At 37.8% G+C, this 72,089-nt stretch overlaps 4 protein-coding genes across 4 annotated transcripts in view; 2 read left to right on the top strand and 2 right to left on the bottom strand.

The window, feature by feature from the left end:
- Positions 1-18,426: 18,426 nt before the first annotated feature.
- On the top strand, positions 18,427-36,478 carry LOC134811852 (uncharacterized). The gene is made up of 6 exons (XM_063818951.1): positions 18,427-18,517; positions 19,092-19,160; positions 29,023-29,136; positions 29,389-29,492; positions 30,054-30,170; positions 36,224-36,478. The coding sequence occupies exons 2-6, from the start codon at positions 19,107-19,109 to the stop codon at positions 36,390-36,392; spliced, it is 558 nt and encodes a 185-aa protein (XP_063675021.1). The 5' UTR covers positions 18,427-18,517; positions 19,092-19,106; the 3' UTR covers positions 36,393-36,478.
- LOC134822999 (uncharacterized) lies at positions 19,545-21,130 on the bottom strand. The gene is made up of 5 exons (XM_063834306.1): positions 20,946-21,130; positions 20,598-20,788; positions 20,216-20,337; positions 19,895-20,027; positions 19,545-19,773 (listed from the first exon to the last, which is right to left on the bottom strand). Exons 1-5 carry the CDS (start codon positions 21,045-21,047, stop codon positions 19,545-19,547), a joined length of 777 nt encoding a protein of 258 aa, XP_063690376.1. The 5' UTR covers positions 21,048-21,130.
- Positions 36,479-50,955: 14,477 nt separating the features above from the next.
- Positions 50,956-53,836, top strand: LOC134823074 (uncharacterized). Its single transcript, XM_063834427.1, has 8 exons — positions 50,956-51,075; positions 51,488-51,605; positions 51,857-51,946; positions 52,112-52,264; positions 52,376-52,455; positions 52,583-52,723; positions 52,928-53,008; positions 53,172-53,836. The coding sequence occupies exons 1-8, from the start codon at positions 50,992-50,994 to the stop codon at positions 53,250-53,252; spliced, it is 828 nt and encodes a 275-aa protein (XP_063690497.1). The 5' UTR covers positions 50,956-50,991; the 3' UTR covers positions 53,253-53,836.
- Positions 53,837-69,253: 15,417 nt separating this feature from the next.
- The window catches only part of LOC134815278 (micronemal protein 4-like), a 3,328-nt gene continuing 492 nt past the window's right edge, over positions 69,254-72,089 (bottom strand). The window contains exon 2 of the mRNA XM_063823792.1: positions 69,254-72,072. Coding sequence (XP_063679862.1) covers positions 70,019-72,072 — 2,054 coding nt within the window. The 3' untranslated portion in view covers positions 69,254-70,018. The remainder of the gene's footprint in view (positions 72,073-72,089) is intronic.

The raw sequence follows: 72,089 nt of genomic DNA, 5'->3' as shown, positions 1-72,089 counted from the left end.
ACAGGGCCCTGACAAAAAATAGGGGGCCCGGGTACCCCCTTTGGGGCCTCAACTTTAGGTATAGCTTCAATCTTTATCTAAATTTAGTTCCTTCTGGGGGGATTTGGCGGGGTCGTACGTTCATTTGGGCTTCTTTCTGGGGTCCCTTCTTTTTCCCTTTTCCAACGCAGCCCTCTTTAACTTCATTTTTAGCAAAAAAAGTCGTCAAGTTTAGTCTTTTTTTAAACGTTACTAGAAAAATCAATGGGGAAACGAAGTATGATGCTTATATTTTCCTAGGGGTACCCCTTATCGGAATTTAATTTCCCGATAGTCTTCTTTTCCCCAAATAAAAACTTTTTTCTAAAATGAGAAATTTAAAATTTTTTTTTTGATATTGTCTGTTAAATATCATTTTCTTTATTCTATTCGATAGTTGCGATAAAAACCCAGGAAATAAAAATTTTCAATTTTGTTTATAATATTTTTTTACATATTTATGTCAATTTATATAAATCACAAATTTGGAAAATGTATCAATTTTACTAAGTCGCGGGTTTCAAATTAAATTTGAAATATTTAAATTTTAACTAGTCAGGAAATGGAACAAGACCCCCCAAAAAACCCGGAAAGGCTGGTTCAGAAAAATGTTGAATCAGCTCTGGTTAGGGCTCTCTTCTGGAAGTTTTCCCTGTCCTTGACAAAGATATAGGTCCTTCATACCCTAAACATCTTTTCCAATTCCCAATGTTTCTTTGATACTTCATTTTTGGGTTTAGTCATGGGTTTGGTTTTTTCGACTTAAAGGATTTCTTAATCTCCTGAATTTTTTTCGTCACCTTCTTTTTCCTGTTGTGTTTCTCTTTGGGGGTTGACGAGGGTTTAAATTTTCCAGTTTCTTTACCTTGTCCGAAGAGCTGCTGCCCTTTTCCCTTTTAAAGGAAAATTCAAAAAACGAATTTAAAAAGTTCTCTTTTCAACTTAGGCCCCCCGTTTCTCTTCAATGGTCATGGTCTTGGTGTCCTTGTTGCTACGGTTTTTGGCTCTCATTTTAATTCGGGTCGGGCTTGGTTGAAATTCCCAAATGTTTCAGATTAGAGGGGCATGTTGGTGGGTTTTTTACGCAGTGCGTGGGGCGGGTGGGGTACTGAGTAGACTAATCCTTTAGGGTAAAATAGAAGGGGAGCCTTTTTTTCAACTTGTGGTTTTAAAATTGCGGGAAATGAAAGAAAAACAAATTAATAAAATAAAAGTAGGGGGTTTTGAACAGAAAAAAAAGTTAACAAATAAATGGGTTAACTGATTTCTATCTTGTATAAAGGTATTTAAACTTTAAGGTTAGTAACTAAGAATGGGAACATGTCTGTTTTAAACGATTTAAATTAGTTAAAGTTTAAATTTTTTTGGGTTAATTAACGATGATTATAAACCCTCACAAACGTAAATTCTATTCCCTTTTTTCTATTATTGATTTTAAAAAAAATCCCTTTAAAAACGGGGTTTTATGATAGCACCACAACACTGATACCCCCAGTTAGATTACCTTTTTATAATGACCGTCTCCCCAGATGGGTTGAGTGCTAGGGAGGGGGCCCCCCGTTACCCCCTTTTTTTACCCCCCAGTTACCTATATAACTGACCCCTCTCCACCAGTTTTGGGGGAAAAATGCTGCAAGGGGGCCCCTAGTTTTCCCCCTAGTTACCCCCCAGTTACCCCCTAGTTAACCCCCCAGTTTTCCTTCATAACGGGGCCCTCTCCACAGTGGGTTTGAGTTTCTTTGCAGGGACCCCCCTTTCAAAAAGCCAGCAGAGAGAATCCCCCCCGTTTTGCCCGCTGAAAGTGTAGCTCCTCTGATTCAGCCCGTGAGGGTGGGGTTTTTTCTTGCAGGGGATCCTCCCCCACTGGTTACTGGGTTTTTAGGTTAGTTGAGGGGGTTTAAGTTTTTTTTGGGAAATTTAAAATAAGAGGGGAAAAAATTTTAAAAAATAAACTCATTAAAAAAATTTTTTAAATAAATTTAAACTATCTACCCTCATATGCTTTTAATAGTTCAACGAAAAATTATGTTTAGGACACGTGAGTTACTATAAGCTTCATTAACCCCAGGACTCTACAAAAGGGAAAAGTTGGATTCTACGCGTTTAACATCAAGGGCCAAATGAAGACCAGCTCCCAATTTCATTTCCAAAAATCCTTTCCCGGGTTTTTTTAAAACGGTTTTCCTTTTGATTCCTTTTACTCGGTTTGTCCTTTTGTTTTTCTCCCGCTTAATTATTTTAAAATTTTCTTGTTAAAAAACAAATAAGGAATGGTTGAAAATTTTCAAAAAACGTTCTCCTTTGAAAAAGGCACATCGTTATGATTTTATTTAACCCATCAAGGGAATAATTGGAAAAAATTTTAGCTGCACACGAAGTTAGAATTCGCGAAAGCAAAGTGCGGTAAATCGAAGATGATGCGCAGAAAAAAAGAAGGGACGCCTCTTCCACCAGGCTTGTCAGCCTCCTACCAGCCCTGTTCCCTCCCCCCCCCAGTAGGGCCTCAACTAAAGACCAGCTTTAGTCCGGGCCCTACGAGCCTGGGGCTGTTAAAACAGGGGGGTTGAGAGCTTAGGGACCTTCCTTGGGGCTAGATCCCGCTGTTACTAAAGATGTAAGTTCTATGTTAGATTTTATTTTTTGATTTTTAGATAAAATATTCTAAAAAAAAATTAGAAATTTTTATAAAAAAGCATTTTATTTCCTTTTTGGGTTTAATTTTACCCGATATTGAGTAAGGGGAAAGCACTGGAATGAAACCTTTCAAATCGTAAAACGTATCATGAAAAATTTAACCCCCAAATTACCGGGGGCCTGACTTCTTTTTATTTTAAATGCAAAAAATTTAGAACTTTGCAGTTGGATGCTCTTTTTTTTGCATTTTGGGGAATTTGGCTGGTTTTTTTGGATAACCTGTTTATCGTGGAAAACCCAAAATTGGTCTTGTCAGTGAAAGGAGGAAATGAAATTTGGGGATTCTCTGTAGTGAAAAGTTTGGTTCTGTGTAAAAATTTTGATTTTCTGTTTTTTTTTTAAATTTTAAACACTGCCCCGAATGTTTCCCGGGGTAAGGGGCTGCTTACCCGGTAAAGGATTGATTCCCATGCTAGAAAATTTTTCTCCACCAAAAAAATTTGTTTTTTTGCTGAAAAATTTTTCCCCCGGTTTTTTTACCCCTTTTTTTGTTTTCCCGGACAAGGGAAAAATTTTATTCAAAGGTTTTCTGCAGTTTTTAAAAAAACCCATACCCAATTTTCTAAACCAAACTCTTAAAAACGTACGTTCGTCGAATTTCATTCCAAAAATTTTTTACTAACAGCCAAAAAATTTCCCCCTTTTTCTTTCTTTTTAAAAAAATAAAAAGAACCCTCTTAAAAAGGGGGCTTGCAAAATTACAACGTTTTCTCTGATGTTACTGTCCAGTCATCTACTTCCGAGATAGTTCCCCCCAGGGGTTCCGGGGTGGTTGCCCGCTTTATCAGTAAATTTTTAACCCTTAAAACCCCTTTTTGATCTTTAAAAATTTAAAGTCGTTTTTTTATTTTTTTAAAGAGAAAGGGGGGGCCAAGTAGCCCCCGAGAGGATAGATTGGGGTGCTCTGCCTAAAATGGGGTTTTGGAACCTTTGGGGGGGTTGCCGGGGTGGGAAAACAGTGATTGGTGGAGGATGGGTGTTAAAAAGGTTATATGAGTCAAAATGATACGCTTAAATGCCAGCTGGGTTTGGAAAAGTAAAACGAGACGAGACAGCATATAATGAGATAATACTTTAAGTCACCCCGGTCTGATCCAGCTCTTCCGCACAATTAAGCGTTTGGTGCGGTTTGCGAAATTGACAATTGTGGGTGATGTGTTGGTTTGTCGATATGTCATTGACAGAGAGGTAGTAGTCCTGGAAATATTGACCCCTAATTTGAGCAATAGCCGGACACCTGTCCAAGGAAGTGGTGAGACAGTTTCCTCTCCGTCGCCGCACATAGGACAAGCACTGGTGTTTGATTTGCAAATGGTGTGAAGGTGTTTGTTTAAGCCGCAGTGACCCGTGATGAGGTGAACTGCAGTTCTGTAATCTTGTCTGTTTTTGCTGAGTGTAGTGTCTATTTTTTAATTAATGTCGTGTTCGGAGGAAGACGTTCAGATTTGTTCATCGCTTGGATCTTAGTCCACTGCATATGGGCCATTTATATAAGGATTTGCTTTCGTTTACGCATCGATTATTGATTGTCCTACAATCTAACCTAGTGAGAGTGTAGAGATCGTATATATAACTTCATTATTTTCGAAGGTATCAAATATATTTATTAACTTAAAGACACCTACCTCATCGCTAGTTCGTCTAACCTAAACGTTTGATCGACATTCTGTACGATGATAGAATGGATAGCGTACCAACTATTTAACGGTAGCTTCAACAAGTGTTGCTCCCTTTTGGATTCAGTGGCAGCATAGGTATCGTTATTGTTATCCACAGCTTTCTGAAATAAACAGTCGATAAATTTATCATACCATTGCCATGGTATGATACATGAAGTACCGCCCTGAGTCATGCTGAGAAAAGCATGAAAGCTCATAGAATCTTTTATCTTATAATCTAAGGGATAGAAGTAAGTATACTTTAGCTGCCTTTTACCATAGATAATCTTGAACAATGACTTGCAATTGCATATTGGTAATTTTATACGGAATCTTGTCTCAATGTTCGTACCGGAGGAGTATGTTTTAAGACAAGGGAAGATAGAGTGGGCTCTCCAAAGTCAGTAGTTTGATCAAGTAGAAAAGTCTTTAGTTCAGCGAGGTGCAGCAAAACTGGAATCAGCCATATTGTCAGACCAAGGTAACATTTCATCTGGTGAAATATAAAAGTAATACACAGCTGTATTAACGTTTGACACTTTGGTAAGTTGGTATCTAGGCAGTTATTTACGTCGCGAATCTTGGGTGGAATGTGGTAACCCCGTGGTAACAGATTATGAATAAAACGAGAAACATTTTTGGTTAGATTCAGACAAGAAACTTTTTAAAAGCTGACTGCAACCGAGCAGCTGTTAGAATGAGGCACCAGTGGTCAGGTGTTAAAGCCGGGCAGGTCGGGAGGGGGGGAGGGGGGGGGGAGGGGAGACTTCACAAATAGTTGATAACAAGCTCTCTTTGATCAGCTGGTACTAGTTCCAACAATTATTATTGAGCAGGGGAGTTGTAAGTTGTTTTAACTTCTATTGGAACTAAAGTTAACTAGGTAAACTATAGGTTAATTGTTAAATTACGGTGCAAGTCTGTAACTTTGTAACTGCCACTCTAATAATCGGTCCCATACACAACCTTATTCTATTGTAAGATACGTGATTTAGATATAGCAACCTTATTCTTCAGGTAGTTGTAGGTCACGTGATTTAGATATAGCTGTAGTCTGTAAGTTTTCAGTCTTCAGCTATAAATCTATCCGAAAAGTTCAATTACCGCGAAAGAATCAACTAGAAAACTTTATAACACATGGAAAATAGTTGATAGAATAAAAGATGACATCATTATTTCACAGTTTTAGTGAGCAGATAGATTGCAGATCTTATCTTTACGAATAAAATATTTAAAGTAGAGCGAAACACACCCCAACTGTCAATCTTTAAACCACGACCTAGAAATATGCCATATTGATAATATAATAATAATATACTGACACGAAATTATGGTCGCCTGGGGCGAGCTGAGTACTGACATCAATGAAGTTAATAATTATACTAAGATATTGGGGCCCCTGTAATTACCGTTAATATATAACCTAAATTCCTTAATGGCCGAGTCGGTCATTATGTGAAAGGGTCATGACAGCCTCCTATCTTGATAATCATTAACTTCATCAAGATTATCCAAAACGTCAAACGAATCCCGACCGATAATCTATTATAGTCGATATACTGATACGAAATGACGGTTCAATTAGGCGAGCCATTCCACTTGCTAAGTGACTGTCGATCATAATAAATATAATAGATAATGGCACTCTCCCATAGTTGTATGATTATTGAATTTGAACTTATCAAGATTATCACTGGTTAACTTTTAGATGCTTAGTTGTATTCTAGTGTAGTCTAGTGCAATTCTAGTGCAATTGATGAATCTTCAATCATTAAAGCAGCAAACTGTTTTAGATAAACTAGAAACTACGTTGTCCAATACTAGTTACTACAATTACTTTAATGAAACATATTTAATATTCATGTTAAGTAAAAATCCTTTGTTCAATAGCTAAATAGGTAGCGGAAACTAAAACTTCTTTGTCCAATACAACTGAATAAGTGAGCAACATTATTTGAACAAAACGTTAGCACAAAACAACACAGACACGACTGCTTTGCGTTACACTATCATCAGTACTGTCGGTTTTTGGCCGAGGTTAATTGACCAGCTGTGGTGGTTTTATTTCTTTGTCGGACTAACAGTTTAGTGAAGTTCCGCCCATTAGTTGGTGACATCTTTAGTCCATGAAGGGAGCAACCAGGATGCTCAATGTACCCTTTATAGAAAGTGGGCCTATTATAAGGTTTTAGAGAGTAATGACCTCGGACGAATGGTATGCAGGGTTTTGGTGGAAATCACTCTGAGCTCCATTTAGCTCCATTTAGCACGCCAACGCGACCGTTTTGGACGAAGATCAAAGATATCTGAGTCAACAAGATTTATAAGGACAAACAATATTAAAACTCCACGTTCGTACACAATCACGTGCTTTACTCCAACTATTTAGATTGGATATCCAACATAACCGCAGAAGAAGTGATTAAATATTAGTAACAAAAGAAACGGTACTCTCTGCAGCTGGTAGATATGTAATAACTTTTCTGATGAAGATGAGATGTTCTGATTACGTGATGAAAATGTATAGGGTCGTTGAGAATTGAAGGTTACAATTCTACACCTACCTTGTAGTAGTAACCAGTGAAAGACCTCACACAGATCAAGAACACATAGCATCCACCACGTGATGTTATACTAGAATATTCCACATGGAACGTTGCCAGCAAAATAATGGAGAGAAAATGTAATGTTAAGGCCACAGGGGGGGGGGGGGGGGGTCCGAGGTCGATTTTGAGATTTTGAGATATGTTGTAGAGCTCGATCTAAATTTTCAAATGCTTTTGTCCTTACCGAAAACAAAGTTTCCTATTTGAAGATATCGCGCGTTGAATTTTGAGGTTTACCTGTAATTCTATTGTAAATGAAAACTTTGAATGAAATCGTGTTCAAAATCTATATTCTTTTTCAGTTTATGACTTAGAAGCAAAATTACAACAATCGTTACATTAAAAACTTTTAAATTTATGTCAGGAACATAAGTTCCAAATTTGAGGTGAAATGGATAAAAACTCTAGGAGAAGATACATTTTGAAGTCAAAAATTCGAGGTTTTCAGGAGATAAGAGGCAAAAAACTGTTTTTTATGTTATGTGATTTTTGAGTATTTTGTCTTTATTTGTATATTTTTCTAAGTTTAACTGCTGAAAGAACACAAAAACAATAAAAACAAAGCTTATCGTAGTTTTCAGTTGTAATGGCATCAATATTTCTGCCCTCCATTATCGATTTATCAAAAAAATGAGGTTAAGGAAGAATTGGTTAACCTCATTTATTAAAAAAAGTAAAATAGCTACAGACAAATGAGTGGTGGCAAAGTATCCACCACAAAAATATATATCGATTCAAAGCATAATATTTTGTTGCATTTTTTGAAGCCTCGACCCCCCCCCCCCCCCCCCCTGTGGCCTTAAACCCTGATCCTTGATAAATACTAAAAGGAAATAGAACTAGGAACAATGCAAGACAAGAAGCAATGCTTTAAATAGTTGGAATACTTAAAAAATAGTCAAACAGCTGAAACAATGAAAAATGTCTAGCCCAACGGTTACAATTACGCTGATGAGTTACTGAAATCTATAAATTTGATTTTTCGTGCCAATTAGGATGATCGTGCCACCTGGGCCTCGACTTTGGGCGCTGTTATGACTTTGTATTTATTTATTTATAACAAATATTAGCAAAAATACAGAGTATTAAATGTTTATTTAAATGTTCTCTATCTTATTTGACATGTTAAATGATGTAGAAAATTACCGGCCCGAAATTTCCAGTTTGAACTGTGGATGTAATGAGGGTGTAACATATTAGAAATATTATAGTCGAGACATGATGAGAATTATTGCCATGAAATTGTTTTTATAGACCACTCGCAGAGACTTATAAATAGTGCACAATGCACATGGGCGTCAGTTATCAGCTTAATGTGACAGCTGTTCCACTTTAAAATGTCACGTGACCTTCTTTTATTGGAGTTTTGTCTGATACTTTTTTAAATTCATCGGACGTTAGGTAATTTGTGAGTCATTCGTTACTCAAGTTTATAATAAGGAGTTAGTTAAAAGAATCTGTATATCTGTGTTAAGGGAGCAGAGCTATCTGAAGAACTTGACTTGTTACCTCGTCAGAATTCACCCTAACCTAGTCCTACTACCTCATAACACCTATCACGTGATAATGTAACACATCATACAATAATTATTAGAATATTAATCTAATTAGTGAATTAATATTTAACTAATTAAAAAAACACTTACCATACAACTTGGCGTAGACAGCCACCTCACAAACAACTAGTTGTCCTGTACTCCCCTTCTCAGTTGTTATCAGGATCTCACTCCCTGTCACTCCACACTCTGCCTCCAACCTCCCAACTAATGGAGGATTAGTACTGGATTATAATATCACTATACTAACAGATATCTCTCTCTCTCTCTCTCTCTCTCTCTCTCTCTCTCTCTCTCCTCTCTCTCTCTCTCTCTCTCTCTCTCTCTCTCTCTCTCTCTCTCTCTCTCTCTCTCTCTCTCTCTCTCTCTCTCTCTCTCTCTCTCTCTCTCTCTCTCTCTCTCTCTCTCTCTCTCTCTCTCTCTCTCTCTCTCTCTCTCTCTCTCTCTCTCTCTCTCTCTCTCTCTCTCTCTCTCTCTCTCTCTCTCTCTCTCTCTCTCTCTCTCTCTCTCTCTCTCTCTCTCTCTCTCTCTCTCTCTCTCTCTCTCTCTCTCTCTCTCTCTCTCTCTCTCTCTCTCTCTCTCTCTCTCTCTCTCTCTCTCTCTCTCTCTCTCTCTCTCTCTCTCTCTCTCTCTCTCTCTCTCTCTCTCTCTCTCTCTCTCTCTCTCTCTCTCTCTCTCTCTCTCTCTCTCTCTCTCTCTCTCTCTCTCTCTCTCTCTCTCTCTCTCTCTCTCTCTCTCTCTCTCTCTCTCTCTCTCTCTCTCTCTCTCTCTCTCTCTCTCTCTCTCTCTCTCTCTCTCTCTCTCTCTCTCTCTCTCTCTCTCTCTCTCTCTCTCTCTCTCTCTCTCTCTCTCTCTCTCTCTCTCTCTCTCTCTCTCTCTCTCTCTCTCTCTCTCTCTCTCTCTCTCTCTCTCTCTCTCTCTCTCTCTCTCTCTCTCTCTCTCTCTCTCTCTCTCTCTCTCTCTCTCTCTCTCTCTCTCTCTCTCTCTCTCTCTCTCTCTCTCTCTCTCTCTCTCTCTCTCTCTCTCTCTCTCTCTCTCTCTCTCTCTCTCTCTCTCTCTCTCTCTCTCTCTCTCTCTCTCTCTCTCTCTCTCTCTCTCTCTCTCTCTCTCTCTCTCTCTCTCTCTCTCTCTCTCTCTCTCTCTCTCTCTCTCTCTCTCTCTCTCTCTCTCTCTCTCTCTCTCTCTCTCTCTCTCTCTCTCTCTCTCTCTCTCTCTCTCTCTCTCTCTCTCTCTCTCTCTCTCTCTCTCTCTCTCTCTCTCTCTCTCTCTCTCTCTCTCTCTCTCTCTCTCTCTCTCTCTCTCTCTCTCTCTCTCTGGTTATCCGGTCTTCTAATGGCTTAATTGATTACTAGGAATGATGTTATCTGAAAGTTGAGCTCACAGCAGTTTATTAAAAGTATGAAACTGCTGGAAAAATACCTGTATCTGTTCTCCTCATTTTACAAATCGCAGTTTCCTCGTTTCCATGGCCATGGCGCACGAAAACCTTTGTCTTCTCAGAATAATCATCTCCCTCCATCACACGATCACCGTCACCAGGTGTAGTCTGCACTGTTATCAGACTATCATCTCCCTCCATCACACGATCACCGTCACCAGGTGTAGTCTGCACTGTTATCAGACTATCATCTCCCTCCATCACACGATCACCGTCACCAGGTGTAGTCTGCACTGTTATCAGACTATCATCTCCCTGCATCACATGATCACCGTCACCAGGTGTAGTCTGCACTGTTATCAGACTATCATCTCCCTCCATCACACGATCACCGTCACCAGGTGTAGTCTGCACTGTTATCAGACTATCATCTCCCTGCATCACATGATCACCGTCACCAGGTGTAGTCTGCACTGTTATCAGACTATCATCTCCCTGCATCACACGATCACCGTCACCAGGTGTAGTCTGCACTGTTATCAGACGGAAATGGAAGGACAACTCACCGAATCGCAGTATCAGGTTCTGATGGTCCTTGTTCTCCGCTGCTGTTATGAAGCAAGTTCTTGGATCACCATCGTAACTCTGTTCAGGAGTAGTGCCTATTTGACTCACACCACCACTCGCCCCGGTGATTTTCACTCGGACGAGAGAGTCGTCTTTATCGTCATCAGATTGTAACGTTGCGTCATCAGACGATACAGAGATGACTGAGGATTGTAACGTTGCGTTATCAGACGATACAGAGGTGACTGAGGAATTAGTTTTGGGTGGGTCTGGTTGAGGGTGGTGAGGAATGTTCGTGGAACTGGGTAAGATGAGGAGGAGGAGGAGGAGGACTAACATTGTCTGCTTCTCCATTTCTCCTGGTAGAGCTGTACGAAGAAGCTAGCTGGTTTAGTAAGATTACCAGGCGGAACATTAGCAAACAAATCTGCAAGATCACGTACAGCAAATCAAGATGTTATATGACTATTCAAGTGTTAAAGTTTTCGGAAATATTAAATTGAAGCCTCTGAATGGAAACATGAGTACACAATATAATTTAGCTAAGGTAGCGTTTTAACGAGCTTAGTGTTCCGCTCGAACTACTCTACACAGCATCTAGAGCACACCTCTCTTTATGCTGCAAATACTATGAAATAATATGTTCTTCCATCTAGAAGTTTGAGACCCCCCTTACTAACTTCTCGATAGTTAGTGCAGGCTGGCAAAATGAATCAAACAAAGGGAGCTGGTCCGGGATACCAGAGATAGAACTCGATATTGGGCTGTAATCGCAATTTCATAGTAACTACCATACCAGTTCCTAGGTAGTTTCTGAGTAAGTCATGCAGGTGCATGTTCCGGAAAATATAAATTATATGACTCCGCAAAGATTAACCAACCATGGTTGTTGATCATGCAGTGGCACCATTTGGTGCGGCAAATTATGCGATTCCGCAGGACTTACAGAATCCGCACCCTCGCCCCTAAATGGTGCCTCCGTGCAGCAATGTATTTAAGTTGTAAATATGAACATATTATATTATCTATTAAATTAACCACCTCCCTCCTCCCTCAGGTTCTAGAACAGCCAGACTCGCTCTCCTCGGAGAAACTCTCAATCCTAGAGAACCTCTTCACAGTGACAAGTGTACCTCAGAACCAGACGGAGCTGTGTAGGTGGCTCCTCTCCTTCAAGAAGGTGCTCCCTAAAGCCGCTGCAGGTGTGCCGGGCTCTAAGAGGGCGACTCCTGGAAACAAGGAGCCTGCTACTTAAAGCTGCTGCAGGTGTGGCGGGCTCTAAGAGGGCGACTCCTGAAAACAAGGAGCCTGCTCCCTAAAGCTGCTGCAGGTGATGCGGGCTCTAAGAGGGCGACTCCTGAAAACAAGGAGCCTGCTCCCTAAAGCTGCTGCAGGTGATGCGGGCTCTAAGAGGGCGACTCCTGGAAACAAGGAGCCTGCTCCCTAAAGCTGCTGCAGGTGATGCGGGCTCTAAGAGGGCGACTCCTGAAAACAAGGAGCCTGCTCCCTAAAGCTGCTGCAGGTGATGCGGGCTCTAAGAGGGCGACTCCTGGAAACAAGGAGCCTGCTCCCTAAAGCTGCTGCAGGTGATGCGGGCTCTAAGAGGGCGACTCCTGGAAACAAGGAGCCTGCTCCCTAAAGCCGCTGCAGGTGGGGCGGGCTCTAAGAGGGCGACTCCTGGAAACAAGGAACCTGCTCCCTAAAGTTAAGCTGCTGCAGGTGATGCGGGCTCTAAGAGGGCGACTCCTGGAAACAAGGAGCCTGCTCCCTAAAGCCGCTGCAGGTGGGGCGGGCTCTAAGAGGGCGACTCCTGGAAACAAGGAGCCTGCTCCCTAAAGCTGCTGCAGGTGATGCGGGCTCTAAGAGGGCGACTCCTGGAAACAAGGAGCCTGCTCCCTAAAGCCGCTGCAGGTGGGGCGGGCTCTAAGAGGGCGACTCCTGGAAACAAGGAGCCTGCTCCCTAAAGCTGCTGCAGGTGATGCGGGCTCTAAGAGGGCGACTCCTGGAAACAAGGAGCCTGCTCCCTAAAGCTGCTGCAGGTGGGGCGGGCTCTAAGAGGGGGACTCCTGGAAACAAGGAGCCTGCTCCCTAAAGCTGCTGCAGGTGGGGCGGGCTCTAAGAGGGGGACTCCTGGAAACAAGGAACCTGCTACTTAAAGCTGCTGCAGGTGGGGCGGGCTCTAAGAGGGCGACTCCTGGGAACAAAGAGCCTGCTCCCTAAAGCTGCTGCAGGTGATGCGGGCTCTAAGAGGGCGACTCCTGGAAACAAGGAGCCTGCTCCCTAAAGCTGCTGCAGGTGGGGCGGGCTCTATGAGGGGGACTCCTGGAAACAAGGAGCCTGCTACTTAAAGCTGCTGCAGGTGGGGCGGGCTCTAAGAGGGCGACTCCTGGAAACAAGGAGCCTGCTACTTAAAGCCGCTGCAGGTGTCTCTGGTGGTGTTATCAGATTGAGTAGTTTGGTAGTTTGAACTGGAATAAGGTGCTGTTTTCTGAGCAATGTTTGTGAATCAATGTTAGGATTTTGTTAGTTATCTATTTCAGATATGCACCGAAAAGTTTTATCACAAAGGTTTATTTTGATATGTTACCTTGGTTGCACTTTAAATTATTTTGTAAAATAGACTGTAATTGTACATAATCAAATTTATATAATCAAATTTATATTGCACCACAATGAATATAAAACTGTTTTAATTTGAGCGGTCATTTTACATGTTAACAGATGTAAGTTATTAAAATTGAAAAGAAAGTGGTAAAAATCGGAAAATTTCAAATTTCAAAAAAAAGCATACCGCTGTTTTGACTCCGCTCAGAATTTCTCTGGGTAGAAAATCATACTAAATATTAAGAATCTTAAATCTTAAAGATAAACTTGTCGTATAAAATTATATTTATGCACTGAAAAATTAGAATGTTATCAAAAAAGTTTATTTGATAATATGTTACCATGGTTCTTGGATACAACTTTAAATCATTTTGTAAAATAGAATGTAATTATACTGTCACACATAATATATTCTACCACCTGTTGAATATAATATAAGCTGCTATAATATCTGCGGTCATTTTAACAAATGTACTGTTAAACTTGAAAATAGAAAGAGTTTTAATTATGAATATAACGATTTCTAAAAACCGCGTACCACTGTTTTGATGTTGCTCAGAACTACTCTAGACCGCAAATCATGCATGTTTTTGCAATTTTTAAACAACGATGGACGCTGAAGCTCGAGATTGAAAATATCAACATCAATCAAACAATTACGCTCAGCTATCATTTCTCACAATCTCAATTTAGACACCATTTAGATCTCTCGTCCCTGCCACCTCTTCCAGTTCACCTGAAATTTACATTTTTTTAAAAATGCAGCAGACAGCAAAATCAGGGTAAATAACTAGTTTCTGAATAATCTGATTTATATTTAATTAATTCCCGATATGCCAGTAAGTAAGTCGGTCTAACGATAGACTGTCGTAGTGTCATCTATACTAATAATCTCAATAAATGCGCGTGTGTCTGTCTGTAATTTACGAATGGTTAAATCAAGAAAACGGTAAGACTAAGAGATATGTGACTGGTTTTTTTTTCGGTATAGTGCCGACAAAACTCTGACGAAGCCAAATGATTGAGTTTTTTTAAATCGGTCGGTGGTAAGTGGCAGGGACAAAAGGATTTCAAGATTATTTTGACCAAAATTCGCGATACCTCGATTTTTAACAGACTATACATTAAACTATACATAAAATTTGTCGCAAATAATGGGACAAATCGCGATTCCGTACATGCCGCGATTTCCTTTTGTCCCTGGTAAGTGGTTTAATCGATCATTTTGTGACCAAAATGTGATACTTAAGTGTCTTACGTTTTCTCCCTCTCTCCCATTCTCGTTCTCTCTCCCCCAATAACAGATTTGCTACATAATAAAATAACTTGGCAATGCCAATAGACCTCAAGAATGATTTTACACGATTTTTTTACACGATTAGAAAATTTATTTGTTATAACAAATAAATTTTCTAATCGTGTAAAAAAATCGTGTAAAATCATTCTTGAGGTCTATTGGCATTGCCAAGTTATATTTTAAAATTGTTATTATTCCAGTATATATACTGGAATAATAACAATTTTAAAATATAAAATAAATCACTTCCCTCTGAAGTAGAACAGATGATGGGAGAGCTTCAAACATGGCGATGGAGGGAAGCGGTGTCTCACCGCTGGGAGGTAAATTAATACCCGTATCGCGATGGTAAAATTTTATGATATGAGATCTCAAGTAAAAAATAACACAAAAAATAAAAAGTGAATGTTGTCAGTGTAGTGAAATCGGAGGCAACATTAATACAGACGTATACACTTAAACCGTTACAATTATAGTCCCTATCTTGTTTTAAATACTCACAATAAAATACACACAAAAAACACACAAACGTCCCCAAAACATTAACTTCAATTTATATTTCCCTAGTTGAAATTAACTTATTTTATAAAATTGATACATTCGAGAAGATAATGTAATGCGTGTTTTCGAATATAATAGGCGGGTTTATACTTTCCCGGCCGTAGGCACGGGTTACACTAGTATGTTATAATGGCATGAAAAATCGGAAATAATTACAAGTAAGTGCTTAAACCTCAATCTTAAAGGTAAATAACAATTACAAAATGAATAATTATACGCACCTAATTTTCTTGAATCATTTCCCTACACTCAATCAGTTCTCCTTTCGTTCTACTGAGCTCTTGTTTAACATCTTGAAGCTGCTTGGAAACATTTTCTAGATCCTGCTTCAGACTCATCTCCGTATGTTCAGTGTGATCATTAAGCTTAGTTTCTGCTGCCTCCACTTCAGTTTCTTTATCTTCCTGCTTATCTGTATCACCAGCCCTTAGTTTTCCGATAGCCTGTGCTATCAAAGTAGAAACACACTCCCCAGTCATATCCACCTCTGTAACAGTTCCACTCCGGGATTGTTCTAATATCTCCTCCCACCCTAGAATACGAGCATCCTCGTGCTCATCCAGAAACATGTTACCACACATCCCACCTGACACCATCCTCCTCACTTCCTCCGCAGACATTTCTTTAGCGTAGAAGTTCAAATAGAATAGTTCCCCTCCGAACTGGTGGGTTTTGTAATAATCTCCTCCCCAGTTCCCCACTGTGAGTTCTCCCCCTGTCTTCAGCAGCCTGTCCGATCTTGTTGGCAGAGTGCCAAGCAGTTCACCGTCCACGTAGTACTTGTGAGAACTGGAGGAGGTACTCCAGACAACGCACGTGTGGTACCACGTGTTCTTGGTCACGTGGAGCTTACTGGACATGTGAGTACAGGATCCTAGGATACAGACCCATCTCCCGTTATCCAGGAGAGTCAGCTCGTAGTGACCATAGTGGAGAATTGTAGGGTACTCCGAGGATCCAAGGGACTTGATCCACCCGCAAACGGAGATGACGTGAGTGAATGGGCTGAAATCTGGACGAAATTGGAAGTAGCTATTTGGATCCTCGGTGAACTTGAGTGCTGTGAATTTCATCTGCAAGTTGTCATGATCAGGTGCACCAGATGATAACGCTATGAGAACAGTAAGAAACACGAACGGTAGAATCATCATCCACGTTTACTAACTGAAACTTTACAAGGACGACTAGTACGTACTGTGGAAGAATTAAGAATTAACACTGTTATAAAAGTTTATATTTTAAATATTATCATTCTTTCCCTGCATCGTATTACAGTTTTTACTTGATAAGTTCAATCAGAAGAATTGTTCCATTATTTTTCATACTACAACGAATTGTTATCAGATGAAGACTCAGAGCTTCAATCTTTATTTATATTAAATATTGAGTTTACGACGCGCTGTTGTGTTGTAAAACCAGTAACAGAACCCCTCATCGACCAATCCTGATAACCTTATCTACATCTGGTTACCTGGTTACCTGGTTACCTGGTTACCTGATAAGCTTATCTGCAGCCCAATCTACAGTTCATTAGAATTCACCTTAGAACACCAAAGAACGAACAGATAAAGTATTAGTAAAGGTGAGGCTGAAATTAAAAAGATTAGACTCATCTTGAAATCTGAATAAATGTTTTAACAAAAGTCGTTTGTCAACATTTAGCTATTTAGATATTGGTGATCACGCGCGTGACAGTACCGATTTGAAACTTTATCAAGCTCCTCAGCATGGATACAGGAGACCGGGGAGGCCCCACCTTACGTTTCTGGACATGCTAAAGAAGGACACCAGCCTTTCCTGTGTTGAAGAGATAAGATCTGTTATGCTTGACCGCGACGTGTGGCGAGGAATTGTAGTTGCTCGGACCAAGAAGCCGACTTAAGTCGGAGTAAGTCGTCTTATGATACACATTGTTTAATGTATCATACATGCTACGTTGTCATTATTCTATGACATGGTGAGAGACTATCAGGCGGTCTCCAGTTGACGCGTGACAACATTATTTTTCAGATTTAGCAGATCATGAGAGCAGTGATCATGTTTTTAGATGAAAGTTTTTTTTTCTTCTGAAAAACAGTTATTTTTTTCGAATCGTATGACCTGCTCATTTTTTCAAAACTGTGTTCAGTCATGTAAATGTAAAGTGTTTCGTCCGATATTACCCGAGATTTAACGTTTTCCCAAGAATCAATAGTGACCACTCTTTGTAAGTTAGTAAGACGACAGGACGGAATATTTTATTTTTGTCCCGTTAATGTGTTCACAATATTCACAATATTCAATATTAGAGTTCTGACAATGAATGATCATGACCGATGTAATTGATAGAAATTCAAAAGATTTTAGAGTGCATCACCAACAATTCGAGATCTTTCTAACCACTTTCCTGCCAATACTTTACTCTTTTATTACTACTCCTACATTTAAAAGTAATACAAATAAAACCACGCCGCAAAGTGCAAACGTAAGTACATCTTACTTACTTTATCTCGTCCTGCATAACAAAATCGCAAGATTACTTTGTTACCTTATAGCTACTTGCACACTTAATTAAAATTATGCATTGTTTTGAATTGGCATTTATTAATGTCTGGTTATTACCTCAAACGGTCTCGTTCAGAATGAATCTCAAATGTTTTCAAATGTTTTCAAATGTTTTCAAATTTCCATTACGGCTGCTAGTTTATCATTGTGCAAGTGAAGCAGATGACCGAAGGTTTTAAAGCTCTTCATTTGTTTCAGTAGTTTTAAAGGTTGAGGTGTGAGAATGATACTTAGCCTTCAAGTTCGCTATATATTCGCGCTTATTTCATTATCAGTTTTCCTTTTTTACATAAATTTCATTTATACAGTTTCTGCACCGTCTGATATTGATATTTGTAGTAATATTGATATTTTATAAAGTAGTATTACATGTGTCTACTGAATAGTTAATATTTTAATGCGAATAAGTGGTCCTTTATCACGTCCCAGCTCTATTTTGCTTGTCAACATAGTCATGATGATAAGATTGAAGATTAGCCGGCTGGTAGCCAGATCCAATAGATTTCCATTGCGAATGGGCAGTCACTCATTCCCATTTCTATTTCAATCAAAATATAACTCTATAAACTATATCAATCCTGATAAGATTGGATATTTTGGATAATCTCGTGGAAGAATGCTACATTTGAACAAATATGTGGGTTACAAAATTACTCTTTTTCGACATCTGAATATGAGCACCCTTCAAAGTTCACCTCCACCTAGAATGAGTTTATTAAATCAAAGCAAATAAAATAAAACTTTCGAATGTCAATTGAAGAAAAGCAAGTTAAAATAAAGTTTAGCAAGGCAAGTTGATGATGATTTATCAATGGGCATTTGACGCATTAATAACAGTTTACACAGTTACAAAAACATGTCATTAAAAACACGTAATTCCTTTGAAAATTTTAAATACGGAAGCCATTGTATCCTTACAGCACGTCAAAACACGGTTAAGTACATGGTTTAGTTTAGTAAGAAGAGTCCTCGTCAGCAAGCTTTACTATGGCTGCCAGCCAAAGCTAGGAGGTTACCAACCAAATATTGCAAGGGTAAGGTTTCCACGAAAGATAATTCTTATTCGATCTTGTTGCTTATTTCATGTTACATCAAATGTTACATCAAATGTTACATCAAATGATAGAATGGCTAAGAGTAAGACTACAAGTTTTTGTACATGCCATTCGTTGAGATTTAAATTTATCGAGGCTATCGTTTTTGTATCCTCAAGTTTAACTTTGTCGCCCAACTGTCGCGACTTGATATCTCTTTAGGATACATTTTTTATTTTCGAATTGTCTTTCGTTGATTGTGGTTGATTGTGTTTGATTTTACATAATTTCTAACTCTTATTTAATCATTTTCGTTGTTAAATCAATTTGGTGATTTATTTAAACGATTTATCATTGATAAAACAATGCTTTGACATGTAAAAGTGGAGCATAAACTCTGTGCAAAAGAGTAGTGATAGTAATGTCGTATCTAAACACATGTGGATTGTGGGCCGTGGACGTAAATACGTATTTAAAAAAATTATAATAAACAAAAACATGTATAAAACAATCAATAAATACAACAAGATACTTCGAACTAGATTAAAATAACTAATGACATGCACATTTACAGAAAGAAGACATCGTTATGAACCTACACAAATCGTGGAGCGAACTGGTCAACAAGTCTAACAAACTTCAGGTAAAATCTTTGTTTTTATTTAATTAAATCAGTAAGATTCCAACACAAGTACACAAGTCTTGGTGTTGGTGACCGTTACCTAAACAGCATGTGTCAGAAGTTCGTTTTGTTCGTTTTGTGTCAAACTGAGCTGAACTTATATGGTAGAACAGGTGTGCGAATAAGAAATTCAGTAATTTCGTAATCTTCTTCTAAATTAAGGATCTTGTTCAACTTGTGTCCTGTACCCCATCTCGTATATTGTGTACAATACTGCTTATAGCAGCAACACAACCTTAAATACCCGTACCACATAACCACTACTCTCCTGATATAATGAACGCCATGAGGTTGAAGCCCCTCATGTCAGTCTCCCTCCGTCTCCCACCACAGAGCACATAACCACTACTCTCCTGATATAATGAACGCCATGAGGTTGAAGCCCCTCATGTCAGTCTCCCTCCGTCGCCCACCACACAGACCGGTCACAAACCCCACAGAGCTGGATATGAACCCGGGCTCTGGCTCGCTGCCAGAGGTGGGGAGGCCCTTCTCTCTAAACTGGTTCAGGTTGTAGCAGTCAGTGTGGGTGTTGGTTCTCCACTGGTTACAAACGTCCTTGTCACACGCATTTCTAAAGTGAAGGGTTTAGGGGCATATAGTGTTAAAGAATTTTACCGCATTCAATTTAAAAGTTGAAAATCTTTTTCTTCAAGAAATTTAGAGGTAATTTAGATTTGAGCGATCATTCTTACTTTTTGTTTTTTTCTGTTTCACAAGATTTTTTATATAGCGGATTGACAAAGTAGCCGTAAGATTTATCCTTGCTGAAACCAAATGACACCTTTCTTTTTATTCGTGGGACCTTTTTGTCTGAATTTGGATCGTCTGAAACAAATTAAATCGGTAAACTTAAAATGTTGTTTCACTAAGTTTATCTTGATACTTAGACTACAGATCACGAAGTTTCTATGAGTAGTAAATTTAAAATTAGGTTTCTCAGACTAAAATAGGATAAGCTAGAATTACAAATCAAACTTCTTAGTATAATTACTTAGATAAATTAAAAAATTAACCTTGCAGTATCGGTTCAGTAAAGTGAACCTTGCCCAGTTCTTTAGTCCCTATTTCACTGTCTTTCTTGATAAGGTGAACCGTGTGCTCGGCTTTGAACTTTACCTTTTTGTCTGAACTTGATCTAGATTGAATTTACCACGTTATTTATATTACTTTACTTATAGCTCTTTCCATGAACCAGTGAAACAGACTGAGGCCTGAGCTCGTTTCGAAATAGTTCGTTTTAATTTATTTGTATACTACTGCTGGATACTGTGAGTGGTATTCTGAATTAGAAACCGGACAGAAACAAATAGTTCAATACCCCATTGCCCTCTTATCCCCTTTAAAAGTTTAAAGGACATGTAACCAAGCTCGAACAATAACAATAAATTTGTATACCTGCTAGGTGAGCTCATTTCATCATCACTCTCTGACTTTAGAATGGAGGTTATATCCAGATCAACAGAGCTGAACTCTGATTCCTCCTCTTCTTCTTCTTCACCATCCTCCTGCTGAGTAACTAGGAGGCAGTGAGGAGGAAGGTAGCCAGTCTCAACTCCGTCCGTACACAGCCACCACTTTTCTGAGGTCTGGTCAACAGGAGTAAGGATGAGTTTTAATTATAATCTTTATCAATGAATCAACATTGAAGCCGTCAGTCTGAATTCATACGATGACTCATTTGTCAAAGATGCCTTCCTATTATTTATTAATCTAGGTCGAGAGCTTTGTTTATTAAAGACTGACCTTTTCTATTATTTTAACTGTGTCCCCAACTTCAACAAATAATGCCACCACCTTGGTAATTCTGCGTCCATCAAACGGAGTAATCACTACTGCCCACGACATGTTGATTTAGTTTTCCCTTAGTTTTTTAGTTACTCCAGCAATGACATTCACCCACATGCTATCTGACATTTACTGGACTGGCAGTTCCTGGCAATTTTATGTTTACGCTGGAGGCCCTTACGTTCATCTTAATGTCCGTTCAAATAAAGAACGTTCATTTAAGGTCCGTCCAAGTTAAACTTGAAAAAATTCAACGGAATTTAACTTAAAGTCCGTTGAATTTTTTTCAAACATTTTTCCACTTTGAACTTTTTGTCCACAATATGACAACTATGAGAACTTTATTGTGCCTTAAGTTAACGAAGGAAAGGTTCTCCTTGGTCTGCCAGAGGCACAGAAAACTCTACTTATAGTATAACTATATGAGGTTTTCAAGGGTCACTTGGGGGAAAAAGTTAACGGAATTATGGCACTCAACAACATAGTTCATGAGTTAGTCCCCGCCAACATGACAAACTTTTTCCAGTCTCTAGATATTACGGTAAATCGTGTTGCAAAGGACATTGTCCGACGTTGTTACAGTTCATATTACTCAGGGGAGGTAATGAAACAGTGCTAGGAAAACTGATTAAGGTTAACCTTAAGTTGTCTAAGATAAAACCACTTCACGCCAAATGGCTTGTAAAAGTTAACACTGAAATGCAGGACCGGGGTAGTTTGATAAAAAAAGGTTTCCATAAAGCTAGAAATCACTGATGCTTTAAGCATGGACTATTTCATGCACGAAAACCCATTTGATGAAGATGATATGTGATATTAGACACTGATCATGTACACATATTTTAAAATTTTTACTGCTTAACGACTGCTATTCTTACTTACTGTATAAAAAATGGATTTAAAAATCATTTGCTGAAATAAAAACCGTCAAAAAATGAAAAAAATTCGGATTTTTGATGGTTTTGAATGCCTTCTAGCGTTCATATTAATGTCCGTTCATAATTATGTCCGATCATTTAATGTTCGTCCAAATAGGGTCTGATAAGGTATGAGAATACTCTATTTTAATAACCTTTCAAAAGTGGGATGCTCGGTTCACGCAGGTAATTTTCACTAGGAGTACCGGGAAGAAACATTATTATATGGGACTCACACAATTGAGTACACTGATATTTGCAGAAAAGAATTGGACAATTTTCGTTAATTATGTAATCAAAATTTTCGTTTTTAAACCAATTTTCGTTTAGTAAGTGTTTTGCGATTACTAATCTTGATTATGTAATATAGGAGGGGGGTTGGGTCTTGATCACGGGGGGGGGGGGGGGGGGGGGGTTCGGTCTTAATTACGGTTGATTACGGAGGGGGGGGGTAAAAATTGCCAAAATATTGATTACGTAATATGTGAACGACCCCTTAATACTTTAATAGTACAACTTTATTGAAATGACAACATAATAGAAGAGTATTAACATATTTTTCTAAGATCAAAATGTCAATAAGTTCCGCGCAAAATGTCAATAAGTTCCGCTAGTATATAGTAGCAACAAATGATAAAACTAAGTAAGTAAATTTGATAATAAATTTTTGAACTTAAAAAGGTTCTATACTGCGGTCGGCTGCTGTAAATGTAATGTAATATATTGAGTGTTGAGTATTAAGATGCTAATATTATATGCTTTATGCTATTGTTTTAGTAACAATAAATATTAGGTTTTAGTAACAATAAAATGTAACAATAAAATGTAAAAATAAAAATTGTACGTTATACTTAAAACTGTTCTGTATTGCGGTCGGCTGCTGCAATATAATATATTGAGTATTGAGTATTGAGATGCTAATATTATATGCTTTATGCTGTTGTTTTAGTAACAATAAATATTAGGTTTTAGTAACAATAAAATGTAAAAATAAAAATTGTACGTTGAGCTTAAAACTGTTCTGTATTGCGGTCGGCTGCTGCAATGTAATATATTGAGTATTGAGATGCTTATATTATATGCTATTGTTTTAGTAACAATAAATAGTAGGTTTTCGTAAAAATAAAATGCAAAAATAACAAGAATTTCGCCGCGGTTACACCACGCACGATTAATTTTCCCTGCTTAAACCGTTAATATTTGCAACGAAAAGTTAATTTTATCGATTAAAAAGATTAGATATTGGATTATTTTGTTGTTAAAAAGTTGCAATATTTTCATCGTAATATGTCATTGCAGGCGTGCAGGATTGCATGTAATCGAATATTTAGTACGCCGCGCACAAATTTTGGGCTAATTTAATTTGAACGGCATCGTTTGACAATTGAAATTCGCGTTGGATACTGCAATTAACTAACACATGCCGAGCGTCGCGCGCATTATAATAACAGACGCTTCCTATACTCATAATTATAGGGGAGTGGTCTATATTGCGAAGGAGCAGACTTTTGTCGACATCGCAGGACCGTCGGGCCACCTCATATATCCAAACCCGATTACTTATTCCCTACGATCTTTTTGCCTTCGGCAAGAGCAGGGAAAAAAATTGTACGTTGAACTTAAAACTGTTCTGTATTGCGGTTGCTGCAATGTAATATAATGAGTATTGAGTATTGAGACGCAATTATATTATATGCTATTGTATAAAAAATGGATTTAAAGATCATTAGCTGGTATAAAAAAACGTCAAAGAAATGAAAAAAAATCGGATTTTTGATGGTTTTGAATGCCTTCTAGCGTTCATATTAATGTCCGTCCAAATAAAGTCCGATAAGGTATATCCTGGGTACAAACTATAAAGTACATAACCATGTAACTAGCGGTACTAACCATTATACCTCCTTATTTCTGGGAGCTAGTAAACTCCACATAACCATGTAACTAGCGGTACTAACCATTATACCTCCTTATTTCTGGGACCTAGTAAACTCCACTCCACTCCACTATACCAGTCGGTCCAGTCCCTCTCCAGCAATTAGAAGGCTCCTGACAGGCTCCTGACAGGCTCCTGGCAGGCTCCTGAAGGCTCCTGAAGGCTCCTGACAGGCTCCTAGCCCCAGTGACGAGATACCACGCACGTGTATAATAGTAAGACCGTGTAATTGTTAAGATCAGAGATTGCATGTCGATTTATAATAGAGGACTTATCGAGATCAGAGGAGTTTCAAACGTTTTTACTTTGCATTCTACAAGGCTTTCCGTTATTCAATAAAACTTGCTTCATACATTGGATTTGAGACTTTTATCCTTATTGATTTTCTTATCGGACATCTTTATATTATTACGACCTCAAGATTATGCCGAAACGTGTGATGATAATACCCAGTAGGGTAACAGCAGCTGTGTTCACTGACTGGTTGACATTATACCCAATACTATTGCTTTTAGTCTCCTTATCAATACCTCACCGGGTATCCTGTCGGCTTATCGTTTATGACTCATAACCGATAAGCCGACATTTAAAAAGATAAGGCAGTTTCTTTGTATTTATGCCAGGGTCAAAAGGAGCCCGTCCCTGATGCAGATTTCCTGATATATAACACAGGCTTTATTAAACTATTAAAGGAGCGATTATATGTTAAAGATATTGACTGCTCGATTGTTGGGGTCGTATGAAGTATTAGGAGAGGTGCCTACTGTCTTAAACTTTAGAGTAACTATCATGCTGCCCGTTATTTGTTAAAACTTTCTTTATTTTGATACGTTTTATCAAAATTTATATTCATTTCCTTCTTTTAGTTATATATTCCCTTATTTAAAAGCATAGGCGACAATACTGATAAGGGATAAGGTAAGGGAAGACAGGTTCGTTGCAGTTATGCCCTGATATCTATAGAGCAAACAAGCCCGTCCTATAGTTACCATAATCCAGCATCCTGATGTATGATATTGCAGGCTCTTTTGTTATCGACAAGGTGAATTATACAAATTGAGCCAGCCTCTTTGTATTTATGCTTAGATTTTTTATATCAAATATCAATTGCATCCGTCCTTGATATTTTTAATTATCTTTGATATCATTATGCTATAATTCCTGGTATGACATAAGATGCAGGCTCCAAAGGAGTGGTATCTTTAAAATATTGACTGATGGACTGACTGGTAGCATATTGTTAAGTCAATGCATATTCCCACACATCGAAGCATTGACATTGCAATATTAAAGTCGTTACATGACATAAAATCCGTGGTTATTAAGTTATTGATAGGTCATAAAGATATTAATAGGAAAATAATAAGTAAATAATAATTAAACGGATCAGATAAACAAAAGAGCAATGTTAACTCACGTCAGTTCCTGGTCACTAACAATCATTACAGACGGGCAGTCCACATAACTCATCTACACTTTTAACAGTAATTACAAGACGCTAAGTGAGCTGAATCCACGTTATTCGTCACTCATATTTGCCACAACTTACACGTGTATACTGTATAACTATAACTGGTTATCAGTTTTTAGTGCAGACAATACTGACAAAAGGAGGAGGAGTTTAACTTCTTTCTTGGCGGATACTTAGCTTTATTGTTCAGTTAAATTGCGGGGCTGAGGTTGTTCGATGTGCACTAAATAATTTAATTGTTCCTTTCTTTGTACAGTGCTTGCTGTGTTTCACATTGTTACTCATTTAACGATATGCCTTTGCTATTATAGTGTTGTCGTTTTGAGTTGGCACCTGTGAGCACTGATAATGGCACTGTTTCTTATTATATGTTTTGCCCATTTGAATGGCCATATTATAATTACAACAATATACAGTTCTATGATGTAGAATATAGGTTGAATTGTAGAAAACTAAGTTTTTGCTATATAAGTATATATAAAAAAATCGATTGTAAACGGTTTTTTTTTTAAAAAGCGCCCAATAAGCGGTTATTGGCGCCGATAATAAAATATCGTTTATGGAAACTTGCCAATCTAACGTTACATGATCACGATATATCCTACCTTACAATATTATTCATTTCTAACAAAATATATTTGTGTGCATTGATTTTAATATAAACTTACTTCTACACATTTAAACTTAAGAAATGATGATGGACTTTTCAAAGTTATAGATAGAAACCAAGTGGCGAGCACTTGGCATTACTTAAATTGGTTTAACAATAATTTATATATGTTACAGCAGATCAGGTTTAATAAACGTAAATATAATATATATTTGTGTGTTTTTATATTTAAGCAGGAAATGATTTTTGCCGAATGAATCGTATATCATTAGTTGAGGGAATTACATGCTGGATATTTTATAAAGCTGCACGTACAAATATTCATTCTGTTTTTAAATTAATGCTGTGCATTATTTTAATGATGTTCAAAACAAACGATCCAGCGGATATAGCTCGTCTACCTTTGCTTGCATAATGTTTTTATAATTATATTGTGCCTGTAGGACGCCTAATTTGGGTTCAAGGCAGAGAAGAACACCCGTTACCTGTTGTTCGTGTTACCGATGCAACCTCAAACCTGTGACTTGCAAAAAAGGTCATCCCGACTTTTAAGACGTCATAGCAAAACCGATCGATTCCGTTATTACTTGTCAGTCTTAGTGACGCCGTTATATCGTGAGTTAGTGGCCATTGGAGAGTGAAATCCATCAGAACTTTAGAAGTGTGATTTACGGTGGCGGGTGGAGTCATTGCTCCAGTTAGTGTATACATTGGAATTGTGTGTGTGTGGAAAGATCATTCCTAGTATTCAATTTGGCACTACTGAGTGGGTTCAATTAGATGGGGCATGAACATAAGGTTGTATTCGTAATGACTCTTCTACGGTACTACAGGAATTCTTTTATTTCCGAGATTACTTCTAGTCATCTTTACATGTTTTGCAATATATTCTGTATTTAAACTTGATAGTTGAATTGCAATCTCCGACCAGCAATATATCGTACAAATGCCGTTCTCTTGAGATAACAGACGATATGGAAAAATGGTACAATTCTAAACGACAGGTTACTTTCTTTACATATAAATATTACATATTGTATGCATTTTAGTAACGTGTGGCGGAGGAGGGAGGCCAGGAGGAGATGTGAGGGATGGAAGGGGGAGATGATGATCAGTTTGCCAGCCACAAAAACAGTAGGACTTAATCTCGGCAAAGTGATTCCAATAATTTATCATAAAATTTAAAACTGCGGCAATTAGTGGCTACTGATATGGCTGATAATTAAAGATAAATTACAACAAACCTCTAATACCAGAACTTGTAACTGAAACTCAGATGACTAAGATAAATAAGTTAAACTAACACTATCTCTACTACAACTGAAACACACACCAGGTGGAGCTTCTTTGTACTTATAGCCACCACTTTATTGGCACGTGACAGTGTGGTGAGGTCACTAGAGAGCTCGATCGTGTCGCCAACTTCGACTAGACATGTATAAACCAAGCACGCTAGAAATGGAAGTTAATCATTCTAGTGAAAGTTAATCATAATTATGTTTTACGATTGGAATACATATTCTATTCTAGTAGATAATGTACTGTAACCATAACATATTATACCTTATTGGACCTTATTTGGACGGACATTACTTGAACGGACATAATTATGAACGGACATTAATATGAACGCTAGAAGGCAATCAAAACCATCAAAAATCCGAATTTTTTATCCTTTTTTTGACGTTTTTTGATTTTAGCAAATGATTTTTAAATCCATTGTTAAAATTTTATAATACCTTGTTTTTATTGATTCAACGATATAGTTTAGTCTAATGATAGCTATTGAAATTGACTTAAATTAAAAAATTGTCATATTCTGGACAAAAAGTTCGAAATGGAAAAATTTTTGAAAAAATTTTAACGGACTTTAACTTGGACGGACATTAATTGAACGGACTTTATTTGAACGGACATTAAAATGAACGCTAGGGCCTCCAGCGTTCAAGTAACTAGCAGGAACCCGTCTAACCCTAAAATGGTGTCAAGACTCAAGAGACTAAAACAATTATTACCTATTTAATTCGCGTTTTTGACACCACTTGGGGTACCAAATTTTGGGCTCTAAAACTCCTATTTCTTGGCCAATTTTTTATTTTTTCATGCTGATTTGGAGGCCATTAAAGCATTTGACCCAGTCAAAAAAGTTTCAGTTGTATATCTTTTACGGTTTTTGCAGAAATTCGCGTTAAAGTTGATGCCGTGGTGTCAGTAAAATGGCACGGATAAATAAATATATATATATATTTGAGACATTCAGTGAAACAGTAAAACACGAAATTCACATTAAGCTATCGATTGTGTAATCTTTACATGTCTCATTCTGAAAGCAAGTTTATTAAAATAACTGTTCTATGAAGTAAATTAAAAACATGACAAAAATAGATCAATACTGAGATGGGGAATTTGTGAGAAAGTCTCATTCAATCATAAGATATAAACAAAAGATGCAGAGGTGAAAGTAAACATCAAAATGCAAGAGTCTGTGGAAAGATTAATATTAAAGCATATCATATAAAGGTCAATTTTTTATTTCATTAAGAGCATTACGTTTATTAAGTCCTCCAAAATCTCTGCTATGTGTGTAGGGTGGCAGGATTGTGGGAGTAAATAGCTATGGGCATCACTAGGTTTGCAGTACGTCCTAGTTTCTAGCTTGCAATTTTTCGAGTAAATAAACAGGTCTAGAAATTCAGTCCCCTCTGTAGAAGGTGTCGACATTGTAAACTTGAGGTTTGGATGGTATTGATTGAGCCAAAGTAGGAACTGGTCTAGCTTCTCCAGTGACTCAGTCCAGGTGATGTATATGTCGTCACGGTATCTGCCATAGAACTCAGGGGTTGTGATTTCTTGGCTCTCCACGATCTTACTGTATATATATATATATCGTCTCGCTTTATATATAGTAAGATGTCCGTCCAAATAAGGTCCGATAAGGTAATTAACTTTCAGGCATCAATTATATCATATTATTGAGAGTCCATTTTGAAGGACTTCCAGACCAACAATCGCTGATGAGTTTGGCAGGCCATTTGTATTTTTCACAGCTTGGCGAAACGTACCTGTTTGTCGCTAAAATATAACCATAAACCATATGATTTCAGGATCACGCGAATAGAAGAAATGCAGGGGAGGAGATATCGTTAGAAAACAAACTGAAACAGTTTGAAGCACAGAAGAAAGTTAGCGAGAGGAACTTGGATATGGAGATCAAATATGTGAGTATATAATAACTTGGATATGGAGATCAAATATGTGAGTATATAATAAACTTTGTCGATGCTAAAAACTGATTCATCGCTGTCACATGTCACAACGATGGATCTCCATGTCACGTGACGAAATTAAATAACACGTGACAAAAGTAAATAACACGTGAGAAAGTAAATAACACGTGACTAAAGTAAATAACACGTGACGAAAGTAAATAACACGTGACGAAAGTAAATAACACGTGTCATGTGTAACAGGTAATAGACAAGCAGCGGAGGTTGGGACACAGGACCTTCTGTCTTCCTCAAGAACTAGACTTGGTTCCAGCTCCGGGCACCCCTCTCAAGAAACGTATACTCAGGTAACCGTATAATTACAGTACTATAAATCTATTACATTTATTGAGGTCATACTCCGTTGAGGATGGTCATAAAAAGCTGGAACTAGTCGAGTCACAAGCGGGTCGCCTCGAGGTAAATCGTGTTCATGCTTTCATGACTACTTTTAAATACTCAGGTAAAAAAATTACATTGGTGCCACAGCTTCACTATGCATTCGATATTACGTAAAATAAGGAATAAGATGGTTGTGATAGACGTTTGGTAATGATCGGAGAATAAAATGTGCTAAATTGATCAACATATAATCTGTCCACTCATGGCCTTGTCCTTGCTCAGAGCCCTCTCGCTTGCAGTAGCGCGCGACCGCCGTACGGTCACGCAGTACGCGTATACACATGGCTATGTGAAGCCTTGTCCTCATCAAACATTAACAACGAAACTTCTATTAAGTTATAGAATTAAAACTCGCCTAGAAAGTAGATGAACTTCACGTTTGTTTTTCTAATCCCTATCAAAATAGCAGGAACAACTGAATTTTCCTTGACGACCAATATTTTTAAATAAAAGCCCACACTCTCCAGGGCGGGGAAAATAGACAGAGTAGACTTGGAGGTGGACACTAAAAGTGTCATGAGCGACCAGCCCCGGGCTAAACGAGCTAGGATCAACTCCGCTGCATCTACAGACTATGATTTAGCGTGAGTTAAATCATAGTTAATTTTTACTTTTTACAATTGTTCTAGATCTTACTTTAATGTAGTTAATGGGCGGCGCTCAGCCTGTCATTCCGCCGAATCGCTTTTCATATGTTTACGAACATTATAGCCTGAGGTCCCCAGGTAAGATCTTATTAATTTTTACAATTATGAAATTTGGAAGGTTTCAGATTTTTGAGTCGACTTGATTTTGGAACAAAAAATATGCTTTAACTTTTAAGGTTGACAAAACACAAAAGTTTTTCCATAAAACTAAAATTGAACCGAAATACAAAAAGGATATCAATATCAATTCTAATATTATTCTTTAAAATATAAATGACAATGAAAGTTAACATATCAATTTGCTAAAAAGCTTTTCTTTGGCTTGGATACAAACAGTAAAAAGCATCGTCTTGCTCCCCGCATAATGTTTAATTCTTGAGTCCACCTCAAAGCCAGAAGTACTCCTCAGAAGGAGAATTGCGGCTCTTCATGGTCAGATTATGTCGAATTCACGCTGTAGCTCGGAAGAAGCATTCCGGTGATCCGGGTTTCAAAAGATTCTGAGGAGAAAATTGTTTTACTTGGAGACAAACTTTTGTTAAAGTATTATGTGATGAGATTGACGTAAATATGTATTGTTATAATAGGAGAACAAGTCAGGAGTTAAATCTTACTTTATGCTAGTTGGTAGAGAGCTGCAGCCAGAGGAAGCATAACAGTAGACATTGCGAGGGCACCGTCACCTCCTTCACCTTCTTCTTCTTCTTCACCCTCTTCTTCTTCTTCTTCTTCACCTTCTTCACCTTCTTCTTCTGTTTCACCTTCTTCTTCTTCTTCTTCTTCTTCTCCTTCTTCTTCTCCTCCGTCAGTTTCTCCGCCATCAGTTTCTCCGCCATCAATTTCTCCTCCGTCTTCTTCTGAAAGATAGTAACGTGAGTTTTATTATAAAATAAAATGAAAGCAATTACCCAAGAATAAATTATTAGTTGTTGTTGTTGTTGTTGTAGGCCACGGTTTTTATCAGCAGCAAGTAAGCAACAATACGTTAATAAAAAATTGTATATTTAACAAGTTGTGATTTCATTTTCAGCTGGTAAAAGTTTCAAGAATTTGCCAAAGTTTAGGGTGGAAAATAGAATTTTTGTCAGCTCAAAATTTTGATCTCGAGATAAAACAGGTGGTGACAAACAGTTTTCTTTCAAGAAAAGAGAAACGTTAGGTCCAGATTTGAAAGTATAATACAAGTTAAATTTAAATAGCAATACTCACCGGTGAAGACTACACAGACCATGAGCCCCAGAAGTAAGAACAGCTTGAAGTCCATTTTTGTTTATCTATTAAATAGTACGGTTTGAACACTTGGGAGGTATAATATGATGATCGAACAGAATAAAGTACAAATATTTAAAAATCTGATAATAAGTATAAATATGATGTGAAATAGTCAGAATATCAATATGAAGTAATTTTACTGAACTGCGATGAATAGTTTTGCGCAGAAAGCACATTGATCGAACAGGAGTAAAACACTGCCATGTCTCAACATTCGTAACAAAAGATAAGTAGAACGGAGGAGAGACAAACTTTCCAATTGCCAGAGTTACTATGGAGAATCAATGTGAGTTGATGGATCTTTTAACAGACATAGGAACTATAACGCGACGCCCAACCTCACGCTTCTCCGTGATTGTTCTGTTTCAGTCATGATCACTTTCACTTTCACTTTGCAGTCTGCAGCCCGCCCAATGATGAAAGAGAAACTTCGTTGATTATCGAATTAGTTAGCAGGGCATGTAATTATTTCTGTTGAGGTGGTGTCTAGATTGATAAACTGGTAAAATGATTCACGTGATCGTGCCAGGCAGTTGGGATTGGCTTAACTCGAATAATCAAATTTACCAGCTCTGCTGTAATCTTGGATTAAATTTCATTAGTCTTTGACTCTCAATTAGGCTTGGACCAACTCCGAGTCTTGAATAATGGCATGATGATAAACGTTGTTAACAAATAAAGTTCAAATTTAAGATCGGCTTCATTGCACTTATTTTCATGACTAGTGAACCAGAACTTTGAGTACCTCGATTGTGTCTTGTGCCATCCTCAGTGACCTTGTAAGATGGTCATACTCATTCAAGAAAAATTCAGTCAAAACAATGAAATTTAGGTCGCGGAAAGCTAAAATTCGAATATGTCCTACCGGTACTGATTACTATACTGATTGATGATTATTGCAGAGCAATAATCATCAATCTCAGCTCTCACTTAACCATACACGTGGTTTTTTATGGTGTTAGTAATTTACTGGTCTGTGCACTCATGAAAACACATATAATTTAAACCTTATACAAATATGAAATACTTGACAGTCGAAAAATGGATTTTGTTGCGTGATCATCACTGACACTTTTGGTTCAGTAGTGTCTATGTCATGACTCAAAATATATAAGTATAAAATTGACAGTGGTATATAAATATCATACTTGATAACTTGAGCATAACTATAAACTGAGAAACGATTTGACTGCCTCGACAGTTGAAATAGCATCATGAGTAAACTGCGGTACCTGACACTATTTCTTTTCTCACATAAACTGTTATTTCTAAATTTGACTGTTCGATTTCGCGATTCATTTTATCCGAAGATGCTTCACTGCATAGTGCACACAGACGAAAACTTGTTTAGTGTTTACCTCTTTTTAGGTCTTTTTTTCGGAATATATTAACTTCCTGGTTAAATACTGTAAGTATATAAGATATTAAAAACCCACATAACTGACATAAAGATGTGCATTGCCATTTGCCAGTAACTTATGAGTCAACTGATCTTTATTGACTAATGTTTTGATCATGAATGTTGAAATTTACTATTTAAAATTAATAAGGAACATAAACAACTATACTACGCTATAAACGTTTTATTTTAGATAGAAATGTCAGCAGGCTGTAAAAAAGAAGGCAATATTATTAAATACACAACTGCTGGTGGATGGAGACTTAATCTGTATAAAGATTTTATCCCGTTACTCTCAAGCAACGAATTGAACACTTCCGTCCAAATCATAACTGATTCAGAAACCATCGAACGCAGCGGAGCTCTTTTAGCACAGCACAGCAGGGTCCTGAAGGAGTCACTAGAGGATAGCAAAGAATTGCACATCCCCGATAATAAACATGTCCGGGAATTCTTGTCCATTCTCAATGGTGGATCAGTAAAATTAACTCTTGAAAACTTCTCTGATATCCTAAAGCTTATGATAATCTTTGATATACCAGACGCACGAGAGCAAATACTCCAAAAGCTCGGGTCATTAGAAATGACACCAAGGAGGGACTTGGAAATTTTAAACGATGTAAAAATTATCTTCAACAGCCTCATTGTTTGCGCTAAATCGTCATCTGATAAAGCTATGACTAACGAGATATACAGACCCTGTCGAGCTTTACTTACTGATTACAGGCTCGCTCTCTATCTATATGGCTTTGAAAGAAAAAGGTGGAGTAGTTCCCATGAAGCAATGTTGGATTTGCTCAGCCTGCACTGGTCTCCTGGCTCGCTCCATTGGAAACAAGAAGTGAAACAAATGCACGCAGAGGGGATGCTGCACCAAGTTATGGATAGTTTGATCTCAGGAGTTGATGAAAAGAACGGGCTAATTGCGATTCTGCTGGATGAAGATATCTTTTCAAAATATATTCATTGGATAAAGCTTCTTCTAGATCTGTCTAATTATAATCTTTTAATTGATTTTCTAGAAACAGCCGATTCTGTAACTACCTGGATTAAGTGCCCTGGTACATTGTCCAGTGAATTACTTGATAAATTGGTAGGTTTGGAAGTTTCGTCGCAGGATACTTTATCTATACAGAGGCATCAAGCAGTCATTTATAGGCATGTCAAACTTGTGGAGTCCTTTGAACAAATGAAAGAAAAAGGCACACTCTTTTCGTTCTGGAAGATACTCGATAAAAATGACATCAGCTATCTCCCACGGCTACTTACAGATACATCAGACCAATTCTGTATTGTAGAGTGTCTTCTTTCTTGGATGCATGTTAATGAACCTGAAGATGTATCATTTGTGCCTGATTTTTTGAAGCAAGCCTTTGTCCTCAATTTGTCTAACTGGAAAGGACGTGAACGATCCGTTCACAGATACCGTTTTATGCATGTTGAGAAAGTGTTGGAGGAGATGGGGATTACTAATTTGAGCGACAAAAGATGGCCGTTTCCTATTTATGGCACTGAATTATCGCTCACTTTAGAGTATGTATATTACAAGGAAATGGAGTGTGTAGAAGATCAAACGGAAGAAATAACAATTATGTTCGCTCTAGAAGAAAAACGTAGAATTGAACCTTCACCCTTTATGCATTCTGTCAAAAGACCACTATCAGATCAAGCCGTTGTAGTTGCATTATTTCCAGACAAAATCCCGACTATTACAACTTTTTGCGATTCTTCCATAGAATGTCCCCAATTCCTCACCGCACGTGTCAAATGGTGCACTAAGACATCAAAGGTTCCACTATATTGTGAACCGGAGAAAGCCTACAAAACAATTCTGCAAGCAATGAAAGATGACCCCAACTTCTACTGTGCAAACTTGGACAGAGATATAACATTTGATTTTTTCGACCTTGGTTCAGGGACAAAAGGATTTGACGATTATTAATATTTTGGCCAAAAATCGCGATACCACGAATTTTAACAGACTATAAGTATACATTAAACTATACATAAAATTTGTCGCAAATAATGGGAAAAATCGCGATTCCGCACATGCCGCGATTTCCTTTTGTCCCTGCCTTGGTTCCGTTTGAGAATCAAGAATCAATCATTGAGTAATCCCGACGAGTAGACCTACTACTCTACTATAGGAACTCATGGTTATTTTAATGTTATGAAGTTTAGCTATTGTTCTGCAATCTGCTGAGTTATTGAACCTTTGAACGTTGTTGGTTCGTTGTTATTTATTGAATTTACTAGCTAAACGCATTTTGTTCTCCCTCATAATTTCGATTCTCGGGCCCACTCAGCATTAACAATTTACATTTCAAAATATTGCTTATAGCTTATTATGTTAATGTTATTAGTTTAATATTGCTAGCTTATTATGTTAATGTTATTAGTTTAATATTGCTAGCTTATTATGTTAATGTTATTAGTTTAATATTGCTAGCTTATTATGTTAATGTTATTAGTTTAATATTGCTAGCTTATTATGTTAATGTTTTTAGTTTAATATTGCTAGCTTATTATGTTAATGTTATTAGTTTAATATTGCTAGCTTATTATGTTAATGTTATTAGTTTAATATTGCTAGCTTATTATGTTAATGTTATTAGTTTAATATTGCTAGCTTATTATGTTAATGTTATTAGTTTAATATTGCTAGCTTATTATGTTAATGTTTTTAGTTTAATATTGCTAGCTTATTATGTTAATGTTTTTAGTTTAATATTGCTAGCTTATTATGTTAATGTTATTAGTTTAATATTGCTAGCTTATTATGTTAATGTTATTAGTTTAATATTGCTAGCTTATTATGTTAATGTTATTAGTTTAATATTGCTAGCTTATTATGTTAATGTTATTAGTTTAATATTGCTAGATTATTATGTTAATGTTATTAGTTTAATATTGCTAGCTTATTATGTTAATGTTATTAGTTTAATATTATTATTGCTAGCTTATTATGTTAATGTTATTAGTTTACGATGTTTTGTGCTGAACAGTGATCAAGTTTGATATTTATAAGCTTTTCAGTCTTCGTTTGTCTTATATGTTTGACTATTGTAAGATCTCTATATAATATACTTTTAGACTTGACCAGTGTTAAAAGAAGAATTTAATAAAACGTCACAACCCAAATTTATAGAATATCATAGGAAAGTGTAACTGTATATAATACAAAAATTACTAATAGTCTGATAAAAAGTGAGAGAGTTGCAAATTTTAGATCAGATAAGCAAGACTAACCTGCTTTATTGATATCTAATTAACCATCTATTATAAACTTTAATTGCTAATTAATTAACTATCATTACAGGCGATACAACACGATGGAGGTACTTGCACCTGAAACCACAGTAATGAACGTTATTTCGAGTGAAATGACGAGACCAAGAGGAGTCATTACCAAACCAAGAAATGGCGTCATATCAGAATTTGTGGAAAATCAGGAAACGTATAAACAGGAGATAAACATCCAGAGATGAACATGAGGAAAACACTGCCGACAGATTATATGCAATCAAAATCAAAATGAACATTGTAATGTCTGGTTTTGGCTAAAACTGAAAGTTTGTACCATTTCATGTCGGTATAAAAGAGGCAAACAGCAAGAATTATCTGAGACAACAACATTGAAGAACAATCGGTTATAAGCGTTATTGGTAGCGATGTTGCCATTCATGAGAAAATATGTGTATTGTTGTACTTGAGAAACTAAAAAAGATGGGGTATGGAACATAGGAATGATATTTTTGTGAGTGAATAAAGTTACCCATTGTGCAAACATATATGAAGTTAAATTGCAAATTAATCGAAATGATTTTACTATATTACCTTTAAGTTAAATTGTTACAGTCTATGACTTCGAAACAAATACTAATAGCTCATTTTGGAATATATCCGAGCCAGACATTAACAGTAAATAAAAAGAAACTATTCAATGATACTTTTTAAATTATACATTTAATTTAATCATGTGGTACAAATACAATTGGCAGAGGACAATTATACAGGCAGTGGAATTGGTTCATTGCTACCATTATAACTTGTATCACGTCGTGACCCCCACGGTCGTTTCACTAGGTGAATACAGGGGGAGCCGCGCACTTGTGCGCGGCGGGTCATTCAACGTATGACAAATTATAACTACTTAAACTACTAAAAAATAAAACTTAAACTAACAAATAATTTGAGGACAATATGACAGTTAAAAACTTTGAACATAACACGAGGAAATATGGACAGAACTGAACAAGAACCACATTCGAAGACTGAAACATCTGAATGACTCTGCAACCCAGGAATCAACTACTCAGTTATTATCGCTCAATAATCGGTTTGGTATCGACGTTACATACTTCAACTTTTTTTAAAGCTGACTTAAGAAACTAGGGAATTAAAGTCACCTTCCTAACATTAAGTCGCTGATTTTATTTATATGTCACTTTCTTTTTTTTCCTTCTTCAAAACATTCCAGTACATTGTGCAGAAAGTTGGAGATTACAAATTTTGGAAGCATGTAGGGATATAATTATAGACCTGATATCAATCGTATATACTAAAATTAAAAATACTCTAGCACAATTGTAACTGCAGTTTTACAAAACTCTAAATGCTTAATGAACACACTTGCAGGTACCACCCGTATTCACACTCAGACCTGAGTTTAGTCATTTTCCGATACGAGATTGGGGACGGGTTCTAAAAACAAACAACTACTTAAATTCTCAATTTTCTCAACCATGATAAAATATCAAATTCTGCCCTAAGCATATTGCTCTTTTTGTTTATTATAAATATTTTTGATAAAGATCTTTCTTTTCTTTATCGTTCCTCGAGCTGTGCAAGAAAACTGAAAGTAACATTAGATGAGAAACTGTTACATCAAAGAAAGTTCGCTCAAATACTGACTTTAGTCCACGAGCAGATTCCAGATATGTCAAGTCTAACACTTTCTACTGTATTGGTTCTTGCACAAAAATCATTCGGTTTGACACTCCAAGTGGTGTCAAAAACGCGAATTAAATAGATAACAATTATTTTAGTCTCTTGAGTCTTGACACCATTTTAGGGTTATACGGGTTCCTGCTAGTACAAGTAATGTATACAATACATTATACATCTATAATAGAATGTATAATAATCTTACTATATATAAAGGAGACGATATATATATATGGTTCCGTGCCATTTTACTGACACCATGGCATCAACTTTAACACGACTTTCCGCAAAAACCGTAAAAGATATACAACTGAAACTTTTTTGACTGGGTCAAATGCTTTAATGGCCTTCAAATCAGCATGAAAAAATAAAAAATAGGCCAAGAAATAGGATTTTTAGAGCCCAAAATTTGGACCCCCGGCCAAGTGGTGTCAAAAACGCGAATTAAATAGGTAATAATTATTTTAGTCTCTTGAGTCTTGACACCACTTTAGGGTTAGACGGGTTCCTGCTAGTAGAAATAAGACACAGAACAACTCCACCGACCTTATTCTGAGTTAACTGAAGCAGATATCTGAAGTAAGGTAAATATCATTCTAATGTTCATCATGCAGAACAGTCGTGAGTCTTGTAGTAGACTCTTCTGAGGTAACTGATTACTGAAGCAGATATCTGAAGTAAGGTAAATATCATTCTAATGTTCATCATGCAGAACAGTCGTGAGTCTTGTAGTAGACTCTTCTGAGGTAACTGAAGGAGATATCTGAAGTAAGGTAAATATCATTCTAATGTTCATCATGCGGAACAGTCGTGAGTCTTGTACAGACTCTTCTGAGGTAACTGAAGCAGATATCTGAAGTAAGGTAAATATCATTCTAATGTTCATCATGCAGAATAGTCGTGAGTCTTGTAGTAGACTCTTCTGAGGTAACTGATTACTGAAGCAGATATCTGAAGTAAGGTAAATATCATTCTAATGTTCATCATGCAGAACAGTCGTGAGTCTTGTAGTAGACTCTTCTGAGGTAACTGAAGGAGATATCTGAAGTAAGGTAAATATCATTCTAATGTTCATCATGCAGAACAGTCTTGTAGTAGACTCTTCTGAGGTAACTGAAGCAGATATCTGAAGTAAGGTAAATATCATTCTAATGTTCATCATGCAGAACAGTCGTGAGTCTTGTAGTAGACTCTTCTGAGGTAACTGAAGGAGATATCTGAAGTAAGGTAAATATCATTCTAATGTTCATCATGCAGAACAGTCTTGTAGTAGACTCTTCTGAGGTAACTGAAGCAGATATCTGAAGTAAGGTAAATATCATTCTAATGTTCATCATGCAGAACAGTCGTGAGTCTTGTAGTAGACTCTTCTGAGGTAACTGAAGCAGCTATCTGAAGTAAGGTAAATATCATTCTAATGTTCATCATGGAGAACAGTCTTGTAGTAGACTCTTCTGAGGTAACTGAAGCAGATATCTGAAGTAAGGTAAATATCATTCTAATGTTCATCATGCGGAACAGTCGTGAGTCTTGTACAGACTCTTCTGGGACTATCAGGGACAAAAGGATTTCGCGATTATTAACAGACTATACATTAAACTATACATAAAATTTGTCGCAAATAATGGGAAAAATCGCGATTCCGTACATGCCGCGATTTCCTTTTGTACCCTCTTCCTCATTACCTTATCTCACAACATGGCCTTTTTGCTCCACGCGTTTAGTATCGCTCCGATATATGACTTACATTATACATACCTATAGTCAAAATGTATACTTCAACTTCTGAGAGATTGATTATAGAAACACCACCCTGAAGTTCAACGCTTGATCCTTCTATGTCCAAGTCAGGAATGGTGTAAGGTTGTTTCCAGCCCGCCCATTTCAGGGTTGCAACATTCGTAGCACCTTTGTAGTCCCCTCCTGGTAAATTTGTTCCCACCCAAACTTTTACTCCTTCTATTCTGTCGCTGTTAACCCTATTGTAGATTACTATCTTTGATATTAGGTACACCTTTTCCAGTGTTACCATCCACCATGCTGAGCTTCCTCCCGTGTTTGTATGGGTGAAATCACCCCCGCTAACAAGATAAACATTGGTTAAGACCGAAACTTATAACCTAATATAATTATATAACCTTGGTAAACTCATCGTATTGTTGTGAGGGTTGAGATTAGGGTTCACGTGACAGCTCTCAGCATTGATCAATCGAAACCCGAGATAGCTCTCGCATCATTGAAGCAAATTTGGTTCGTGTCCCCTCCAGTATCTATGTCTAGTTATTATTCAATGTCTGGTAAACTTACTTATTTACTACACCGTTGATCGCTAAAACCGGGCGATTATCCCCTCCTCCTGCTCCGTAGGTATTTACTTGACTGGCAGTTCCCTCTCGAGCAACGTTCTTGTAAAAGTCCTCGGCTGCTGGGAAAGTGTTTTTGAAAGCAAAACTGGAGACAAAAAGATTAAATAGGGTGTCTCTTAATGAAATATTTATGTCAGTGATTATTATAATCATCAAGACACACCGTTAGCCTGTTGTTTGTATTAGTATTGTAGGTTGGTTTTAATATTATCTATACCTTGGGAAATGTAAAGAAAATACAGGAAGATGGCTGCAATCTTAATATGATTCAGCGTCATCGCAGGAACAACCAACTTTGGCATTTTCCCGTAACCTTCGATATTTTGACCTTGTCTTTCTTTCACTAGGTGGACTTAGGTTAGTGACAACTTCCTGTTACCTCAGTTATTTCATTTCAGTCATAATCGGGATGCTGAACACTGAACAGCAATCACTCAATCAGATCCCAATTGCTAATATTTTATGGACTGAATAATATGCTATATAACATGTATGACAAGTCATACTACAATGTATATTATCGTTATCAATACAGAAATTACACGAACTAAGGCAAAACTCTAAGTCTATTCACGATTAACGATATAAAATAGAAAGCCTGTATTGTTGTTTCATAAAATAGGACCCGATGCCAGGAAGATTTACAACAACAAACTAAAACTGTCTCTCTGTGAACTGTAAGCGAGCTCTCACTAAGGTCTTAGATATAATTATATTGAATTTAATAACTCAAGCCGGTGGACAGTGAACTTTTACAGGTTGTTGCGAACCGGAGCGAGCTTGGAAACACCCAATAGTGGAGCTCTAAGTTAATGTTGTTGTTTAAGAGATCCGCCACCAGAATTGTAAACTGTCCAACTGACCAGCTCTAAGTTAATGTTATTGTTGAAGAGATCTCTAGCTGCTACATAAGTTCTACAAACTTAAGGAAGTTGAACCCCTAGGAGTTGCTCAGAGCATGAGCACTGGCAGAGTACCTATTTGTAAGCTTTATAACGAGGACTAGGAAACTCTCCAACAGACCCTGCTCTAAGTTAATGTTATTGATAAAAATCTCAACAACTGCAGCATAATCTCTGTCTCATGTCGTAACCATCGGAAGGAACAACCAACAAGCAAATACAAAATTTTGAAATAGGAATCGTTCAATCGTTTGTAAGTAGGAATTTTACTAACGAACTTAATATATTTTGAAATTTACAAGGCTGTATCATGTACGACAAGGTTGTTAAATACGTATTAGGAGGGAATACGTATTGGAATACGAATACGTATTAATCCTCGAAAATTGACGTATTACGAAAAGGTGTGTCGTGCGCGCAAAAAATTGTTTGCTTATTTGATTATCCATGAAATTTGATTACAAATTTAAGTTATCATGTATAACTGCACTCGCCACTCCTTTAAATTTAATGCATGATCAATGATGAGGGTGGCGCACAGCTGTAATGTTTAATTTTGACAAATCAGCGTATTATGGCGTATTCGTGAACGTATTTAACAATCCATAGAAATTACCGTATTACGGTTCTGTACAACACCTCGGAATCCTACTTCTTTCTTCAGGTTCATCATAGTATCCCGTATAACTATAATAAACTATTGTTAATTTTACAACTAGCCAGGTCATTTTGTAGCTTCATAATATAAAGAACGTATTTTAATTCTAAATAAAAAGGCATGCCTATTATATTGATTTTTGCTAGTGTCTGGAATGTTCCAGCACTACTGTCACTACATTTGACCAAAACTCATAATCATGGGTAGAGTGGACCGCTGCCAGTGTCTCTCTTTTCCAAACAAAAGGAAATGATATTAATTTGAACCGTCTGCAAATGCAAATTGATATCGAGAATGAAATCGGTCGCTCGCTTTTCCCATTCAATAAGCTTTATAACAATTCGTAAGCCGTGAATAAATGGGAAAAGCGAGCGACCGATTTCATTGTTATTTTTAATTTTATTTAGCATGCCACTACAGTGGCGTAACGAAAGGCCCTGCTGACCCCGCTGTGCAGGGGGGCGCCGTCTTAGGGGGGCGCCAAATCGTCGTTTGAATGTGGGACAATTTCGAAAACTTAACTAAAGTACTAGCAAAACTGCGCGTTTTGCTCTAGATACACACTTTTTTAGAGATTTTACCGGCGTATTCTCTAAAATCACCTAATTTGTTCAATTTTAGGGAGGGGCACCAAAAGGGGAGGGGGCGCCAACAGGGGGGCGCTTTTTTCGGCAGGGGGGCGCCAACAGGCAACGTTACGCCACTGTGCCACTACCTGGGGACCCCAGGCTATTATATCCACCAGCGTGCGCTTTTTCGCATAGCGGGCTCTCACCAGCCCGCTGTCAAAGGGCCCGATATCTCTACAGCCCGCTCATGATATAGCCCGCTAACAAGTGACATTTAATTTGACCAGTAGCAATATAGCCCGGAGTTCTCTAAAATATTTTCAGTTTCTGTATCGTCTCCATGTGAAATTCCTTATTACACTGACTATATATACATTTTATTTTTGTGTCCGGTAGGGCTGCTCATGCAGCTCGTGAGCAGATGACATGATACTTTGATTTATATCAACGTTATTATAACACACTACATAATACACATCAGCACTATAATCCCCCTATATTATTGATATTCATCGTCACTGACATTACATTCATTATTCCCACGGCCCAGGAATACAGTGCATCTCCAGCCCCTATATACGACACAGCCCTTTATGATTGGCTTACATTGAACACGTAACGTGTTACCATGGTTACAACAATTAGTGGCGACCTTTTCTAGAGTTGACTTTTATACAAGCTCCATTGTTTATTTATAAAATTATATATTAACTGTAATACGCCCGCTGGTGGATATAATCCACATCACCTCGACCCGCGGGCGGAAAAATCGTATAGCACTCGGGCCCGATGGGCCCTCCGTGCTATACGAAAATATGTCCTCCTCGGGCTAGCGCCCTCGGGGACATATGAAATATTGCACGCGCGTGCGCGTGCAATATTTTGTTCCGCCCGCGAGTCTCCGGTGATATGTATATATATTACTTCTATGTGCTGTGCATTCCAGTTTAGGTATCGCGCCGTCTCGATATTAAGCTTGTCATCAGCCACGGACAGATCAATCTTCTGAACAAACTCATCTGAGCTGTAATATTCCCTTACAGCGCACGTTCTAATAAGTATTGAATTTGAAATACCCTCACGAATGCCACCTCACCGATATCAGATATTGATATCCCGACCCGCTCAAAGTCCCAGATCACTGATCGTAATACTAAATCATAAATAGTTTCTGTTCGTTGTGAAGGTTGTTGAAATTTTCCACACTAACTGTAAAACTTTATTTTGACATTAATTCGACGCTATTACGTCAGTGATATTTAACTGAATCAAAATGGATGATATCAAAATGGTAATTTACTTCGATTATGCAATTAATTCAAATCTTTAGTTTCTCAAAATTGCATGCATTAATTATATTTATGTAATTGGTAATGTGGCAACTGGTGGTGAAGTTGAAAATATAAAAATTAGATATTTTAATAAGTATACTGTATACGTTATAATGAAACGTCTAAACATTTTATAAGCCCGCAAAAGTTGACTGCTACCCTGATCCTGGTCTCTTTCAGTTTCCGTCAGCTGCCTTAAATCCCGTGTAATCATTGTTTAAACTGGGATTTCGTGTTCGAATCTTGATAAGAACACGTCAGGGGTTGGTTGTTAGTGTTACTTGTTGATTACGAAATCAAAATTTTCTTTTTTCATAAAATAATAACAATTTGACATAATTTTAATTCAAATTCCACTCAATTTCACTCTGATAGTGATAAAATTTAGAAATTGATCGGATATCCGACTATAATAGTAAGTAGTTTAAAAGTTGTTTGGCCGGATATCAATCAGAAATTTCATTAATTTCCAGGACTTAGACTGTCTTAGACTTCTGTAACAATGCTCTATTGAAAGGTGAGAAACCAGACTAATGGTCAACTGCCAACATTACACCAATTCCAAAGAAGGGCGACCTTAACGAACCAATGATCTATCGGGGAATAAGCTTGTCATCCCTAGTTGCTGCCAGCTGTTCTGACATTCATAGACTTTAAGAAGGCTTTCGACAGTGTACATCGTGGGAAAATGTTCAAGATTCTAGAAGCTTACGGCATTCCAGTCAAGATCGTACAGCTTATACGGCTTATGTACGAGAAGACAATGGCCAAAGTCCTAACTCCAGACGGGGAAACGGAATTGTTTGAGATACTCGCAGGTGTGTTACAGGGTGATACCTTAACACCTTACCTCTTTGCAATAGTTATCGACTACTGTATATATGAGGCAAGCCATAGGTGATGATGCGGAGCGACTTGGACTCACTCTCGAAAGAAAAAGCAGAAGAGTGGGGCCCAAGATCATCACCGATGTGGACTTTGCAGATGATATAGCACTTATATCTGAGGACATGGACAAGGCTAACGAGTTCCTGCTCAGAGTAGAATCGGCGGCAGCAAGCGTGGGACTACACATAAACGAAGGCAAGACCAAGGTCATGACACTGAATATGGAGGATCGATCTAGCGACCTACAAAGTCGAGCCGGGGATCCCATAGAAAATGTGGATGATTTCATCTACTTAGGCTCCATGATTGAGAGCACAGATAGAGAGATAAGGGATAAAAAGGGAAAAGCTTGGGGTGCCCTACATAGACTGAAGAATATCTGGAAATCCAAACCCGCAAAGAGCCTAAAAATTAGATTGTTCATAGCGGCTTGTGAATCAGTACTGCTCTACGGATCAGAAACCTGGACACTGACAAAGGCTCAAGAGAAAAGTTTGGACGGGACATACACAAAGATGCTGCGTATGGTGCTGGGTATCTCATGGAAGGACAAGGTCAGCAATATAACTTTGTATGGTATCCTACCAAGGCTGTCAAACAAGTTACGAAGCAGGAGATTAAAAATTGCGGAACACTGCATCCGACATCCTGACCTTCTTGCCAGTGACTTAGTCTTATGGGAACCTACGCACGGTAGAGCACAGCAAGGCCGACCAAGACAAAGCTACTTGTCTAATGTCTATGTTACTGAAGGAAGTTCGGACAAAATCTAAAGAGGAACTGCGAACCCTGATGCGGGACAGGGATATATGGAGGAAATTATCTGGCGTAGATCGGACTTAGTTCTGACATAGTAGTAGTAGGTACAGACACAGTATGCCATCTACAAAGCAACAACTCTCAAATATAAAACGCGGCGGAGGTATAAGACCCAACGTAGGGGTACTGACTTATGGCCCACCCTGTGGCAGTAGTTACAGAAATTAGAATGTTCAACGATTCAACTTTCTTGTGATTTCTTACAACATTGTTTATATTTCCTTTATTCCTCTACTACTTATAGTAGATTATATTAGATGTATTGTTCTTGTCTAGGGTTCTCCAGGTACCATGTTTCCTTCCTGTAAGTCTACTTATTGCCACTTTCGAGAATAAACCCCTTTTTGGCTAAAGGTTTCTGATTAATATTGGCAAAAAGGAGCTCATTGAGGGTGCAATTTAATTTAATTGTGCAAAACGACCGGTCAAATTATTATATATGGCCGGTCAAATTATCACACATGGCAGACGAATGAGAGTTTTAATTGTTCTGACCATCGCGAATCGAGATATTTCAATTTTCCAAAACTTGAAATATCTTAACGGGTGATGTACTCTAGTAGCAGTGTGTAGTTGAGTGTGCACTTCGATGTCCACGATTTCTGACAACACAGGGTTGTTTGTTAGGTCATCCTAAACCAAAATCGTTTAGGTGCGCAATTTGTATCGCTAGAGACAACCCTACAGGGCAAATTTTCTAAATTACCCTCAGTCGCATATACGGGATTTTCGTATTTCGGCTCCTGAAGGTCATAGAAACTTCATTTTTAGCTTAAAATTACCGCAAAGGCCACATTTATATACAACTTATTAATCAATGTATGGTCTAAAATTGTTTGTTTCCGATATATCTGCAAAAAACTAATTTTAAGCTCAGGCGTACGCACAAATTTCATCAAATTTGTATCTCAGCTTTTGAAAGTCTTAGAGACTCAAACTTTGGCTTAAAATGACCGCAATGCACATGTTTATATTGACACTATAAAGGTCATAAAGGCCCAAGATGCTTACTTTTGGAAAAAATCCAGAAAAACTTATCTTCACTGGGGCGAGTGAAAAAAATCTACTCTAGAAGCTAATTGAAATCGAGTATGCAGTTTGGTGTCTACAACTTTTCTAGAAACCATGTCCTTTGTAAGGTCAATCTGGATCAGAATTGATAAGGTACGCAATTTCTATCAGTAGTTCCAACCCTAGGGGGGGAAATTTCTAAATTACCCTCAGGCGCAAATATATAACTTTTGTATCTCGGCTTCTGAACGTTGTAGGGGCCTCTCTTTTAGCTCAAACTAACTGCAAAGGCCACATTTACATACAAGCTATAAAGCAACATAGGGTTTATAGTGCTTAGTTTTGGAGATATTCATTAAAAACTGTTTTAACTTTTGTGCATCCTAAAATAGTAACATCAAACATGTACTTAATTTTGGTATCCCGGGCTAAAAAAGTCTTACAGACACTTTACTTGCAGCACAGCAAAAGTTCAGCATGAACACATTCAGATAATATTTATGCAACACAATTCAGTTTCAGAAGAGGAAACCTGCTATTTCTAGCAAATTCTGAATGCTACTTTCTGCTCTATCTAGCTTCCACCAACACCCACTAATTGTTGTTGAGCTACCACTAGCACCAGCAAATTCTAATTTCTAGCCCTATCCAGCACAATTAGACTACCTTATGATATATCCAGATAGCACAAGCACCCTCAAATTCTAGCTGGAGCCTGGAGGTAGCCTAAATTAGATAAAAACAGATAGAATTTGAGAGTGCTCAACCAACTGAATAAGGATGGATGTAGCCCGAAGTAGCTAGAAGAAGCTAAAATTTGTGGGTACCGTTTGCTAGTGTTACCTGGATAGAGCAGAAAGCAGTCTCAGGTTGCTGGAATTAGTGCTAGAATTTGCAGGTTCTGGTGATAGCTGAACAGAGTAGGAGTAAGTCTGAGGTTGCTGGATAGGGCTAGAATTTGCAGGTGCTAACAGTAGCATAGCAACAATTATTGGATATTGGTGGAAGCTAGATAGAGCAGGAAGTAGCATTCAGAGATTGCTACAAAGAGCTAGAGTGGAGATAGCAGAATTGAAGGAAACTAGAAGTAGATTCTACTACATGAGGTTGGATTGGAGTTGATTAGCTATAATAGCCAAACAGTACTGGAGAGAGCCCAACTTATGTTAAGGGGGCCGGGGGGGGTCTTCATCAAAATTCTCTCGAAATCGACTTTATAGTTGTTTCTGATAGAGGGGAGTGATATCTTTCAGCTGCTTTTGGTCCCATGGAAAAAAATTGTTCCTAGCCGAAATTATCGCTGGTCAAAGGTCAGCGCTTATGTGTAATTGTATTGCGTGAGCGATTTTCAATTGCGCGTTCTGAAAATCGAGTCTAAAAATCTATCTTCTCCTACATTTTTTGAGCAATCACCCTCAAACTTTCAGGATATGTTCTTAGGATCAGTAAGAAGAGAACTCTAGAGCCAGAATTTTGAGATAGGCATTTAAAGATTTTTAAATCGATTTTGAAATTCTTGGACCTTAATTTTGACCTTTGACCAGCGATAATTTCGGCTAGGAACAATTTTATTCCATGGGACCAAAAGCAGCTGATAGATATCACTCCCCTCTATCAGAAACAACTATAAAGTTGATTTCGAGAGAATTTTGATGAAGACCCGGCCCCCTTAACTTTAAGACCGGGATCCGGGCTTAATCCCGATCCCTAATCCCGGTCCCGGTCTTAATACCGGTCCCGGCACTTATTCCCAGTCCCAGTCCCGGCCAAAAAAGTGGTCCCGGTCGAGCCTTGGCTTTAACGAGATGTAAGCAACAAAAGAAATCGTCAGATGTATAAATTTGGGGATAAGATAAGATATCTGGAAGGAGCTTCTGAAACTGAATTGTGTTGCTTCATAAATATTATCTGAATGAGTGAATGTGTTCATGCTGAACAGTTTGCTGTGCTGCAAGTAAAGTGTTTGTAAGACTTTTTTCGCCCCGATACCAAAATTAAGTACATGTTTGATGTTACTATTTTAGGATGCACGAAAGTTAAAACAGTTTTTAATGAATATCTCCAAAACTAAGCACTATAATAAACCCTATGTTGCTTTATAGGTGGCCTTTGCAGTTAGTTTGAGCTAAAAGAGAGGCCCCTAAAACGTTCAGAAGCCGAGATACAGAAGTTATATATTTGCGCCTGAGGGTAATTTAGAAATTTCCCCCCTAGGGTTGGAACTACTGATACAAATTGCGTACCTTATCAATTCTGATCCAGAATGACCTTACAAAGGACCTAGTTTCTAGATAAGTTGTAGACACCAAACTGCATACTCGATTTCAATTAGCTTCTAGAGTAGATTTTTTTCACTCGCCCCAGTGAAAATCAGTTTTTCTGGATTTTTTTCCAAAAGTAAGCATCTTGGGCCTTTATGACCTTTATAGTGTCAATGTAAACATGTGCATTGCGGTCATTTTAAGCCAAAGTTTGAGTCTCTAAGACTTTCAGAAGCTGAGATACAAATTTGATGAAATTTGTGCGTACGCCTGAGCTTAAAATTAGTTTTTTGCAGATATCTCGGAAACAAACAATTTTAGATCATACATTGATTAATAAGTTGTATATAAATGTGGCCTATGCGGTAATTTTAAGCTAAAATTGAAGTTTCTATGACCTTCAGGAGCCGAAATACGAAAATCCCGTATATGCGACTGAGGGTAATTTAGAAAATTTGCCCTGTAGGGTTGTCTCTAGCGATACAAATTGCGCACCTAAACGATTTTGGTTTAGGATGACCTAACAAACAACCCTATGTTGTCAGAAATCGTGGACATCGAAGTGCACACTCAACTACACACTGCTACTAGAGTAATGCTCGTAAAATATTTGTTTCAAATATTAGACCGTCGACGAATCCAACTCGGCGCGCGTCTTGGTTGGTTATAAACCTACAAGAAATATCTCGATTTGGCCGGTATGTTACAGTTAACCCAATTTCTTGTTCCAATTCCTGTAGTGAGTCCCCAGGCCCTCGAGCATGCCTATATCAAAGTGAATTTTAATTCTTTGCGATCACAGCACATCCCAGCACATGCCAGCACATCAATATTTGGTTAAAATGCAAAAATTGATAACTTTGCAGATTTGTGTAACGGGGAACAGTATCCTTAAAGTTAAAGAGGACTCATACTTTGGCCAGACAGATACACCCATGCACATACGTATGAATGGCCATAGGGACAAATTTATCATTAATGAGAGACTTAAATTTGAGCAATCGGCCCTTTCTTGTTTCTATGCACTGTTTTTTAAAACAAAAAAATGACTTTAACATTAAGATTTTTAAATTATGGATTGTGAGGAAAATGGCCCTCTTAGATTTAGATAGAGAAGATGAAAAGTTCATATTTACATTCCGTACCAAAATTTTTAAATAAAATTGTAGTTACTAAATAATTTGCTTTTATTAATATTATTTTTCTTCCTAGTCGACCCGGGTAGGTCTAGATACTACGTCTGCAGCTCTTACACTGCCCTCTTTTGTTTGTCTTCCGCCTTCGACCTTTTCTCTTAGGTTGCTCTGCTTGTGATATTTATAATAATGTTAAATTTTCTATCATTTGTAAGAATTACTGTTGTTTCTAACCATTTTTCTTTTTTTGTAGGCTAGAGATGGCTTTTATTTACGAAGATATTACCTACTTGATGCCGTTTCATTGCTTATCCAATTTAACAACTTTAAGATTGATAACTTTAAGATTGATAACTGATCAATTTAAAACAAATTTCTTGCATAATCCGAAAAAACAGAAATGTCAAATCATGGTTCTACGTCTTACTCTTAGGGCTTTACCATTACGAATATTTTCTGGGAATTAATTTGTCAAAAGCATTTCTGTGCAGGAATATGTGTTCAATAGTCTCATGAACCACTCTGCATGAAAGAGTTACTTCTAGATTGATGGGCACAACCAGCAAGAGCATATTTTCTCCAGGCGCTTAAAGTTAATAACGAATTACTTTGTGTCAAAATAGACCGAAAGTTTTGGTTCAGGGCATGTTATACAGCAAGTAATCCACCGAAAGAGTGGAAACACCGCAGACTAAATCTGAGTATATAACCCTGAGGGATGGCTGACAACTGAACCCAATTGAACATAATCCCCACTTACCAATCAGCTTAATTGGTTAGGGTTAGAGTTAGGGTTAGGGTTAGGGTCAGGGTCAGGGTCAGGGTTAGGGTTAGAGTTAGGGTTAATCAGAATCTAAATGTCTTAATTGGGTTCAGTTGTCCGGTAGCGGTACTAAGTACTCTCTTTATGAAATTGAATACGTATGATTTGATCATGAGCCGCTGTAATCCAGTGTCGTCAATACTTAGATCCGCAAAGTCAAGACTTAGCCTAATGTTTCAGCCAGTCAGCCAGATATCTGAGCAGTTAAAACTCGTGACTTGTCGATAATCTAACAAAAATAATGTAATAAAAGTAAATCGCCCCCTAATGACCAGTCTCTTTAACAGCACCAATAGTAAGTACACTAGCATTGCAGTACATTTGAGTGTCGTTCAGAATTAACTTTAACAGCTTCTGTGATAACTTTGTAATTGTAATGATCGTAGAGAATCCACTAACTATGTCAGTTCAAGAAAATGTTGGTCAGACCATTTGTAATGGTGCTCTCCCGAATAATGAGGTTCGCGTCTTCTTTTTTATCATTAAAACTGATCCGCAGCTTGATCAGTACTGACTACTGATATATACTGCAGATTCAAATAATTAGTCAACTATTATAGACGCATACTTTATGTTTTTTAATAATAATCCCGGAGAGATTTGTGTTTCATTGTCACGTGGTGTCCATCTGAACCACTTCCTTTTTAATTTTTTAGATATAACAATATCAACCACTTTAACCAGATTTCACTCCTAACTCGTGACCTATTTAACCTGGAGACTGGGGCTTAGTGTTCAGGATGAAGATATGGCGGAATGACAGGTTAACCGTGTTCCAGTAAATACCATTAATCATTATGGGTAAGGAAATTTGGTGGTGGCGCACATAAGAAACCGCAACTTGCACTTGTTGAATTTTTCTTCTCTTTCAGGAGCTCCCTAAAAGAGAATGGAAACTTGGTAGTTTTAAGGAGTTCACAAATCAGGCGGGACTGAGAGCGCTGTTTGCTGAATTTCTTGGAATCTTCATGCTCGTACTTTTCGCTACAGGTGCTATGTTATATAGGTGTTATACAGGTGTTATACAGGTGCTATGTTACTGCTGAATTATATTTATAAATCGTAACCATAGCATCATTGACACATTCAGTGCAACCATGAACCACTGTTGTTCTAATTCTATATCTACTTCTAGACTTCATGTTTCAAATGAAGCCTTGGACCGTGATATAGCTAGAGTTTATAAATACTTCCAAATTATAATAACTATTTTATAATTAACTTACGGTATCACCCTTCAGGTGGAATAAACCCCAGGATCATAGCGAGATTAGATGACAGCGGAACCACGGATCTTTTCAACTTTTCCACATCCTTCGGAGTTGGGATGAGTGAGTAAATGTAACAGGACAGACGCTCGGTTATAATTGGTAGTTCTAATTGTGTCAAAATGGTCATGTTTAAAAATCTTTCTTCCATTGCTACAGACTACTTATTTTCGTCAATATTAAGGATTATGATGATACTATGATAATAACTGTTACCCCCTCCCCTAGCTGTGTGTTTGATGATCTACCTATGTGAGGACGTGTCAGGAGGTCATGTGAACCCCTCCATCACTCTGATGTTCTTCCTGGATACTCAGATCTCCTTCGTCAGAATGATTTGTTACATTTTCGTGCAGTTCTGTGGTGGTTTCACTGCAGCAGGTATGAAACTCTGCTGTTTGGGCATACTTTAATGAGGCAATTTATTTTATTATTAAATCATATTAGAAGACTTGAGATGCCATGGTATGTGCAACCACTGCTTGATTTCAGGTTTGCTGTGGGGAATTGGTGATTTTGAGGGTCTTCCAGATTTCGCACCTCCAACATTCGAAGATTTTAATGTTATCAGAGTGAGTACTCTTTATCACCGTGATTATTGTTGTGCAATAGACTAACTGAAATCTGGATCATGGAAATCAGACGATCTTTGTTAACTGGCGCAGGTGATAGTGTTACCATGGGAACTCCACATTGCAGGTAATAGTGTTCATGGTGGCTGGAAGCTGGATGATGATACTGGTCACTCTGGCAGCAATTGACGCTAGAAGAGGTCATGCCGATTGTTTCCTGCAACCCTTCGCTATCGGAATGAGTATTCATATTGCTCTTCTCTTCATGGTAATTAATAAACTTAACTCGCTCTCAGTATATACAATAGAAAATAAGCTGGACTTTAAAAAAATACATAACTTAAGGTTCTAGGCTTCAAATTTCCATGCTGTATGATAGACAGTAACAAGAATTCCGCAGACCGATTTGAATAAAGCTTAGCAGAACCTTGATTGCTAACTGTTTACAATATCAAACTTTACCTCCCATCAGGGACCCTATGTCGTGACTGGTCTTAATCCAATAGTGATTTGCTGGTATATAGTCTGCGGAGCTTGGACTCACCATCTATGGGTAAAAATACACTTCCATAAATCATTCGCAATTCGTTTCCAGATTTTGGGCCCGGTAGTGTAGCTCTTTGCTCATTGGATCTATGCTTTATGTTTCAGGAATCCACCATATTTTATCTTCTATTGATTACTACGACACCACATAACAACACTCTACCTCTCAGGCCTTCGGACTTCTTCCGTTTTTGGGGACGGCTACCGCGGTCGCTGTATACAACGGAATCCTGCGTCCTTACAAGGCGTGAGATACTTCTGACTCTTTAATTCGAGTGGTTCTAAATTGACACACGCTGTAACCCATTTTGATCGCGCGCGAAGCCGGCGTGCACGAGAGGTATACAACGTGTAGCAATTTCTAAATTGTTCCATGTTTTATCTGATGCGGATTTCAGGTCATTTAAAACGAGGAGACGAAGAATTTTTGAATTCATATTTCAAACAGATTTAAAAATGAAGAAACACTCATGACAAACAAAAACCTAGAAGAATGGACAATCAATCCAATTAAAAACCAAGCACGTTTTACTGGAACGTATTTTGACTGCATGTATTCTTTGTTCCAATTTTTAATGCGAACTCTGGGCCCAAGTATGATATCTGTGTTAAATAAAAAACTTTGAGTTACGTTATACCCCCATTAATCTTATGGGTATGATATCAATATAATACTAATATTATCTGCTTTGAACTATGTGTATTCACACTTCGATACAATTTTAATTTTAAATGTTAGAATTTATATTATTTACCGATATCTGTTGTTCGTATTTATTAGTTTCGTAGACCTGTAATCTGGTAACCATATAACAATAAATTATGATGTTGATTTGAAGAAATTTAGTTTCAAGAGTATTCACCCGGGAGGGGAGCTTTGTACAAATAAAACGGCGAAATTCAACAAACTTTAAGTTTCATGCAATTAATACCGAACGCAACCATCAGTGTTAGCTAGTGTTAACTAAAATAACTTACTATTACTAAATCCATATTTTCCTTACAAGCTCCTTTATAAAATTTAGTTTAGTTTAGTTAAATCAACTAAATTAAATCAAAATCAAAATCAAAACGAAACGAAACGAAATGAAACGAAAAACAAAATACAACATCACAATGCTAGCAAGCATGACCGTGCCTCTTATATTCACAATACTATTTACCCCCTTTACTATTTACCCCCCCCCCCCCCTTTACTATTTACCCCCTTTATTATTTACCCCCTTTACTATTTACCCCCTTTACTTTTATACCCCCTTTACTATTATACCCCTTATTGTTTTTCAGGCATTAAGACTCATCGAAAGTAGTTCAGCAGGTATATTTAAGTTCAAAACATTCGAATTCAATGTTAAAGATGACAGGAATAAGAAATAGTTATGTGGAGGTTTTTAAGAAATTTGCGCAAAATACGCGCCGCGCCACCATGTTATACGAGATTCGGTACCAAACGGTAAAAAACCCAAAATCACCATATTCAGGTGCATTAAAAACCATGTTAAAATTGAGTTAGCGAGATCTGAAACTTTGCAGGGCGTCTAGACGTTGACCAAATCGACTGTAAAAAAATTTCGTGTTTCAGGAGTATCGGAAAGTGGGTTTTCTGGAACCCCTGTTTAACAACAGATTGTCGTGAAGTATATGTATACCTTATCGGACCTTATTTGGACGGACATTAAATGAACGGACATAATTATGAACGGACATTAATATGAACGCTAGAAGGCATTCAAAGCCATCAATTATCCGAATTCTTTTTCTTTTTTTGACGTTTTTTTATTTCAGCAAATGATTTTTAAATCCATTTTTTATACAGTAAGTAAGAAAAGCAGTCGTTCAGCAGTAAAAATTTTAAAATATGTGTACATGATCAGTGTCTAATATCACATATCATCTTCATCAAATGGGTTTTCGTGCATGAAATACTAAATAGTCCATGCTTAAAGCATCAGTGATTTCTAGCTTTATGGAAACCTTTTTTCATCAAACTACCCCGGTCCTGCATTTCAGTGTTAACTTTTACAAGCCATTCGGCGTGAAGTGGTTTTATCTTAGACAGCTTTAGGTTAACCTTAACATCACGTGGAGCTTTCCTAGCACTGTTTCATTACCTCCCCTGAGTAATATGAACTATAACAACGTCGGACAATGTCCTTGGCAACACGATTTACCGTAATATCTAGAGGCTGGAACAAGTTTGTCATGTTGGCGGGGACTAGCTCATGAACTATGTCATTGAGTACCATAATTTCGTTGACTTTTTCAGCCAAGTGACCCTTGAAAACATCATATACCAGTAAAGTTTTCTGTGCCTCCGGCAGACCTAGGAGAACCGTTCCGTTGTTAACTTACGGCACAATAAAGTTTTCATAGTTGTCATATTCTGGACGAAAAGTTAGAATTTTTGAAAAAATTTCAACGGACTTTAACTTGGACGGACCTTAAATGAACGGACTTCATTTAAACGGACATTAAATGAACGTTAGGGCCTCCAGCGTTCAATTAATGTCCGTCCAAATAAGGTCCGATAAGGTAGTTAGCTAGGAGTATTCCTTAAAAGAAAGTTTTAATCACATCAACAAAATATCCATCCAATACAGCCCAATGAAACATAAAATTAAAACACTTTAAACACAACACAATTGCCACAAAACCGATCAAAATGCTCTTCCAGCAACCTTTGCTTATCTTGTCAAATTCTAACTTGTTCTCTTCATTGCTTCGCCAGAGAATCTGCAACAAACAAGTATATTATATTTGAGTAATAGTTAAGATTCTGTGATTGTTTTTACCAAACCCCAAAATTGGGTAGAGTGGACTGTGGCCACTGTGTCTGTATTTCCTTTTTCGACCCGCGTTATACTTACTAGCAGGAACCCGTCAAACCTTTAAGACTGGTGTCAAGGCTCTTTGGTGGCCGGATCAGTTTCCTACCCTAAAGTCTCCCAGTAAAAATAATTATTACCTATTTAATTCGCGTTTTTGACACCACTGGGGGTCCAAATTTTGGGTACTAAAATTCTTATTCCTTGGCCGATTTTCGATTTTTTCATGCTGATTTGAAGGCCATTAAAGCATTTGAATCAGTTAAAAAAGTTTCAGTTTTATATCTTGTACGGTTTTTGCGGAAACCCGTGTTAAAGTTGATGCCGTGGTGTCAGTAAAATGGTGCGGATAAATAAATATATATATATCGTCTCGCTTTATATATAGCATCTGCTTCTTTGTTGTGGAACACAACAAAGAAGCAGATGAAACGGTTTGAGGTCTTCCATCTGACCTCCCTGAGAAGAATCTTGAAGATAAAGTGGTTCTTCCATGTCTCCAATGAAGAAGTTCTCAGGCGTGCTGGAATTAAGTCTATCGAAACTTTCATCGGTGCGGCTAGACTAAGGTGGTACGGACATGTTGTCAGAATGCCAGAGACGCGGTTCCCCAATTTCTTACTGGATTGGAAACCAAACTATGGAAAGAGACTGAGAGGACGACCCCGCAAAGGCTGGATGGCTTGTGTACTCGAGGATGCGGCTGAATTTACAGGTGTCGATAACATCAGCAGAGATGCAGTAAAACAGTTGGCTCTAAAGCGAGTGGAATGGAGGAACATGTTACGCCGTAGAAGAGATGTGTGTGATGCAGGCCACTCCAACGACTAGGAGGAGACCTCTTCATGTAGCATGTATGTATGTATGTTTATATATAGTAAGATAGCGAGGCGCGTTTTAATTATAGCAAGGTACTTCTGTAATTACTATGGAGTTATCGTAATGTAACTGTCATTCCTTTCTCAGCTCCAATAGTTCATTGTCCGTTTATTTATAGATTTCCATAGAAGCCACAAAGTAAGAGACTAGATTCTGAATTCAATGGTAAAACGATTAACCATGCCCTCAGCTTAACTTGCCACTAGGATCATTGTGCTAAGAGAATACATACTATAACTATTGCCAGGCTAGTTTGCCGAATAATCCGAGTGTAACTCCTTGAGCCAGGCTAGTTTGCCGGATTTTAAATCGGGTCTCCCAATTCTCACATCTTCCGCTCTTTTCGTTTCCCAGCGATTGACGAGCTGCCAAACTTAACCAGACAATCGCTTTCATTCCTTCAAAACGTAAATATTGGAATTTGACATAAATTAACTATGACAGAAATCCTAACAGTCAGATACAAGATTTGGGGTAACCAACTATGAACTATCTAACTATACTTTCTTCTCTCAGAGTCAGTCCCAGCGGACAAGGAGGGCTGGAGTTCGAGACGGTGTGCTGAGTGCTCGAGGACGTATTTCCCGCTACTTGCAATAACAACTGCATTAGATTATCGATGATGCTGGGAGTAAACCAGTTGTAAAGAGGGGCACTAAACCAAGTCAACGAAACGCAAGTTTTTAAAGCTATTAATAGAGAGTGACTAGAAGTAAAGGATATAAATAGTTATATACCTTATCGGACCTTATTTGAACGGACATTAAATGAACAGACATAATTATGAACGGACATTAATATGAACGCTAGAAGGCATTCAAAGCCATCAATAATCCGAATTCTTTTTCTTTTTTTGACGTTTTTTTATTTCAGCAAATGATTTTTAAATCCATTTTTTATACAGTAAGTAAGAAAAGCAGTCGTTCAGCAGTAAAAATTTTAAAATATGTGTACATGATCAGTGTCTAATATCACATATCATCTTCATCAAATGGGTTTTCGTGCATGAAATACTAAATAGTCCATGCTTAAAGCATCAGTGATTTCTAGCTTTATGGAAACCTTTTTTCATCAAACAACCCCGGTCCTGCATTTCAGTGTTAACTTTTACAAGCCATTCGGCGTGAAGTGGTTTTATCTTAGACAGCTTTAGGTTAACCTTAACATCACGTGGAGCTTTCCTAGCACTGTTTCATTACCTCCCCTGAGTGATATGAACTATAACAACGTCGGACAATGTCCTTGGCAACACGATTTACCGTAATATCTAGAGGCTGGAACAAGTTTGTCATGTTGGCGGGGACTAGCTCATGAACTATGTCATTGAGTACCATAATTTCGTTGACTTTTTCCGCCAAGTGACCCTTGAAAACATCATATACCAGTAAAGTTTTCTGTGCCTCCGGCAGACCAAGGAGAACCGTTCCGTTGTTAACTTGGACGGACCTTAAATGAACGGACTTTATTTGAACGGACATTAAATGAACGTTAGGGCCTCCAGCGTTCAATTAATGTCCGTCCAAATAAGGTCCGATAAGGTAGTTAGCTAGGAGTATTCCTTAAAAGAAAGTTTTAATCACATCAACAAAATATCCATCTCATACAGCCCAATGAAACATAAAATTAAAACACTTTAAACACAACACAATTGCCACAAAACCGATCAAAATGCTCTTCCAGCAACCTTTGCTTATCTTGTCAAATTCTAACTTGTTCTCTTCATTGCTTCGCCAGAGAATCTGCAACAAACAAGTATATTATATTTGAGTAATAGTTAAGATTCTGTGATTGTTTTTACCAAACCCCAAAATTGGGTAGTGGACTTTGGCCACTGTGTCTGTATTTCCTTTTTCGGCCCGCGTTATAGCGAGGCGCGTTTTACTTATAGCAAGGTACTTCTGTAATTACTATGGAGTTATCGTAATGTAACTGTCACTCCTTTCTCAGCTCCAATAGTTCATTGTCCGTTTATTTATAGGTTTCCATAGAAGCCACAAAGTAAGAGACTAGATTCTGAATTCAATGGTAAAACGATTAACCTTGCCCTCAGTAACTTGCCACTAGAATCATTGTGCTAAGAGAATACATACTATAACTATTGCAGTCACACTCTTGTTAAACTCACCAAGCCTATCTGTCCTTGTTAATCTCATACGGGATTACAAACAGACTAAGTCATTTTTATATTCAACAGGTTGCAAAGAAAAGAACAAAAAGCACCGTTTAGGGCACCACGAGTATTAGCGTATTTATTCAAGGTACTGCAAGTGAGCCTGTTCGTATAGTCGTTAGCCATAGGAAGATCGATTAACTCCAAGTAGAATTATAAAGGAACGTGAGGACTGAGAGGATTTTCAGGACGCGACTCTGCAGTGGTCGTTTTGAGGGATACCTGAGGAAAATCAAATTTGGGTAGGAAAAATTGTATTTACCAAACTGTTAGTCAGAAATTTATAAAAGTTTTAGTTTACAATAAGTTTAATGATATCTTTTTGACTTTCAGTATTTTTACGATTATTTGTCAGACCCATCATCGTTTCGTAGACAAGACAGTAAAGGTGGTGTGTTGTTCTGTACAAATGATTACACTCACATCCATCTACCTTAGAAATTCCCATTCTTCTAATTATTAAAAAACGGCTTATGAATTGTCGTTCTAAGTTGCATTTTTCTCTAAATATGCAGTAGAGTTGCTGTAAAAAGAAGTTTGTTAACAACTGACTGGACCGAATTATATTGACAAGAATTTACCGTCTTCGCAAAAAACTATATTCTATAAATCTGTGTAAAACATCTCAGTCCACTATTTCCTAACAGCACTGTGTGTCCCTTTGTCCAGGCGGGTTTAATCGGTTTTCATTACTGCACTCGGCAAATGCCAGCCTCTTCCACGAGAAATCGTAATAGTTCGCGGGGTATTCGAGGGAGGCTGACTGGAGGATCCCTGGAAGAGGCGATCAACAGCTCGGTCCTAATCACATAATATTAATGGGCCGAATGTAGTGAATAGAATGACGCGGTTGTATAGGAAACGATTAGCCGGGCTGCGAGCTCGAGCTCGACGCCGGTTCTGATCACTTAATGGGCCGAATTTAGTGAATAGAATGACGCGCTTATATAGGAAACAATTAAAACTCACATAGAATCTCTTGTGCGCTCTTTTACTTGCGCTATTTCCTAACTGCACTGTTTGACGTTTGTCCCTTTGTCCAGTTAACCAGTTAATAAGGTTATACAGATTCACAAAATATGGTTTTTGCGAAGATGATATTGATAAACTCTCGGTAATAAAATTCGGTCCAGTCAGAATTTCAAAATTCACGAGTGGGATCATTATCTTAGGACTAGGTATGTTGCCTGTTGGCGGGCTGTAACTGTAAGTATTTTGTGAGCATGATATCATTAAATATTTAAATGATCTTTATCTGCACCATCCACGATCCCTCACCTTTTTTTATTGCATGGTGCATGCCATGTACTGCAAAGCTCTTCGCGGCCGGGTCTTCTGGTAAGAATAAATATTCATATATTCAGATCTGCTGTACTAGGAGAAGAGACCTGATTCTTTCACTGACCACTTGGCTGGCCCAAATTTTCTAGTAACGATGAATATTCAAACCTACAGTACTAGGAGAAGAGACCTGATTCTTTCACTGACCACTTGGCTGGCCCAGATTTTCTAGTAACGATGAATATTCAAACCTACAGTACTAGGAGTAGGAGAAGAGACCTGATTCTTTCACTGACCACTTGGCTGGCCCAGATTTTCTAGTAACGATGAATATTCAAACCTACAGATGAGACCTGATTCTCTCACAAATCATGAGGCTGCCCCAACTCACCAGCTTAATCGTGCCTTAGTTACCAGCTTATCTAAGAACCTCGTAAGAGGCATCAGGTCAAAGGCGGTTGCAAGGCGATGGGTACACGTGACACACAAAGATCACCTCGGTCCTTTTAACTTGTAGATCAGTACACTATTTAAGGGTTAGGGTCAGGGTTTTCTTTTGCACGCTCTCATATCTAGAACACTGAACAGCGTACAAATTATTCGATTGATGCCGGCTGAACATAAACTTTAAGGGCTAACGCTATCCTGGCCTCGTGTATCGCGTCGGGAAGCTTATAAAAGTCTTCTTCTTTACCATTAGTTCTTATCATTATTTTTTTTGTTTAAGGAAAAACTTATGGCGAAAAATAATATTTTTAGAGACAGACTTTAATATTTCACAAATCTGTGCTCAGTAATCGAAATGAGTTTATTGTCTTTTCCATATAGTTTTATCTTATCTATAAGGTGTCCAGTTCCAGGGACATCAACGCTGATATGAGATTATCAAACAATAATAAAATAGTTTTGTCACATTTGATATTTAAGGTAAAAATATTTTTGTTGTTATATTTGATTATTATCACTTTATCAGTCCTAATAAACTACATATTATATAAAAAAATTAAATATATCAGAAGCCAGAACATGAAAACGACGGTGATCATTATTACGACTTTGCTTTGGTTACCCCTAACAGGTAAGGAATCCAAATAGGATAAATTTAATTTAATGATGAATTTAAATCTTAATAAGTATTACAGTAGCTTACGTCGTTATAACGCGCATCGATGGAGGAGATTATTCCTCAGGAGATAATTTAGCCCAAAAAAACCGCGTTATAGCAAGGTCTGCATTTTAACGAGGTTTGATCTTGAAGGCAAATTATCACATACCGAGCTTGTGTTATAAGCAGTTTTGTAGAGTTAAACACATATTATATAAGATCAGTGTTTGGTGCACATATCATTCGGTTTAAGTTAGTCAACCAATTGATCAATCAGGATACATATTACACATACTATGTAATTATGTAATTCAGGTTTTTATAATTTAGTCAAATCAACACTATTTTTTTAATTTGACTGATTGGAAATGGTATAAATTATATTGTGACAATCTCTTAAAGTGTTCACTACTTCAGGTGCACTAAGACCAGATCAGGAACCAGGAGAGATAATACCTTGGTCTGTGTCTCAGTCTGCGACTTATATTAATGACATGGCTAACTATGGAGCAGATAATGCTATAGACAGGGACCTGGACACCTGGGCCATTGCAAAACCAGGAGGGGATAGTAAGACCTGGTTTAGAGCGTCTCTAGATAAGGAACACTGCATTAAGCAGGTAGTGCATTATTGGACCTCACATGAGTCCGAAAAGAACACTCACACCTGCTCTAGAGACACGTGTACCTGTGAGGGAGATGTATGTTATAAGTGGCCCCTCACAGTGTACCATGAAAACACGGTCCCTGGAGATTTCCCCTCCGGGTGTAAACTTGGAGACACTGTAGAAATAACAACTGACCTATCATATCTCCACGCGAATGAAATAGTGATCATCGCAATATTAGGTAGTCTATTGAACTCATTAATTTTAAGTTGCTTTTCCAGATATTATTCAGAAACTATCAAATTATATCATGTCATAGCTTCATGAGTTATACTTACTTTAGCTATATTTTTAAAGTGACATTAGATTAAGACGATATTTCACGACAGTTTACTAGTTGCGCGAAAAAACGACATTCTAAAATAACAATACCTACCGAAGGTTGCGAGGAACTGAGCCTGAACAGCGTGTCATCAACGGAGCCTGGACTTCCTGTACCACATGGAACACAGCTGTTGACGGTACAATGCAAAACAGGGTTCATCAACAAAGGAGGTAAAGCGAGGTGTATGGATGGAGAGATAGTTGGTCTTGTCTATGATGCACCACTTTGTGATATCATAAGTATGTTAACACCTTAAAACCCACTTAATAAGATTATTATTTAAACTCTTAAATTAATATTTATGTCATGCACGAGGAAGAGATACTGCGAATTTCTCGAATATATTAGCGCGAGTTACTTTGGTAACTAAACCGCAGAGCAAAATAAAAATTTGGAGATTGCGATGAGGCGCTTCAAACATTCCACACTATATTTCTGTTTGGTCAACAAAACTTTATTAACATAATAATGGCGCGAAATCTGGCAACAACTCAATAATTTTGGAATAGGTTTAGGTTAATACTTTAGCTATTTTCCTTACCCAAGATATCATACGAACCTACAAATAAAAGTTTGATTATTCAGCAGAGTATGGCGGTGATCAGTGAGTACAATGTTCAATAAATGTTGTGTTATTTAAATACAAAAATCTCGACAAGTAAAATATTGATTCAGGAATCATGTTTCTAGATAAATAAACGAATTCGTTGTGAAAATGTACATTGTGCTTAAGCATAAAAAGATAAAAGGGTTGGTAAGGCAGTTATTAAGCTATCTAAAATTTCAGAAAAACAGAAGAGAGAAGAAACTTGAAGGAATCATGACCACGGAAAGAAAGATGTCCAGACGGTAAGCATTAATTGGTTATTCTCAGTATCGATAGGGTAACTTTTATTCAATTACGTGGGCATTAGAAAGTCTCAATGAATAAACTCTCAATAATGATAAATATTTAATAGTCTCATGAGGTATTATTCTATTACAGTGATTGTGTGAAACTCAGCTTAATTGAATAACACATCACTTTAATTTTAATTTCGAATAACACATTACTCTCTGCAGGGACAGGTGGTACATTGCAAACCATGAATGAACCATGAATGAACGAACTAGGTGACACGGAGGAAACCACACACTTTGAACTTGAACAGGTACCACTTCAGAAACTAAACAATCAATTGTAGTACTTGTGTTTGCATTTGAGACCCGTTCCCATTCTCAATATGAATTTGATAGAACTCAGTTTTCAGTATAACTACGGTCATTTCCTCAAAGATTATTCATCATAATTATTTCTAGTTCTCTGAAAGTATAGTCAGAGTTACACTTATTTGGACCGATATCGTAATAGTAGTACTTCGTGATATCGATCCAAATTAATTCTAATCAGTTAAATATTAGCTAAATAGTGCGGACTCAAGTAGGAACCTTTCAGCTCAAACAAATACCACGGTACGTGCCTTAATAACAAAAACTATTCAGCGCCGTTAATAAAGATAAAGGGGCCGTATCAAAAGTCAATTTTTAATGATAAACTTTCTTAAGCTCTTGAAATTAAATAGCGGTTTTGAGACGTCGCTCTTTTTAAAACTTGTTAAGGGAGTTTTGAAGTAGACTTTTGAAATAAGAATTTCAAATTTAATTGTTTGATTCTATTGATATTTGATTGACTATTAAAATTATCAGCTCTTATTTCAGACAACGGACTAGATGAAAACTCTCCGCCGAAAGAAGCATCAACTGTCTGGAGACAAATTAACAGAGTTGAAAAATACGTGAGATAATTTTTTAAATACGCCGTATTTAACGTTTTTTTGCTTAGAAATAAAATACGTCAAAAATACGTTAAAATACGTTTGCCTATTTTTTTCGTAATTGCATTTAAAAACTTAATAAGTTATGTATTTCGTTCGCAATTTTTTCAGACACATCGTCATTACGGTTCGTAATGATTCGTATTTGCACGCTTTGGTACGCTTTAGCACGTGCACAGTTCCCTTAAATCATACGCGAGGTGATAAACTACAGAGCTACGCGAGTTTTAATCAAACTTTTATCTTGTATAAATAGAAATAGTACTTATTATTTCATTGGAGCTCTTAATGCTACAAAATCACTTGTAACGTATTTTAACGAATTTTATTCAGCGAAAATAAAATACGCCGTATTTAACGTTTTTTTGATATTATATAAAATACGTTAAATACGTATTTTTCAACTCTGCAAATTAAAGGACTGACCTTGCAGCTAAAAAACTTGCATATTATATATTTATATATGCATCACTATCAGAGACAATTTAAAATAAAAATTACCCTTACGGCCTTACTCAAACTTATATACTTCATTTAGTTTAGTTTAACTAGTTAAGTTATTTTCCAACTTATAGTATCATTATGATAATATGGTTTCAAAACATTTTTAAACATTTTTAAAATCTATTTTCTCGGTTTAAAAATCGATCTTTAATAGGGGTGAATTTTAATCTACTGCGGCGTATGTTCTATTGAAATGTTATTACAAGATTTTGAGACTTTTATTTGCATTTTGCAAGGTGACAATTGATTTTATCATACCTGTGTGTCTTTGTGCCATTATAAGGTTAATATTTATTTAACTGGGATTTTAGGCAATTTAAATAACTTTTCGGTTAAAGTTAGTGGTTAGTACATGAACTAAAAAGGTTAGTACATGTACTGTAAATTTTAGAGCACAGTATTAATGGTCCCGGTTTAATACACTTTGGGTTATAAAGTTAATTGAAACGGAGTATTCTGGATTTGGCGTTTACAGATTTTGTTAATAATAAGATAATAGATGTTCTGATTTGAAAGATTAGTTTGGGCTAGGTTTATAATTCTGGGTTATAAGATGTCACGTGATAATTATACAATTTTCAAAGTAATAGGAAAGATTTGAACAAGTGTTCAAATCTTTCCTATTACACTTCAGGCTCCTGAATATAGCATTAGTTACTTGTACAAAGCATTAAAATACACTACAATCAAAATTGAATTTAATTCAAATAAAAGTTTAACCAGTTTCACATGACATTTTTGATTGTTTTAGTTTACTAATCGTCTAATCTATTTACATCAATTTTATCAACTGAATGTGAGATTTAACTGGCTAATAATTGGTTAATAATCAACTATTGACTGGCTATTACCTGGTTATTAACTTATTAAGCAGCAATTAAGCAATTAGGATGAGTGATGATTTAAGAACTCTAACTGGATTTTAGCCTGCTATTAACCGGCTATTACCAGACCATTAACCGGCTGTAAACCGGCTATAAACCTGTTATTAACTGGCTATAAACCAGCTATTAACCGGCTATTAACCTGCTATAAACCGGCTATCAACCAGCTATTAACCGGCTATTAACCGGCTATTAACCAGCTATAAATCAGCTATAAACCAGCTATTAACCAGCTATTAACCGGCTATTAACCAGTATTAACCAGCTATTAACCGGCTATTAACCGGCTATTAACCTGCTAAAACCGGCTATTAACCAGCTATTAACCGGCTATTAACCGGCTATTAACCGGCTATTAACCGGCTATTAACCAGCTATAAATCAGTTATAAACCAGCTATTAACCTGCTATAAACCGACTATTAACCAGCTTTTAACCAGCTATTAACCGGCTATTGACCGGCTATTAACCTTTATTTGAACGGACATTAAGATGAACGTTAGGGCCTCCAGTGTTCAATTAATGTCCGTCCAAATAAGGTAGACCAGGAAGAGTGCTAACGGAGGAAGTTCTAGTCACTAGTCTGCGGCGGATATATACGGAGCGAACTGACTTTTGAGGAAATATTTTAGATCTACAGCTTCCTGAAGATTGCTGTAGTTTTAATCACTGTAGTATGAAACTTAAAGTTGAACTCATCATTAATTGAACTTTGTTTCATTTGTTCTTTATACGGATACATACGGTATACCTTATTGGACCTTCTTTGGACGGACATTTTACAGTCGATTTGGTCAACGTCTAGACGCCCTGCAAAATTTCAGAACTCTAACTCATTTTTAACGTGGTTTTTAAGGCACCTGAATATGGCGATTTTGGGTTTTTTATCTAATTTCGTATAACATGCTGGCGCGTATTTTGCGCAAATTTCTTAAAAACCTCCATATAACTATTTCTTATTCCTGTCATCTTTAACATCGAATTCGAATGTTTTGAACTTAAATATACAGCTGCTGAACTACTTTAGATGAGTCTTAATGCCTGAAAAACAATAAAGGGGTATAATAGTATAGGGGGTAAATAGTATTGTGAATATAATGGCAACTATAGATGAGTCTTAATGCCTGAAAAACAATAAGGGGTTTAATTGTATAGGGGATAAATAGTATTGTGAATGGCAACGGTAATGCTTGCCAGCATTGTAATTAATTTATTTAACTGTCAGTGTTCAGTCATTAGTGTGAGTGTCGTGATCAGTAGAAGATTGACAGTGAAATATTGTCAGAGTGAAATATCATCATACTCAAGCATAAGCTGTGATGCTGAAAGAAATGATTTGACTGCCTCGACAGTTGACATAGCATCATGAGTAAACCAAACTATACGTCAGGCATAATTTATTTTATTTTCATCAACACGAACGTCAAAACTGTTATTTCTAATTTTAGTCACTAGATTTCGCCATTAGTTTATTAGCTGATGCCTAAACTCTATTTTCAGAAGTATAATTTACTTCTCCTAATTAAGTTTTAAAACTTCTGACTTGAAGAGTTGCTTTCCCGGTAAAATTGTAGTCATAGACTAGGGGACAACTGAAATTGCTTTACTAAGTTAATAGCAGTGATAATTTCTAGATTTACTACTTGTATTATCAATTTATTAGGAACATGTCGAATATCTTTAAATATTTCATTTTAGATAGCAATGTCAGCGGAAGACCATGAACAAGAAGGAAATTATGTTGGTAGATACACAACCCCTGCTGGTGTTTCATCTGAGGATGTTAAATCTATTCAGGGGTTTAAAGCAGCAATTTGTAGGAAGGACGAACTTGTGGATTCCCTACGGCAAATGAAAGAAAAAAGCACACTCTTTTCGTGCTGGAAGATGCTGGATAAAGATGACATCCGCTTCCTCCCATGGCTACTTACAGATGCATCAGACCAATTCTGTGTCATAGAGTGTCTTCTGTCTTGGATGCATGCCAATGAACCTGAAGATGTATCATTTGTTCCTGATTTTTTGAAGCAGGCTTTTGACATAAATCTGATGGGACTTGAGCAATCCGTCGCCAAATACCGTGCTAATCATGTTGAAACAGTTTTAAGGAACTTGACGATTACCAATTTGAGTTACATACCCATGTCGATTTTCTATAGCGATGGTACTCAACTATCACTCACCCTAAATAATGTTCAGAAGAGAAAATATTGTCAAACGGATGAAATATGTATCAGTTTCTCACACAAATATACGATGAAAGGTGGATATGGTGATAAAACATCTTTCTTTGTGGTTTCAGTTTTTCCAGACAAAATTCCAACCATCACATATTCTGATGAATTCTTCAAATGTAGCCCATTTATCGTAGCATGGGCCAAATTGGGCACCACAATATCAAAGATTCCGTTATATTGTGAACCGGAGAAAGCCTACAAAACGATCCAAAAAGCCATAAAAGATGATTCCAACCTCTATTGTCAAAATTTGGACCAGGTCACAAGATTTGATCTTTTCGACTTCACGTCCTACTCCCACTCCGACTGGAAGCCTAAGTCTAACTATTATAGAAACTTCGATGACGACTTGAACAGAGCCGAAGCATATTGGGCGGAATGCGACGATTATGCTGACCACTACACTAGTAACTACTACTAGTACCCCGACGAGTAGACTTCTCGGACGAGTAGATCAAAGTTTGATTTTTATTATTTTATCTCTCACCTCTACTGTCCTGATCACTAGTCACTACTGAAACAGAGAGACAGGTGTACACATGGTCATTGGATGAGAACTGGACAACAAGTCTGGTAGAACTAGAACGGAGGTTACTGGGCCGCGCTCAGCCTGTCATTCCGCCAAATCTTTATTCGTTAATGAACGTCATTATTATGTTAATGAACATAATAGCCTGGGGTCCTCAGGTAAGAACGGAGGTAGTGGGGAGAAGGGGAAACATTGTTATCTTATCGTGTTTACTATGTAGTTTAGGATGTTTTCATTGTATGTGTTATCTAATATCTTCTTATGTTAGTGGTTAATTGTACTATAAATTCTTCTGTATTTGTTTACCGAAAATTTGGCTTTTCTTAGATCTCCGATCCATACGCGCAGAGAAACATATAGAATATGACACAATTTCAGTGGCGGACCCACACGAACCACACTAATTTGGTACCCAGAGAGATCCGATCATTTCACCCAATCAGTGACGATTCCTTGGTGATGTGATCTATGGATGAAATTTAACCGACTTAGAAATGGGCAAGCTTAAAGCTAGGGTAGAGTTTAAATAAAAACTCACCACCTATTACAGAGTGGTATGCCTCATTGAGACATTGCATTATTTTTCATACCCCGACTCCGACTTAATAGTACTATGTTTACAGTATGTACTGAAGGGGTATCCTAGGAAGTTTCTTGAACTTTTTAACAGGTACCCCTCCTGATTTAACCCTCAATTAATTTTCCTATCATTCGGCTGAGTCGACCGAGGAGATCGCATAGATCCAATGGATCCTTAGTTACTCCCTAGACTAGGTGACACTGGGATTCGAACCCTGAACCTTCTGCGCAGAAGGCGGATGCTCTAACCACTAGGCCACCTAGCCCCTTCAAGACTTCTTCCACTTTGATGATGACTACTTCTCCGACGAGTAGATCTGGAAACTGACAGACTCGTTTAAAAGTTAGATTACTATTATTTCTACTGTTCTGGTCACTACCCCTAGTCACAGCGTAACTTCTGCCGATGCAACAATATTATTTACGGTTTTTATAACAAGTTATGACACAGGTTTCAATAATTTGCATGATTTATTGTGAAATTGAAATTGCTGACGATATATCAGTAAAAGTATTTCACTGTCCACTTTATCAGGCCTGTTTGGCCTTCCCTCACAATTGCAAAGGCTGGATACTATATTGCTAACGAGTGGGTGTCAGTGCACCGATCCTTCACAACCTTGTAACTATACTGCTGACAATAGTGCACCGACTCCCAAACTGCAGCAATATCAAGTTAAGGGCTACCTCACGAGGCGAGTAACTCAAGTTATCCTCAGTTCTTCTCTGCCAGTACCAGTTTGTGTATTGGCAGGGAAGTTTGTTACTAGAACCGTAAAGTAGTCCTGAACTGAAAAAAGCTGTCGGAACATGTCGATAGAATTATTAAACTTGAACCTGAAAATCCAATATCTGTTTTAACAATCTTATTCATAACATATCTAGTACCTGACCATTTAATATCATGCTTTAAAATGTGTTTTAAGAAAATTACCTACAAGAGAAATTTAACGTTGTAAACCAGAAACCTATCTTAATAATGGATGCTTCAATATAATTGCTCTGTCTATTTAAATCAATAGTCAGGCACTGCTGATACGATTAGGTCGTCTAAAAGAAAACCGATGTTATCACACCTATATAGTACCCTTAAAGGGAACCTAAGGGAACCTAAGGGAACCCTACCGGTACCCAAATATACCCTGAGGTATCTTTAGGGGTACACATTTGGATCACCGTTCGTCTTTCATGCGACCTATGATTGTCTGTCCGAATACCTAACAATCCATGTTGACGCTCTTATAATGGCTCTTGATGGTCCACCACTCGAAGGTCCTGTTCTTCAGCTCACACACGTTATCTGTCTCCCCGAAGGACACTGCCTGACACCCCTCCGTATCCCTGCAACGTCTCAAACACTCCTCAAAGTGAGCCACAGTGAGACTTTTGATCGTGTATCCAGGGAACTTCTCCTGCATCAGTCCGCACTGGAGTTGTGAAGGTTCACTGTTGTCACATTCCATGTTCAGACTATGGTATCCAGGAGCTACTGTTGGTCCTGAAACTCCCCCTCGTTTATTCTTCAGGTAGCAGCGGTGGGTGGCCTCTTGGAAGGTGAGAGCCTGGCAGTTCTCCGTGTCTCTGCAGTGCTTCACGCACTCTTCAACGTCCGCCACCACCAGGTTCCTCAGGTCACTACCAGCGAAATTTATCCTTTTCCTTAGACACTTCATAGTCTCGGTGACTGGTGTGTTGTCACATTCCATGTTTAAACTGTTGTACCCAATATCAACATTGGGTCCGGAGGATCCTCCTCGGCGGTTCTTGGCGTAGCATCGTTTGTCAGATACCCTGAAGGAGAAACCCTGGCAACCCTCGGTGTCCTTGCAGAGTTTCACGCACGCAGGAACCCCTATCACTATGGTGTTCCCAATGTCACCTCCACTGAAGTTGATTCCATCTCGGAGGCAGTTTAGGTTGTCGATTTTGCTGTTGTCACACTCCATGTTCATGCTCTGAACCCCAGCCGCCGCCACTACCGGGACATTCGCTCCACCACGTCGGTTCTTCAGGTAACATCTGAGTTGGTCAGATAAGACTGTGAAGACCACTGCTTTGCAGAGCTCTGTATCCCTGCAATGTCTGACACATTCCTCCTTGTCCTCCACGACGAAGTTCCTGAGATCAGCTCCTGGGAAATTAGTGTCATCTCTGATGCAGCCAAGGTTCTTGACGGCGCTGTTGTCGCACTGCAAGTTCATGCTGTTGTGTCCAGCTGCTGCATTAGGTCCTGTGTCACCCCCGGCTTTGTTCCGCAGATAACATCTGTTGTCCGCAGTTCTGAACGTGACGGCTTTGCAACCCTCTGTATCTTTGCAACGTTTCACGCATTCCTTATCGTCAGTGACTATCAGATTTCCCATATGGGCTCCCGGGAAATTGAATCCTTTCCTCATGCAGTTAAGGTTCACTTCATTATTGTCACAGTCCAGGTCCATGCTTTTGTGTCCGGGTGAAAATGTGGGGTAGTTTCCACCGTACTTTGATTTGAGGTAGCACTGGTGGTCAGAGCCTCTGAAGGTGATGGACTTACAAGCCTCTGTATCTTTGCAGTGTTGGATGCACTCCTCAGCCCGAGCAACCACCACGTTCCTTAGGTCAGCTCCCGAGAAAGCTATTCCTTCTCTCATGCAGTCGAAATTAGTTATTCGACTCTTGTCGCATTCCAAGTTCATGGCTATATTTTGAGCAGCTGCAACTGGTCCATGGCTCCCTCCTCGCCTGTTCTTCAGATGGCAAAGTCCGTCCGTCTCCCTGTAAGATATTGCTTTGCAGTTCTCCGTGTCTCTGCAGAGAAGGGCACAGTGACTTAGACTTTCAGATTTGAGGCTTCTTGTGTCTGCTCCGTAGTAATAGAAACCGGACCTTTGACAGCGCTGATCTACGTCGGATCTATCACATTCCATGTTAGAACTAATCCATCCTGCCTCCACGGTGGGTCCTACACTCCCTCCCTCGCTAGACTTGAAGTAACATCTTTTATCTGAGAGTCTGTAGGAGATAGCCTTGCACGACTCCGATAGCTGACAGTCCCTCACGCAGTCCTCTTTCAAGACGTATATCTTCGAAAACATTTCCGCTCCTGGGAAGTTTTTGTCTTCGTGGCCACACGTGGCAAGGACTTCTTCTGGTGTCATTGGTGCCTTTTCTGTGCAGTCGAAACCGCAGTTAACTAACTTCTTCTCCAATGCAGTGCACTTTTTGACTTCTTTAGCTTTCAGCGGTTTCTTGGCATCTTCACTGTCACATTTATCTATACTTGACTCGAATCCTGTAAAAATGTTATCC

This window comes from Bolinopsis microptera, chromosome 1 (assembly GCF_026151205.1).
Source record: "Bolinopsis microptera isolate Bmic1 chromosome 1, MBARI_Bmic_1.0, whole genome shotgun sequence".
NCBI lineage: Eukaryota > Metazoa > Ctenophora > Tentaculata > Lobata > Bolinopsidae > Bolinopsis > Bolinopsis microptera.
This window is presented reverse-complemented; position numbering and strand designations above follow the sequence as displayed.

Bases quoted from the DNA above. Each gene is read 5' to 3' on its own strand.
- LOC134823074 (XM_063834427.1), top strand. From the start codon at position 50,992: ATGATCGTAGAGAATCCACTAACTATGTCAGTTCAAGAAAATGTTGGT. The intron at 51,947-52,111 runs GTGAGTAAATGT...CCCCTCCCCTAG, and splicing joins ATCCTTCGGAGTTGGGATGA to CTGTGTGTTTGATGATCTAC. The intron at 53,009-53,171 runs GTAAAAATACAC...TCTACCTCTCAG, and splicing joins CTTGGACTCACCATCTATGG to GCCTTCGGACTTCTTCCGTT.
- LOC134822999 (XM_063834306.1), bottom strand. From the start codon at position 21,047: ATGTCGTGGGCAGTAGTGATTACTCCGTTTGATGGACGCAGAATTACC. The intron at 20,789-20,945 runs GTCAGTCTTTAA...CCTGTTGACCAG, and splicing joins CAGTTAAAATAATAGAAAAG to ACCTCAGAAAAGTGGTGGCT. The intron at 20,338-20,597 runs GTATACAAATTT...AATTCAATCTAG, and splicing joins GAAATGAGCTCACCTAGCAG to ATCAAGTTCAGACAAAAAGG.
- LOC134811852 (XM_063818951.1), top strand. From the start codon at position 19,107: ATGAACCTACACAAATCGTGGAGCGAACTGGTCAACAAGTCTAACAAA. The intron at 19,161-29,022 runs GTAAAATCTTTG...ATATGATTTCAG, and splicing joins ACAAGTCTAACAAACTTCAG to GATCACGCGAATAGAAGAAA. The intron at 29,493-30,053 runs GTAACCGTATAA...CACACTCTCCAG, and splicing joins CTCAAGAAACGTATACTCAG to GGCGGGGAAAATAGACAGAG.